This window comes from Glycine max, chromosome 19 (genome assembly GCF_000004515.6).
Source record: "Glycine max cultivar Williams 82 chromosome 19, Glycine_max_v4.0, whole genome shotgun sequence".
Classification (NCBI taxonomy): domain Eukaryota; kingdom Viridiplantae; phylum Streptophyta; class Magnoliopsida; order Fabales; family Fabaceae; genus Glycine; species Glycine max.
In genome coordinates this window covers 49,510,063-49,580,141 of record NC_038255.2, presented here as the reverse complement: position 1 = coordinate 49,580,141, position 70,079 = coordinate 49,510,063, and the positions used below count along the sequence as shown (strand labels likewise).

At 33.2% G+C, this 70,079-nt stretch overlaps 7 protein-coding genes, 5 non-coding genes and 2 pseudogenes across 15 annotated transcripts in view; 8 read left to right on the top strand and 6 right to left on the bottom strand.

The window, feature by feature from the left end:
- WNK9 (with no lysine kinase 9) overlaps positions 1-3,226 on the top strand; it is a 3,551-nt gene extending 325 nt beyond the window's left edge. The window contains exons 2-9 of one of the 2 annotated variants that reach the window (NM_001249042.1): positions 34-71; positions 262-489; positions 618-838; positions 1,076-1,233; positions 1,318-1,747; positions 1,847-2,543; positions 2,583-2,756; positions 2,834-2,870. In NM_001249042.1, coding sequence (NP_001235971.1) covers positions 34-71; positions 262-489; positions 618-838; positions 1,076-1,233; positions 1,318-1,747; positions 1,847-2,543; positions 2,583-2,756; positions 2,834-2,870 — 1,983 coding nt within the window. Of the gene's footprint in view, positions 1-33; positions 72-261; positions 490-617; positions 839-1,075; positions 1,234-1,317; positions 1,748-1,846 lie in introns of both variants that reach the window. The other variant, XM_014771310.3, reaches the window with a different exon arrangement.
- A 4,273-nt stretch (positions 3,227-7,499) lies between these two features.
- On the bottom strand, positions 7,500-15,462 carry LOC100800250 (uncharacterized). Its single transcript, XM_003554650.4, has 6 exons — positions 14,674-15,462; positions 12,874-12,976; positions 12,172-12,227; positions 9,390-9,554; positions 8,077-8,190; positions 7,500-7,984 (listed from the first exon to the last, which is right to left on the bottom strand). The coding sequence occupies exons 1-6, from the start codon at positions 15,277-15,279 to the stop codon at positions 7,892-7,894; spliced, it is 1,137 nt and encodes a 378-aa protein (XP_003554698.1). The 5' UTR covers positions 15,280-15,462; the 3' UTR covers positions 7,500-7,891.
- Positions 15,463-18,781: 3,319 nt separating this feature from the next.
- LOC100802918 (40S ribosomal protein S24-2-like) lies at positions 18,782-20,611 on the top strand. Its single transcript, NM_001253247.2, has 5 exons — positions 18,782-18,930; positions 19,363-19,404; positions 19,535-19,705; positions 20,196-20,282; positions 20,374-20,611. The coding sequence occupies exons 1-5, from the start codon at positions 18,859-18,861 to the stop codon at positions 20,413-20,415; spliced, it is 414 nt and encodes a 137-aa protein (NP_001240176.1). The 5' UTR covers positions 18,782-18,858; the 3' UTR covers positions 20,416-20,611.
- A 2,556-nt stretch (positions 20,612-23,167) lies between these two features.
- LOC100779712 (probable transcription factor At3g04930) lies at positions 23,168-24,953 on the top strand. The gene has a single exon (XM_003553705.5). The coding sequence runs from the start codon at positions 23,392-23,394 to the stop codon at positions 24,604-24,606; it is 1,215 nt and encodes a 404-aa protein (XP_003553753.1). The 5' UTR covers positions 23,168-23,391; the 3' UTR covers positions 24,607-24,953.
- A 1,777-nt stretch (positions 24,954-26,730) lies between these two features.
- On the top strand, positions 26,731-27,374 carry LOC102667750 (rubredoxin-like; annotated as a pseudogene). The gene has a single exon (XR_420084.2). The product of XR_420084.2 is annotated as a rubredoxin-like (transcript).
- A 913-nt stretch (positions 27,375-28,287) lies between these two features.
- LOC100793385 (5'-3' exoribonuclease 4) lies at positions 28,288-40,681 on the bottom strand. 2 transcript variants are annotated; one of them, XM_006604774.4, is made up of 22 exons: positions 40,261-40,681; positions 39,632-39,734; positions 38,916-39,007; positions 38,643-38,834; positions 38,350-38,469; positions 38,184-38,246; positions 37,949-38,095; positions 37,694-37,858; positions 37,418-37,495; positions 37,132-37,218; positions 36,078-36,158; positions 33,717-33,812; positions 32,929-32,999; positions 31,866-31,994; positions 31,713-31,789; positions 31,592-31,632; positions 31,421-31,495; positions 30,876-31,027; positions 30,675-30,782; positions 30,523-30,598; positions 29,708-29,787; positions 28,288-29,295 (listed from the first exon to the last, which is right to left on the bottom strand). In XM_006604774.4, the coding sequence occupies exons 1-22, from the start codon at positions 40,447-40,449 to the stop codon at positions 28,641-28,643; spliced, it is 2,877 nt and encodes a 958-aa protein (XP_006604837.1). In that variant the 5' UTR covers positions 40,450-40,681; the 3' UTR covers positions 28,288-28,640. The 2 variants fall into 2 exon arrangements, with proteins under 2 accessions (XP_006604837.1, XP_003554686.1); XM_003554638.5 differs by having other exon boundaries at positions 30,675-30,779; positions 40,261-40,675.
- Positions 40,682-44,126: 3,445 nt separating this feature from the next.
- Positions 44,127-48,603, top strand: LOC100794958 (cysteine synthase-like). Its single transcript, NM_001289249.2, has 11 exons — positions 44,127-44,266; positions 45,035-45,089; positions 45,179-45,288; positions 45,518-45,575; positions 45,876-46,139; positions 46,228-46,365; positions 46,456-46,507; positions 47,112-47,191; positions 47,641-47,700; positions 47,879-47,959; positions 48,211-48,603. The coding sequence occupies exons 2-11, from the start codon at positions 45,048-45,050 to the stop codon at positions 48,301-48,303; spliced, it is 978 nt and encodes a 325-aa protein (NP_001276178.2). The 5' UTR covers positions 44,127-44,266; positions 45,035-45,047; the 3' UTR covers positions 48,304-48,603.
- A 1,205-nt stretch (positions 48,604-49,808) lies between these two features.
- On the bottom strand, positions 49,809-49,969 carry LOC113000635 (U1 spliceosomal RNA). Its single transcript, XR_003265960.1, has one exon. It is a non-coding gene; the product is annotated as a U1 spliceosomal RNA (small nuclear RNA).
- A 746-nt stretch (positions 49,970-50,715) lies between these two features.
- LOC113000638 (U1 spliceosomal RNA) lies at positions 50,716-50,876 on the bottom strand. The gene has a single exon (XR_003265963.1). It is a non-coding gene; the product is annotated as a U1 spliceosomal RNA (small nuclear RNA).
- A 171-nt stretch (positions 50,877-51,047) lies between these two features.
- MIR1520R (microRNA MIR1520r) lies at positions 51,048-51,162 on the top strand. Its single transcript, NR_048733.1, has one exon. It is a non-coding gene; the product is annotated as a microRNA MIR1520r (primary transcript).
- A 2,298-nt stretch (positions 51,163-53,460) lies between these two features.
- Positions 53,461-53,656, bottom strand: LOC113000639 (U2 spliceosomal RNA). The gene has a single exon (XR_003265964.1). It is a non-coding gene; the product is annotated as a U2 spliceosomal RNA (small nuclear RNA).
- Positions 53,657-54,437: 781 nt separating this feature from the next.
- Positions 54,438-54,598, bottom strand: LOC113000636 (U1 spliceosomal RNA). The gene has a single exon (XR_003265961.1). It is a non-coding gene; the product is annotated as a U1 spliceosomal RNA (small nuclear RNA).
- A 3,737-nt stretch (positions 54,599-58,335) lies between these two features.
- Positions 58,336-61,869, top strand: LOC100527174 (thr-endopeptidase). Its single transcript, NM_001249039.2, has 6 exons — positions 58,336-58,505; positions 58,648-58,724; positions 58,998-59,127; positions 59,385-59,544; positions 59,625-59,810; positions 61,482-61,869. The coding sequence occupies exons 1-6, from the start codon at positions 58,474-58,476 to the stop codon at positions 61,593-61,595; spliced, it is 699 nt and encodes a 232-aa protein (NP_001235968.2). The 5' UTR covers positions 58,336-58,473; the 3' UTR covers positions 61,596-61,869.
- Positions 61,870-67,363: 5,494 nt separating this feature from the next.
- Positions 67,364-69,823, top strand: LOC100778647 (benzyl alcohol O-benzoyltransferase-like; annotated as a pseudogene).
- The last annotated feature ends 256 nt before the right edge of the window (positions 69,824-70,079 follow it).

The following is a 70,079-nucleotide window of genomic DNA, read 5'->3' as shown; positions in this document are numbered from 1 at the left end:
CTCGCAGTTTTATGATTTTTTTTTTTTTTGCAGTACAATGAAATCCTCGGCAAAGGAGCTTCCAAGACAGTGTATGAATATTTCAGACAAATCCCTTTCCTTATCTTTCTCAATTTCCCGTTTTCTTTTTGTTTGTTTCGGTTGATTACGTTACTGGCCCCACTTCTGATTATACAAAGCTGAGGGTCCTTTTTTTCTGAGTTTGTAGAAATGGGCATTTGATATTCTTTTTTTTTTAATTTTTATTTCTGATTGGTTCAGATATAGAGCATTTGATGAGTACCAAGGGATTGAAGTTGCTTGGAATCAGGTTAAATTGTATGATTTTCTGCAGAGCCCTGAAGATCTCGAGAGGCTTTACTGTGAAGTTCATCTCCTCAAGACGTTGAAGCACAGAAGCATAATGAAATTTTACACTTCTTGGGTTGATACAGCGAACAGAAATATCAACTTTGTGACTGAAATGTTCACTTCTGGTACCCTTAGACAGTGAGTTCCCTCCATTTTCAACCTTTTGCCACTCCTCTATATTATATTTGTATGATCATTATCCTTTTTGTGCTTTTGAGAAGTTTTGTTATTTTTTCTTCTTTTATTTATTTTAATTATCACAATAGATATAGGCAAAAGCACAAGAGAGTTAACATTAGGGCAGTGAAGCATTGGTGTAGACAAATCCTGAGAGGGCTTCTCTATCTTCATAGCCGTGACCCACCTGTGATCCATAGAGATCTTAAATGTGATAATATTTTTGTCAACGGAAACCAAGGGGAAGTTAAGATTGGGGATCTTGGGTTGGCAGCAATTGTCCGCAAGTCCCATGCTGCTCATTGTGTAGGTATGTCTTTTTCATATCGTATAAGAAGGTATCAAGAAAAAACCTAGCCAATTCTAACACCATTTCTAATTATTTCAGTTTGTTGATGCTACCTTTTGAAAATGATTTGGCAATAACGTATGAAACTGTGTGATATGTACTGCAGCGATGGCGCTGTTAACATAATTAGAGGATTGATTTGAACAAGGATCGGTAATTCTGATTAGAGTTTTATTTGTTACATTTGTATTTCTACAGGAACGCCCGAGTTCATGGCACCAGAAGTTTATGAAGAGTCGTATAATGAACTAGTTGACATATATTCCTTTGGGATGTGTGTATTAGAAATGGTCACATTTGAATATCCTTATAGCGAATGTAGCCATCCAGCACAAATCTACAAGAAAGTTATTTCTGTAAGATTGCTTTCTTTCTCTTTTCTATTGAAGAAGTGTTTTTTTCAGGAGTGGCAAGATATCAATCGCATTTTACATTTCCAGGGGAAGAAACCGGATGCCTTGTATAAAGTGAAGGATCCAGAAGTGCGAAAATTTGTTGAGAAATGCCTGGCAACAGTGTCTCTAAGGCTCTCTGCAAGGGAGCTTCTAGATGATCCTTTTCTTCAGATTGATGATTATGAGTATGATTTGGGACCGGTGGACAGTGGATCATTTGATGACTTGGGTCCTCTTACCCATCAGCCATTCTTTGATCTCCACCGGACCTATAGTAACATGAGTACTGAATACTCGAATGGCTTTGAATATGAAGGAGACTGGTATTCTCATCCAGCTGAGATTGAACCTAGTGGAATTGAACTTTTCGAGTGCCATGACGATGAAGCCTCTGAAGATGTTGACATAAGCATTAGAGGCAAGAGGAAAGATGACGGTGGCATCTTTTTGAGACTAAGAATTGCAGACAAAGAAGGTTGGAAAATTACTTTTATTGTTTTGGTACTCTATCCCCATGACTTGTATATTGCAGAATGGAATTTAAGATTGATAATTTGACTTGTTTATGTGGCAGGCCATATTCGGAATATTTATTTCCCATTTGACACAGAGACGGACACAGCATTAAGTGTAGCAACTGAAATGGTTGCAGAACTCGACATTACTGATCAGGATGTTACCAGTATATCAGATATGATAGACGGGGAAATTGCTTCCTTGGTACCTGAATGGAAGCCAGGACCAGGAATTGAAGAAACTAACCATTATTTAAATAAAATTGTTTGTCACAATTGTGTGTCTAATCAAGGCAGAAAGAACTTGCAGCTTCCTCAATGTTGTAGGCATGGATGTGCTTCAATGCATGGGCGCTTCGAGGAGATTACCTTCCCATCTGAGTGTGACAATCATGTTAGAGGGGATGCACCTATCAAATCAAGCCAATCAGACTGCTTGCAGTATCAGGAGTCATGGAATCATCATGAAAGTTGTGAACTGAGTCCAGTAGAGTCTGACCAAAGTCATTCTGGCGAGCAATATGAACAATTTGATAAACCAGTATTAGCAGAAGACAAAGAAGGAAAGGGTATTTGGGAAAACAAGTTTGCACATGATCCAGGAAACCCCCCACGAAGTTTATCAGGAAATTATTTCTCTGCTATCCGTTTTTTATGTTGTGGCCCTGAGAATGAATATGAGAAAGAGGTTCAACAAGAAATGAGATGGATCAAAGCAAAACACGAAAGGGAGTCAAGGAAACTTAGGGATAAACTGTTTGGTATAGCAGCTAAATCTTCACATACCAGTAACAGAGAGCACAAAACCCAACAAGGCATTATGCCACCACTGCCACAAACAGTAAACGGAGTGGACCATGGTATTCACTTGAAACCCTTGGGTAATTTCTGGAATTATGATTCAGTTGCCGTTCTCAAGTCCAAAAGAACCACCCCAATTTGGGCACCCAAAGGGCCCAAAATTGTGAGGTGATGTAATCTCACAAAGAAGGTATGGTTACTGCAAAGAGTTTTTACTCAGGGTCGCTTAGAGACACTCTACACAGGACAGTTTCCCTTCCTGTTGATGCTGTGGATATATAATTTTATGATAGTCGTTGCATTCTTTTGTGCATTATATACATACAGTCCTAGAGGCTATCTGATTTCTACACCCCACCTTTTTTCTGTCTTGGAATTTCAATTTCCCCACAAAGATACAAAATCCTTTCCTTACAAAAGTATCAATATACAGTACAGTGTCATATATTTAGAATAAACAGATTTTATTATTTTATTTTTTTGGGTGAGGAGGAGGTGATCAATCATGAACGTGGCTTGTGTAATAGTACTTAGTATGACAATCGGTCAAGTCTACATGCAATTTTGTGTAAGTCTTTTTTGGAAAACAAATTGTATTGGAATTGCTAGGAATGAGAAAACAACGTGTCACAGTTGCATTATGTTTTTAAATAGAACTGCAATAATTGAGTGTGCCACCTGGGTCAAATTCTCCCTTAAACTTAATGCGCGTGGAGATTCAACCCAAATGGTGTCTGTCTATTTATGTTAGTCAATTACCCTTTTACGATCCATCCGAAACAACGAGCAAATTCAAGTGCTCTTGGTGCAACCAACCGTTTGATTGTTTCTAAATTCCTAACAAATCAACTAAATGAGTTGTTACGCTGGTACACGCTGTTGCCTCGTTGAAATTGCTCAATTCGAGCGTTATACATTTGTCTAAAATTAGTATTCAAAGCGGAAACGTTGTTAAATTTTCATGTGCATGGGAAGTGAAGGGGATGAATAGTAATACACGTTGACAAATGACAATGCAATCAATTATTTATTAATATTTTCACTATTATTTGGCGTGTCAGTTCCGACTGGGCGTTGGCCAATGAGAAAATATGAGATGGTTTCTGAACTTTATTTCTTATCAATCATGAATGACGACGCTCTTGATTTCAAAAGAAAATCAATTAATTTGACCCAAGAAAGAAAGTGTATAGGGTATTCTATTTCGGCTTTGCAATTTGGATTCTGCTTATAGAACTAGTTTTAGCGACCGTTTTTACACTGTGACCTCATTCATGCTGATTGCTTACTTTCTTCCATTGGAATTTACGGTCTTTTTAAAATTATCTTGGTCATTATTAATATATATGATTAAATAATGTACTGTAATTTTAAATTTAATATAAATTATTAAAAAATATTAAACCAAAAATAATATACTATTTATAATTCTATAATATTAAAATTTAAATTTATAAATAATAAGTCATAATATATAATGTTTAAAATTAGGCATTAAACAAAATCAAATATATCATACTAATATTTAAGTTCAACATCCCTAATTTTTTGTTGTCTGTATAGTTAAAAACTAAATAAATATAATTACAATAATTATCAACCATCATCATATTGATTTTTTTAATTAAATAAAATAATCAGCAAATCGATCAGAACATATTATACCTGTTTCATTCGCTATTGAACCGAATTAAGCGATGTTTACATTAATTATTTGTGAAACCAGTTTTTAAAGTTAAATTAAATGAACTGTTCTAGTGTTTGGTCCTCATCATACTAGTTTGAGTGTGTTTATATATAGCCGGTGAATTGGACGTAACACAAAAACAACACCATAATTGCTTTGGAATTTTTTAGTTTAATGCAAGTAGAACGTGTTTCTAAACATACCCTGGCCCGAATGATTTAGTTCCTACAATACTTTTTTTTTTTCTTGGAGCATCCCAAAAATAGTCATATAATATTTAATCTGATTTCCAAATAAACAAATTGTGGAGAAACCATAAAATTGCTTACTGTCTATAAATCATGTTTATACTGTGTTACAAAGAAATTTGAATCAAATAGTTTTTCAGGTAAAATAAAATAGTTAGTAGTATTTTTTTTTATCATATTTAGTATTTAGATATATTAGATGTCAATTTATGCACAACAAAAGGTTTAATTTGGAGCAGTATGGATTTATTAAAAAATTAGCACTAGATAATTACAGTTTAGTTTCGTCCTATTAAATGAGGTTGATTATAGGGATTAAATTTGAATTCTATCAACACCGAACAGTAAACAAATTATCTTACTATTACAAAGAGGTTTATTTCCCGTTCAGGCGTCTAATTTTTTGTTTTATAAATTGTTACTAGTAATTAATAATTTAATGTGTTTTTTAAAGGAATCATTTAATGTTTTAAATATGATAAAACTGTGAATACATCTGACTATTAGGCATTAATCAAAAGTCAAATTCGCGTTTAAGGATTGAACTTGAATTCTATCAAAAGTCAAAATTTTAATCTTACTATCATAAAGAGATTTATTTCCCGTTTAGGTGTCAATTTTTTAAAATTGTTACTATTAATTAATCATTTAATATTTTAAATATCATAAAACTGTAAATACATCTGATTTATTCATTTAAACTCTTGAATCACATGATGTGGGGACAGTCTGATAATTCAGCAGAACATATTTATATGATAAAACTGGAAATAATATGATTATTCATTTAATCATTTCGTTTTGATTTTAAAAGTAAAAAAAAAATAACAGATATTGTACGTGTCCTACTTTTTTATTGGATTGAATCAATTTTCATATCCAATTTTGGAAAGTAATTCAATCCATATCGAATGGAACTCTTTCCTACACATATAATTTTGTTTATAGAATTACTAACCTACTTATATTATTTATGAAATTACCATACTAATTTATTGTTTATGATCATGTTTTATAAATTATGTGTCATTTGTTTAACATTTTTTATAGTTTTAGATTAATAAGAATTTTTTTCTATTTATCGTATACCTATCGTGTTTTATATATATAAAAAAAATAAGATTAATTTAAAACTGAAAAAAAAAATATCCTCTAACGTTTGAGAAGAGCGATTTGGCCTTTCCCAATAAAAACCATAATTTTAGCTTTGGCTAAACTTTAAATTTGTTTCGTTTGAATTTTAAATAAACATATGTTTAATTATAACTAAAAATAATATTCTCTCTCAGTCCTATAATAATTATCTTACAAAAAAAAATATCCCAAAATAAATTTCATTTAAAATTTTCAATGTAACATTAATTATTTTTTTCCACTATATCCCTTATAATATTAATGGTGGATAACAAAAATTATAAATAAATTAATGATAATATAAGATTAAATTTGTAAAATTATTATTTCTTTTATTTATGTATTACTTTTTTTTTGTCTCTGTAAAATAACATAGAATAACAATTATATTAAAATAGTGGGAGTAATGTATTAGTGACAATTTAGTGATCAATTGTTTTTCATCATTAATACTGAAATCACGACAATTTTTATAAGGAATGTTTTCAAGTTTTTTTATATAAATTATTTTAACACTAATATTAAATGTTATCTTTCTATATCAAGTTTCATCCTTAAGACAATGTTAAAAATAACAATAATAGATATAAAAAAATAATTAATTTGGACCTAAATCAATCTCAAATAATCTGTTCTGAATCAAACTAATTTATGGAATTTAATTGAAATTTGTTGTTTCTCATTCAATCATGAATAAGCATTTTATGATAAAATCGTTAATTTTTAATAATTACTTTAAATGGTAAATTAAGTTTTTAATCCTCAAAATTTTTTATATTTTTCATTTTGGTTCCCATATTTTTTGTTGACCTTGACCAATCTTTTAATTTTTTTTCTGTCCAACATTTTAGTCTTTTCGTCTATTTTAAAAGTTAAACAATAACGTGACGTATAAATTTATTATTATTTTATATGATGTTTTTCTTGGACAATTTGTGATATGATTTTGTGATTTATGAAATGGTTTGAATGGAGTTTGATTACTCAGGTTTTAAGTTGTTCAAGATTAAGCAATTTGAGGAACTAAAAACCATCACAAATTATTTAATTTTTAAAAAATATAATTTTCAACTGTTAAAGAAACACTAAAAAATGTGATCAAGTAAAATAATAATAAAGATAATATTACGTCGTCACTTCACGGTTAAAATAGACGAAAGCCTTGGACGGGAAAAAACTTGAAGACCAAGAACAATCTTCAAAAAATTAAAGGAAAAAAATCATAAAAGTAAAAAAATTCAGGAAAAAAAAAAACATAATTTACTCTTACCTTAAAAATTATGTATAAAGTGCTATTCAATTTATTCATTATATAAAAACATTTACACTGACTATATTATAATTAAATTCTTAAGAAATTTAATTACTGTGTACTTACTGAAAATAAAAATACATTGCCACCTTTTGACATATATGATTAAATTCTTATTCTATGATATGTTGATGACCTTCTTTAAGTTGGCATGGCCTCAATAAATGTCTCCACGTTCATGATTGAGAGCCTATATCGGGCATGACTGAAATCGATTATAAAATTGAACCTACTTGAAGCTAGCAAATGAAGCTTAAGTCAGCAACTGAGATCAAAACGTAATAATTCCTCCAACTAAATATTGCCATATTGGATTCCGTCTAAACCAATACCAAAATAATAATAATTAAATATTAAACATTGAAATTTTTCCGAAAACAGCCTCTTTGCATATGCAAGGATAAGACTGTGTACAATATCCCTCCCCCATACCTTCGCATAGCGAAGAGCCTCTGGGCAATGGGGTACGAAGTTTATTAAACATTGAAATTTTATTTTATGATCATACCTTTCCAAACTTAAAAATAAAATAAAATTAAGAGAATGTATTCTCAGAGTCATGCACGAATAAAATCTGGAAAAGTTCACCGACTACAGCAGAGTAATTTCTAAACAGAAAGAACACCTATTTCAATGATAAAATGATTCTCTATAATATTGTACATATTCTTTAGAGTTGATCCTACTGGTAATTTTTACAACTAATGCCATCAATATTTAATATTGAACCTTTATAAGTGATACAACGTCATTAGCCGCAGCTGAAAATTGCCTTGCAGATTGAGTAGCAGGACAATCTCATCAGTTTTAACGATATTATTTCAGTACTACTGGAGATGATCCTTAATTGTGCAATCACAACCCAATTTCAGTTCATAGCTCTAGAAGGCTAGAAGCAGAATGACAAGCATACCTTCACAACTTACAAAGGCCGTAAAAGTGGGTAATCTTCAAGTAACTCACGTTCTGAGAGAGTATCGTTCTCATTCTGTGGTGTCCATAACACCTCAACTGCCTGCAAGTAATTCAAGCACATAATGATATCATTTCAAAAAAAATGAACCAACAACATTCGAAAAATGACTAACAAAGTAACATTGACTTTACCAATAATCTGCTCGATGGAATGGATCCAAGTTTCTGTAAAGCTTCCTTCAGGTCTCCACTTCCATTGATGCTAGGAAGTTTATGTTCTCCTTCGGCAGCTGCCAATATTGTTATCTGATATATAATAAGAACATTAATTAGATGAAAGATTTATGAACTGTCCTCATGGAACTTCAGTTTTCACCCTTCTGAGCAACAAGGGACAAACGAACAAGTTGGAAATAAATAAAACTTAAATTACATACAAAATTATAAAATCTACATGAAACAAATTGTTTATGCCTTCCATTTTCCCTTTCCACTGAACAGATTCGCAGGGCCTAAATTCAAACTTTTCAAGCCAAACAAAAGTTTACTCCAGTTAAGAATTTAGGATTATTGATGATATATGCCTGCTAGAGTAACAGATGTAGGTTAATGGAAATTGACCTACGTAATTTAGAAAGAAGCAGCATCAAGAGTTATGATGCGCGCAAGAATCCATAGAAAGAAGAAGCATCAGAGTTATGAAGCAAGCAAGAATCCACCTCTATGCTACACAAACTGAATTGTTACAATCAGGCAACATCGAGAAAAAAAAAAAGGCAAAGAAAAGTATCAAAAATCCAAATTCATTCAGAATACATCCCTTCCAACAAGAAGCAATTAAAACAATTTTTTTCAAGACTAAGGTGATCAGACTCAATTGTGCTAATTTCCAACAAACACCACCGTAGAACTATGGGTTTTGGAATAGCAAAAATGAAGAGAAAGGTTCACAATTGGTTTAGATTGATTTTATAATCTTGTCTTACTCAGGACTCCATAGACCAAATATTTTCCACATCTTATCAATTTTTTTTGTTTTCATTGGAAAAAGATCTTTTCTAGATATGGATGTCAATAGTGATATTAAACCTAGATGTTAGAACAGGTAAGAGGCACCTAAAATGTACTCATAGTCATAGGTGAAGTCTTCCTAACAGTTTAATGTGTAATAAAACTAATAATATGATTTCACTATGTTTTCTTATGTCTTATGTTATTTACAAGAGTATATTGAAAATACGGAGCAGAAAAAAACATGTGGGAGTTGAAAAGTGTGGTGTTTGAATACAATTAGGTGCCTGAAATCTTAGCATGAAACTTAAGATCTTGGAATTGGTTTTTGTCCTTGTTTCCTACTATTTTACTTCATTTTTGTCTGAGGGTTAGAGTACTCTGTACTCTATAGTAATATATTTTTGTTTTTTATTGATAATAAAAAAATGCATATGGGAATACAACATATTAAAAACACAACATAAGGAAGTTATTAGAAAACAATATTATACCACTATGTATTCATTGCTGAACCCATTCGCTCTCTGGCTTCTTGTGCTTTGTCTCTTTATGTTATTAACATTGACTAGTGTCTCTTCATCAAACTTGCCCCGCTCTTCAATTGAAAGTTGATTGAAACGTTTCTCCCCATCTTCAATACCCCGCTTTATGTCCACCTACAAAAGGGTCAATGTTAGATAACCCATTAGTTAGTCAATAACAATCAGTAGTTAATTAGTTACAATTAGTAAAGGGTATCACATGTATAAATAGAACGGAAGAGATAAATGGAGATTGTCTTGTCATTTTGCGAGAAAATTGGGGCCTTAAGGCATTGGAAGGAGTAGACCCTTGAAATTCTGCAGTTTTCAGTCTTATAATTTGGTTTTATCCCTATTTCTTCCTAGAGTAAATTACACGAACCTACCTTGAGGTTTAAGAAAATTACACACCTCCCCTCTGTTTTTAAAATATATCCAGATTTAATGTTATTATTGTTGGTATGGAGTTGGTTCAGGTGATTTTGTGCGCTGGATCATTGATGGCTTGGTTGGTGTAATTTCATTTGGTTTCTGAAACCCATAATTGTTCATTTGGCTTATCGGTTTGCTGGAATGAAGTTGGTTCAATGGTTCCATTGCTCACGGTGGTGTTCATTTGGCTTGTAGGTTTCTGCAACCTATTTTTTTTAATCAAAATTGTCCCATACTTGAAGGAGGAAGACAAGAACATTTTTGGAAAAAATACTCATTAAATGTCATGTGCAACACACATGACTTACTACGATCAAATGTTTGGAAGGCATTTAGGGGATTTGTGTAACTTCTAAAATCTAAGGGGAGCCATATGTAATTTCCTTAAACCTTAAAGGAGGTTTGTGTAGGTTTTAAAAATTGAGGGGAGACGTATGTAATTTTCTTAAACCTCGGGGGAGGTTTGTGTAATTTACTCTTTTTCCTAACACAATACCAGGTTTCTATGAACTCGTATCAGAGCTCCAACTTTGGAGCTGAGTATTGAATCTTGAAGAAGATTCCAATGATGGAGAGCAGGCTTATTGGTGGTTGATCCAGCTTGAGCTGTACATTGAATCCATTGGAATGTGTGAGGAGGAGAGGCCATCAAAGGCAGCAAAGGCTCTAAGAGGTGATCTCTTGACTGGTGGCCAACATGGAAACAATACAACCTGAATGCAACCTGGTCGACATTAGTGACGGCACCGGTCAAAAGTTTTCAACCAGAGTATTATTTTGATTATCGAGTGTGGTCATGGGAAGATGTGAGCATGAAATTCTTGGGTGCAAGAAAACAGAACACAAGATGAAGGTTTGGAGAGAACAGAAATAGCAACTCAAGGGCAAGAAACAAATATGAGAAAACTACAAGATTTTGGAGAAATCTAACAATAGCAACCCAAAAATTATCTGGACAAAAGCAGAAGCAAAAATTAAGTTCTAGAGATCAAGAATCATAGTGACAGAGACAACACAAATGGCTCTTTTCTGGGTTGCAATCAAGAAAAAAGGGGCTAACTCACTGATAAAACCAACTTATGTTATTGTGAGAAATAAGAAATAGGGAGAATTTTTTAATTAACTTGAGTGAGTCTTTCACCCAGCAGTAATGTTTCAATTTACAGTCATGGAGATTACAAAATTAAAAAAGGCAACCAAGAGAGAAATTAAGATAACACTATTTCCGACGATACATTGAACTATTTCTACTTGAATATTAATACGGTTTGACCAACAGTTGTTACTACATCTCTTGCTGAGAGGAAAAAAGACAGACAATTGTTGGCGTTTACCCAACCCTTCACCTTGAGGACAAGGTCAATGTCTTGGGGGGTTGGGGAAGGGGAGGAGTATTGTTAGATAACCCATTAGTTAGTTACAATTAGTGAAGGTTATCACATGTATGAAATGAAGAGAAGAGGAAAAAAGGAGTTCATCTTGTCATTTTTTAGAGAAAATCAGGGCCATTAGGGCATTGGAGGTGCAGACTCTCAAAGTACTGCAGTGTTCAATCTTTTAATTGGGGTTTATCCCTATTTCTTCCTAATAAGATACTAGGTTTCTATTAGTCAGGAAATACATGCTGTCAACTTTCCTTAAACTTGTTTGCCGTAAGTTCTACTGCAGCAAATGTTTCTGGCAAGATCAATATAGGGTATAATTGAAATTATATATGAGCTTGGAAAGATTTTTCATCAATGGTGAATCTCAAAATAAAGAATGCTTTCTAGTAGATATAAGATATAATCAACTTGACCAGCAGCTTACATTAAAGTATTGTTTTGGGGGGAAAAATATTACCCTATTATAACATAAAGCTTATATTTTCTCAAAAACCAAAAAGGCAAAAAAAATTAATAGCATTGAATTGGAAGCTCTCTAGCAACTTCAGTGCCTTTTAAATTTGGGTCCTACTAACCAGTGCCCTTTAAGGAATTATTAAATATAATTTTTTTTGGAAATCGCAATTTCAATGCAACGGTAACATTAAATGCTACAGTGATCAATATAAACTTTCTACTTTTGGTTCTTTAACCTATACCCTAAGGACACTAGTTAGCATTTGCCTTTAAATTTAACAATCTAGAATATTAAAGTAGAATGTGGTGTGTCACAAGGTTTCATCAATCACAGCAATAAAATCAGTACAGTATTATGCATTAGTACTAAGTTGTCAACAATTAACAAAAAGTAACATCATTAAAGCACAATAGCACTAAGCGGTCTGTCAGCAATAACATCTTGAAATCCAAGAAGACTTGAGATTAAAGTCACTTACAGATGAATATGCTGAGATACAGTAATCAGGATGCCGAAGCAAAGCTAGGGTTGTCTCTGCAACAGAAACCAATGTAAGTAACAAAGTAAATTAAAAAGGAAAGTAGATTATACAGCTATGTTGCTTTAAGCTACATCATATAACAATCATAAGGCATAATTTGATATTTAATGGAAATATTCCTTTTCAAGAATTTCTACGTTTCCTCAACAATAGGTTTGACCTACATATCATTTATTAGATGTATACACACTACGTTGACAAAAGTGTCTACATAAATTAAATCAAGAAGCTTTATTCTTAAGTTTGAATGGAAGTGTACAGGAAACCTTAATATTTACACATTAGTTGATGAATACAATACATGCAATGCTTGAAACTGAAAAGTATTATGCTATATAAACCTTGAGGTTTAGAACTGTGTAGTTTTCAATGCATCTGACATTATTCTCCAGGATTTTCTTTTTTTCTTTTTTATCAGGACTAAGCGATGTTTATAATTTGAAGCCCTTAGAACACAAACATCATAGATCACTAATTTTTATTTAAATAATCCCTTAATCCTTCATTGATCATTATACAAAATAGAAAATTTGAAAAAAATAAACACATTCACATGTTCGGTAAACCTTACAAAAAAACATGTGAAGAAAAATAGTAAATATACAAGTGACTAAAACGTCTAATATTTAGGAACTTCACCTGTCAATACATAATGCAGACCTTCTGAAGTTGATGTATCAGCAACTTCTGCAATCCTATTCAGATCCCTTTGAAGTGTGCGACCCATCCCCAACAATCCAACCTAAAAGTACAACACCTCCATTGAAAATTTGATATTCACCAAAGATTTAAGAATCATGAATAAAATGGCAAAGATTGAGCTGTACAATGATAGCTAACAAGACACTGACAAAAAAGTTTTTAAATGCAATTAAAATCGCAACACATCTTGGCACCAGAACCTTTAAATTATAAATCTAAGTGAACAATATATGCATTAGTGAGAAAAAAATGGTAGTAATGCATTACTTCAGATAAACAACAGTTCTAACAATTTATTGGAACCACATGAAGCAAAAATAGTTTATGCTAATGCCAGCAATCAATCAGGAAAGAAACTAAGAAGGGAGGCACTGATATTTAATTATTTATGTGAAAAACTTGACCACCCTTGAAGCTTGAGAATGGTGTTTTTATCAGTGGCAGCAAGCACACTACCCTGAGACCAATCTGGAGTAAACCAAAAAGTGATGAAACCCACTGAGATAATAAAGAAACTGGAAGCAGAACCTACTATGAAGTTTAAAATCTACAGCAGGACCAATGTAAATCACACTGCAGCCACTGCCAAACACTAACATAGAAGGCACATAATATGGTGCTGAAAAAGAGGTGCCTTGGGTGGGGCCAGGGTTGGAGGATGTCCTGGCCACCGAATAACTCCTAGATACCCATTTGACATCCAGATGCCACTAATGCAGAGTTGGGAATGTACATTAAAATAACAGCCTCCCAGCATCATTGCAGCTATGGCTGGTTTTTGCAAGACCTTCAGAACATTCAATACTGTATTGGCAAGGAAATCAAATGGGGATTTCGAACTCATAGCTTGTGACAATCTTTTTCTTTCTTAATATGTAATTGTAGATGATTGTGGCTATCAAACAGAATTAGGATATGTTGTTATTTCTTTCCTTTTTTAGGTACAATATTCGTAGGAAAAATTATGTTCTCTTGATTCTTTTGTCCAAATCAGTGTACATAATATTTTATCCTAATTCTTAGGTCCAAATCAGTGTAAAGAATCAGCCTTGTATCTCTATTTATTTTCCCTCATTGTACCAGTTTCATAAGTGAGAAATACAATTCACTTTTTCCTATAGTAATAATAAATAAATAAAATACAAAGTGAAAGAATATCCAAATCAAAATCTTCATATTTGACAAGTTTTTCCCATGTTTTTATTTATTGGGGGTAAACAGAACAAATTCATTCAGCAAAGCAGCAACACAAGTATACGCAATCAACAAGGGTATGTTCAGGGTGCTAGGTCCAAGAAGAGTATCAGCAACAAGAAAATCAATTACCTAACTTGAAACTTTCTTTGTAGTTCATGATATTTTACCCCTTTGATGTCTTCTTCAATAGTGCAACGGTTGGGACATTTTACTATTCTTCTCAATATCTGACGTGAATAAGATTTTATGGTTTCTCTATTTATTGATGATACAACTGCGCAGTTTACTTCAATACATCCATTTTACTCATCCAAAACTTACCAACAAAAGAAGCCTTCTAATTCTAAACCCAACCAAAACAACAACAACATACCATGGCCCCGTTACCTTTGGTTCAGAAACACAAGCACAGCCGTGCAACTTTCAAACTCAAAACCACAACATGACCACCAAAACATGAAACATGGCAAAACGCTTTGCACTAATAGCAGGAAGCAACGAAGAAAAGGAGTAAACTGAAAAGTGATATACTAAGCAGACCTGAAGCTTGAGCACGGTGGTTTTGTCGGCAGCAGTGAGCACACTACCCTCTGAGCGATCCGAAAGAAAGCCAGAAACCAAAACAAAAGCCAGGAATCCCACTAAGATGAGAAAGAAACTCGAGCCAGCACCGACTCCGACCCCCACGGCGGGACCCACATAAACCCCACCGAACGGAGAAGGCCCGTAATACGGCGCCGAAAAAGAGAACCCTGAGCTTGACGTCCTCGGCACTGAATAACTCCTAGACGAAGAAGAAGACGAAGAAAACGACCTTCCTCCCATTCTCCCTCCAGATGCCGCGAAGGCGCAAGTTGGATCGTACATTAATAACAGCCCCACCAACACCGCAGCTATGGCCGGTTTCTTCAGCGCCTTCAGCGTGTTCGACACCGTGCTCGCCAGAACCTCCCACGGGGACTGCAAACTAAACGTGTTATCCGGCTTCCGCGACGAGGAGATACATTTGACGCTTGAAACGCGGCGTTTCGAGTCGGGTATTGGAGTGAAACGGTCGGGCCTTGTGCGACGTGGAAGGGAAGGTAACTGGTTCCATTTCAAGTGGGAGGGGTTGGCTTGGAGTAAGAGTGTTATGGACATGGTCATGGAAATTAATTGGATTGATTAATATTGTTAATGGGGAAAAAAAGAGGAATGAATAATTTGGGGGAAGATTGATGGTATGCTACTGTGTCGTGTTCGGAACAGAGAATATGGAAGGAAATCATAGCAATAGGAGATTTCAGATTTGTGTGTAGGCGATGGCCAGGTAAGCAGCAATGGGCCATTCCCCAACCCCAAATCTCTGTCCTTTTCAATTTCATCCCTCCTCACCCCTTCTTTCCACTTTCCGCTTATCTCGCCACGTGGCTCAATCCATATTGCATATCCTGTCCCTATTTTTTCTAATAAGCTAAATTACATTTTTGCTTAGATATGTTTTTAGTGTAAGTTACCTTTCTTTCATATTGTTACTTAATTAAAAAAATATCTTGCTATATAACTTTATCATTTTTTTTTGCATTTGAAGTCGCTGTGATTATCTGATAAACAAAATGTTAGGTCACCTGATCATATTAGTTTTGTTTAGTTGCCATTTCTAATTTTTTCATGTTATTATCCTTTTTTTAAGAAAAAATTAAAAATATCTCATATAATTATGAAATCACCCATCACCACCTGTGTGATCATTACTGTCACTCGTTCTCGATGCATCACCTCTAACAACAACACCACAATCATGTGCAGCTTGACCGCTAATACAGTCATGCACAACACTCCCACCACCACATTGGATTCACATTCGTGATCACACACACTCAGCACAGAGTTGTATATAACACCCTCACCACCACATTAGATTTGCATCAGATGACCATCACCACCACCTTGCATGGAGTTGTGTGCCACACCCCGACATTGCCTTCTTAGTTTTTTCAAAATATTAAAATGGTTTGAATTGATTTTTTTAAATTGATTAAGAGATTTTGTTTCCCTTCTCTAGAATAACAAAGTGCATACTCGTTTGTCTATTTTGATTGTAAAAAACTTTCTTAGTTTTCTCAAAATATTAAAATAGTTTGAAATGATTTTATGAAATTGATTAAGAGGTTTTGTTTCCCTTCTCTAAATTAACAAAGTGCATACTCATTTGTTCATTGTGGTTGTTAAAAACTAGACGAATCATGTTTAGAGAAGAATCCGCATTCACAAAGAATATGAAATTTATTGGTGCAAATTAAAGTCGATATCACATAAATAATAATATGTAATCATCTAAATTTGTTTCACATATTTTTACATGAAGATAAATTAATCCACATTTGAATACCACTCAAATGGTTTAAATGAAATAATATGAGAGTTCTTTCAATTAAAATAATTTTCTTATTTTTAACTGATTTTTATGTAATTTAATTTGCATATGAAAAAATCTTAAGTTCAAGAATGCAAACATTGAAAAATTCAACTTTATGTTTGTGTTAGCAAATACGCTCAATTAGTTATCTTCTACTTATTTCTCATGAATAAGTTTAATTGATATGTTATTTTTCTATAAGTAAATTAAGTTTCTTTACAACTTTTATGTATTTTTTTTAACAGTATAAGAAATTAACAAATTTGTCCATATGTATTTTTATTTGTACAAAATAAAAGGTTTTTTCCACACTTTGTCGTCGGTGGATTGTACACATAACTTAAGGGACTAGGGGTAAAAAAATATAAATAAAAGCAAAAAACAACATTTTTCTCGTGAGAGGACGTGTTTCTTACAAGGGTTTATTAATCTTATGTTGCAGTACCTCGCCTCGAGAATGAAGACGTGAAAGGGTTTCAAGGTTTTGATCTCAAACGACAACCAAATAATTACATACATCAACACAAGTGTCATGTATCAGAAAGTTTTTCACAACGTATAAAAATCCTCGTCAATGCCAACTGTGTTGGGGTTTTGTTTTGGTCTTCAAAGAATTAAAGAATTGAATTGTTTTATTCTAAACAAGAATGATTTCAAACTATTATAAAGCCTGAGACAAATCACATGCTCATGGATTTATCTAATAAGAAGACAATAATGAATTGATAACTGGAAGATGTGAGTGCAAAATTACCCCTCTAGCCATTATATAGGCTCCAACTAACTTATACCTTTAATGTAATTTTGCCCCATCCCCATTAATTTTATACTACAACAATTAAGTTCTTTATTTTGATTTTGGTGTGTTTGGTTGCTATCATATGTGACCCAATGACCACCACAAATTACTATTGAGCTTTTACTAAAACATTAAGAAAGTTAAATTCTATTTTTTTTTGTTTTATCCTCAATATTTTTTAAAGTTACATTTTTTTCTTAGTTCAAGCACATTCAATAGAAGTTGCTCCAACATGTGTATGTTGGGTTATACAATGGGTCAGTTGTTCGTTTAAACTTTAAAAAACAACTGTGAAAAAAGTGATTTTTAGAATAAGCATTATTTTTAGGGCCAATTTATCGAAACTTTAAAAAAGGTAATTAAAAAAGACGCTTATAATAAACGTTTTTTTAAAGCATACAGGATGAATTTGTTTAAACTTTTAAAAAATGATTTTAAAATAAGTGTTTTTTTAAGAAGTAGAAAAGATTTGCTTCTTAAAAAAATTGTTTATTTAAACTAAAAACAATTTACACAAACACATAAAAAACACAAGAAAAATGATTATATTATTTAAAAAATCACTTATTTTAAAAAATAAGCTTAAACAAACTCACGCATAGGATTTGTTTCTTTTAAAAAAAGTAAAAACGACTTATTTTAAGTAAAAATAGTTTAGACAAACATTCCAAGAAGTCATTAAACTGTTTATTTTATTTTAAAAAACAAGTTTAAGGGTGAGTTTGTTTAAACTTTAAAAAAAAACTTTAAAATAAGTTGAAAATTATTTTTTTTAAGTAGAAACAGTTTACACAGACAAACTAAAAAAACAGAAAATTACTTATTTTATCATAATAAACACTTATTTTAACAAATAAGTTTAAATAAGGAGAAATATTTTAAGGCACATTTATCACTGATTTCATTTGTTATACTCCTTAATTGCAAATCAAAGCTTTTAACAGGTGCAACTCTCCTTCAAGTGCATTCAAATAAGCATTTATTTGCTGGTATAGGTTTACAACATGAACAATTAAGCTACAATGTCTCTCAAGTGAGTTGGTTAAGGTATACTTTTCTTACAATAAAAAATGTCTTTTTGGAATAACATATACTTTTCTTACAATAAAAAATGTCTTTTTGGAATAACATATACTTTTCTTACAATAAAAAATGTCTTTTTGGAATAACATATACTTATTATTGAAATGTATTTTCAAAACAATGTATCATAGTTTCAAAAATAATTTTGAAATAGGTATATGTTATTCTAAAAATACATTTCTGGAAGAAAATAAGGAGATTCCAAGAGGTGTATAATGTGTTATTAAAATATTAAGAAATGATGAGTGTGGTTAGCAAAATTGGGAGGTGTAAACATCAAGTACCGCACCATTCTCCTAAGTTTTCCAGCCCGTTTCTGGTCTAAACCCTAGTATTATAAAAACGGGTAGGGTTTCTTGGCGTCTCTTCCTGCGTTGTGCGTCGGAGCTGTCTGTGCAAATTTGCGTTGTTCTTCGCGGCACACCTCACTCACTGAACGGTAAGTATGGCGGACAAGGCTGTTACAATCCGAACCCGAAAGTTCATGACCAACAGGCTTCTTTCCAGGAAGCAGTTTGTGAGTTTCCCTTTCCCTTCCTTTTTTCGCTACAAATCTGCACATAATTACTCGAAATATCACTTTCGGAGTCCTATTTGATTACTTTCAAGCTTTGTTTTTTTAATTTGCGTATCCTTAGCGAGTGTTATGCCTTCGCCATAAAGAGTCGTTCACGAATCTCACTTGGGTGAGCTGAGTTGTGTTTTTTTTAAGAGGATTGATACCATATTTTTTGTTTTTATTTTGTATAATTACATAATTATTAGAATTAGAATTATTTGGATCTGAAAATGTGCAAGGAGTTGTCTGATTTTCACTTTTTTTATACGTTTGGACAACGGATTTCTTAGTTTTCATATGCAATTTGGAGGTTATTTCCCTAATTGCAGTGTCAGAGATTCTTAGCGTTGGCTCTCTTAATCCTCTATTATAAACTTTGTTGTGTTGCAGGTCGTTGATGTCCTTCATCCAGGGAGGGCAAATGTTTCCAAGGTATTTTATTTATGAATTTTTTCATTTATATCTCAAGTTATCAATTGAATGTTAGCTCTTAAGTAGTTATTCATTGAGAACAATATTATGAAACGATATTAATTTGTTTTATGTGGATTTTGGAATATAGGCTGAACTTAAGGAGAAGCTGGCTAGGATGTATGAAGTGAAAGACCCTAATACTGTATTTGTCTTCAAATTCCGAACACATTTTGGAGGTGGCAAATCCACTGGATTTGGTTTGATTTATGATACAGTGGAGAATGCCAAGAAGTATGAGCCCAAATACAGGCTTATCAGGGTCAGTCAACAATTAACACAACCTCTGCTTGTTTTTTTTTACAATCTGAAATCACATTTGTTTTATGGTATTTAGATTTTTACAGTCCTGCACTCCTTGCAATATTGTTACTGTTATTTTTCTTTACATTTCCTTTGTTATGTGACTTTTCCTTCCAGTGGAGGGATATTGCTGCAATTGCACTTGTCAGTGTGTTTTAGAAACATTAATTTAAACCAGCGTTTCACATCAGTATTCATGAGATTTTACCGAAGAATTCATGAAATGTATTATGGTTGGTAATGGTGTGACTGTTGTCATTCTGTTTTTTAAAGCCTTCTTGATTTCATTATGTTTCAGTGTGAAGCTTAAAATTATCACCATTTAACATCACTTTATCTATCTTTATGTTATCTGATATTTGAGAATGATAATATTTTTTTATAATGTGTCTTGGCCATAATTACATCATTTTGTGCAAGTGAACTAAAATATCTATCTATTATATCAGAACGGCCTTGACACCAAGGTAGAAAAGTCAAGGAAGCAAATGAAGGAGAGAAAGAATAGAGCTAAGAAGATTCGTGGAGTAAAGAAGGTAATTTTGTAGCTAGCTATAATTTTCTTTACCTCTTATGTGATCCTTGTTTCATTAAAATTAAAACATATGGCATGTATTGTTCGTGCAGACCAAGGCTTCCGATGCTGCCAAGGCTGGGAAAAAGAAATAAGTTTTGAGACATCCTGTTTCAATTCCAAGGTTACATTGGTTTTGGTGCTTTGTAATAGTTATTTTATCTTATGCAAGATTTATAGAATGAGATGTTTTGGTGCAAGTGTTGATCCTTGTTTTAATTTATGTTCCATCGCTTATAACTTAAGATGTTGAGTACATTGAACAATTTTGAGAACTCGTGTTTTACTTTACCTTGCTTTCAAATATCTGGTAGATTCGACGTAATTAGTTATTATGTTGCGTAAATTGGGCCTAAACGCAGAGTTTAGTTGGTAGAATACCATGAAAGTGTTCTGTTAATGCCAATGGGCATATTTAAGTGCTTTAACAATTCTAATTATACTTATCGATATATGCTGATTTGCATTTCAGCCTCTGACCTTGCCGAAATTGAAAACAGAAAACAAAGAATCACGCAATGTTAGGTGTCAAGGAATACTGAATTTCCATGGTTTAGATAATAAATAATAATGCACTTTTTCGTACGGACACAAGTTGAACACCCCTTTTCTGGTTAAGCTATTTAAATATGGTGCCGCATAGAATTTCGAAGAATGACTTATCCCTGTTTTAGATGTGTATGGATGTTTTTTTCGTTTCACACCTATATAAACTTATCTCCATGATATTTCTTTACCATTGTAATCGCTTGATTAGTTTTTCCTCGACATTTTCAATCCTAGTGTGATTTCATTCTCCCAAATTTACCGATATTGGAGTTATGTTGGACAAGCATTTTATTGAAATCAGAACTAGTGTGCCACTTGTTGTCTATTTTGCCTTGCATGTGAAATAAGAACGTTCGTAATTTATCATAAATTCTCCAGTCTCTATCGTTGCTTCTCATCATCGTCAGATTATGTTGTTTTTTCGGTTGGAGTCAAAATCAACAGCCTATGTATGGTTTGGTGGTAGTTCAGGATTAAAATAAAATAAAAATGTATTGAAGCTTGGCTCTTTTAGTAATGGCTGATTTATGTAGGCGTTAGTTTGTCAAATCCCATTGTAAAAATAGGAATTTAATAACCTCGTTTGACTGTACTAGTTCGCACCTGCAAATTAAGTTGAATCGTTGCGGTATTGTTTATTAGTGAACTCGGACAAAATTGGGTGTTGTTCATGTCGGAGTTGGAAAGTTTAACTCTACAGTCATTTAAAAGCAAAACGATATTGATTGTGTTGGTCTCACTTGATTACGACTCACTTTTAGATTTTAACTCTCACGTGCTTGCACGTTCCTTCCACTAATCCACTTGGTGGTGAAACTAGGCTCCAATGTTTTCTGTTCTCAGCTCTCTTGCGTCGAACAATCAATATCCTTCTTCTCACTTGTTTCCTATCATGCCTGTCTCTTTCAGTTCCCTATTTATTTGCGAAACTTTCTAACTTGACCTTCCTCGATTCATTTGCGAAGCGTCTGCCATAGTTATTTGCGAAACTTTCTAACTTGACATTCCTCTCTTGGATGTTTTCTTAAACAACGAATCCCATTTGCATTTCTTATTGCGGCCCATTTAACTCATCAGTTCAGCACGTATGGGAGTCCATTAAGTTCTAAATTTGGTTTTAAAACCCATCCTGAAATTTGTATGATATAATTTGTGTTATGTGTGTATGATATTATAAATTGTGACAAGTTTTTTTTTTTTTATATAATTGCTATGTTGTATAGGTTTTTTAAGATTATTTCCTATGATTTGTTGTGATCAAATTTAATATTAATTATCTCTGTCCAATTATATCGGAAGTATCTCTTTGTTCTACCAAAATTTCACAAAAAAATAATTAGCATAAAGATTATATTTTTGTATTGAATGAAAATTTTATTATTATTTTTATATATTTTAAAGCCAAAGTTTTCAATGATTCTCTCATGATTAAAATTTAATTAGTATTTTATTTGTGATTTAACAACCTACAAAATTTCACAGTATTACATGCTATATATGTTTTTATAAAACAATATAATATTTTTATTAGAATACTCAAGAATTTTTAAAATAGTCAATATTTTTTAATAACATTTTATTTATTTAAATTTAATTCCAAACACAGATTGTTTTTCTAAAAGTTTCTTGAAATGTTAAAAAATATATTTTTATAAAATAAAATTTCTCATTATTAAGATCGAGATATTTTTCTCATTTTTTGTACATTTCAAATGAATATTTTGTTCTTCTTAATTAGTTATATAATCGAAGTACCTTTTTTTTTTTACTTTCATTAACTTTTTAATTAATATTTAACTTCATTCAGTTAACAATAAATATAGTGAAAAATATTACAAATTATGTTAAATTAATCAGTATGTCTCTAAACAATTTTAGAATATTTTATTAGGTTCCTTAATTAAAAAAACTATAATTAGGGTCTTGATTTTGTAAATTTATTGTAGTTGAGCCCCTGAAGATAGTTTTTATAGCCAGAAAATGATCATTTGTAGTGGTTTTAAAAAATCTAGGAGATCAATTAAAAAAATTAAAGATAAAATACTCAATTGTAGTTTTTATTTAATTTGAGGACCTAATTAAAAATTTCTAAATACTTTTGGAAATTACTGGATTAATTTAACTTACAAATTGTAAACACTAATTTTTTCTATCAGCTGATTTTTTAAATTTTAATAATAAAAATATCTGTATCAATGAAAAAAAATTATTAAGTATTTGAAAATGTAGAGGATAGTTTTTAATACGATTAAAAAAATAAAACATATACTGCAACGTTGCGTTTGTCGCAAACGAACAGGGAACATTCCTTGAAAAATTAAAATAGGGAATAGAAAATTAATACGTGGGGTTTGGTTGGTCCACTAGGCTTACCTAAACCAAAACCAAAACCACCCTTCGGATTCCCATTACCAGCAGCGAAGTGAGTGAGTCAGTCCAACTATAACCGAAAACCCGTGACTCAGCCCCACTTTTGCTTTGCTTGGCCTAACCACTAACCAAACCAAACCTCTCAAGTCTCAATGGCTTCTCAGCAACACGACGCCGTTTTCCGCGAAGAAGACATGGACGACGACGACGACGAGTCTCAGGAGGACGGAGACTACGAAGAAGAAGACGACGACGTTTTGGCCGACGACGAAGAAAACGAGCCCTCTCCCTCCACGGCTCTTGCCGTCACCGTCGCCGTCCCCGGTTCCTCCGTCTCCAACGGCGGTGCCGCTCCAATTTCGACGCCCACCGCCACCACCATCGTCGTCGCAGACTCCTCCGATCCGAAGCGGCGGCGCCTCGAGCCAGTCGAGGAGAAAAAGCCGCCGCCGACGCCGGACGACTCGCGGCGGCTGTTTCAGCGGCTGTGGACCGACGAGGACGAGATCGAGCTCTTGCAAGGCTTCCTAGACTACACCTCGCAGCGAGGATCCTCGCACCACAACGACACGGCTTTGTTCTACGACCAAATCAAGTCGAAGCTCCAACTCGATTTCAACAAGAACCAGCTCGTCGAGAAGATCCGAAGGCTGAAGAAGAAGTACCGAAACGTCCTCAACAAGATTGGCTCCGGCAAGGAATTCTCCTTCAAGAGCGCTCACGATCAAGCCACCTTCGAAATCTCGCGCAAGATCTGGAGCAACGTGACTCCAATCGGCGACAATTCCTTGGACGACGACGAAATCAACCCTAACCGTAGCCCCAACCCTAACCTTAATTTTAGCCCTATAATTCTTAAGAATGAAATGATTTTCAGGAACCCCGCGGAGAAGAAAACACCGAAACGCTCTCGGCCACGATCGGCGGTGAAAATCGAGCCAAATGACGGATCCGCGTCGAACAGAGATCATGATTGTATTAGCAATGCTACGCCTACTGCTACTGCTACTGCTGCTGCTACTAACACTACTCCTACTGCAGCTACTACTAATGATAACTGTAACAGTGGTTATGGAAATAACATACCGAGTATGATCGAGGAGACGGTGAGGAGTTGTTTGTCGCCGGTGTTGAAGGAGTTGATGGCAGGGGCCATGGGAGGAGGAGCGTTTGGAGCGAGAGGGTTTTCGTTGAACTTGAACCCTATGCCTTTGATGAATTGGAGTTTTGGCGGTGGGGAAATGGTGGATGAGAAATGGAGGAAACAACAGATATTGGAGTTGGAAGTGTACTCAAAGCGGTTGGAGCTGGTTCAGGATCAGATCAAGGCTGCTATGGAGGAGTTGCGGTCACACGGAGGAGGTTGATCAAATCTTTTAGTTTGTTTTTGGTTTTGTAGTGAGTGATTGGAGTTCTTCTTCCTCTTCATCATCAATGGTTGGTTCATTCTCATAGCTTAGTGGTTAGCTAGTAGTAACTAGTAAGTGGTAACTAGTGTTTTTCTTTTCGATTTTAGCTTTCGCTGATTCGGTGGAGCACTTGTCCTTTAAAATAAAAATGTTTTTAGTACATTTTAGCCGTTTTTATGTTCCTCTAAATTTCAATGGTCTCATACATGTACAGAACAGATTGAAGTAACTGGTGCGGAGTGATGGCTTTGTACCATTATATATGTTGTAAAAGATGCGAAAGTAGTGAGTTCTTAATTGTGCAACATTCTTCCCGAGTACTTTGCTCTTAAAGTTTTCATGCAGTATTCTGTGTCTTCGGGGTTTCTTGCTATATCTTTCGTATTTTTATGATTCAATGGATTGTAAAGATGGCATTTTCTAATCTGAAAGAGATTCTGCGATGTTCTGTGTCAATTGTTGAATAACGAAACAATGAATGCTGTAAACCAGGGGTTGTTGAAGAACCCCTCGATATTCATATATGCTGCAAGTGATTGGGGCTTGAAGCTCTTGGAATTTTGAATGCTTAACCTGTCTCAGTTGGGTCAGTTCTTGTCTCCGATCACTTACTCTTACTGCTCGTTCTGTAGCTATTGAATTTCAGGTTTTAAGACTAAACCATCAAATCAATCCTTCGAATTGCTATAATTTGTCAATTTAGTATTTGAAATTGATAACTGTGATCATTTAAATAATCAATCCTTGAATTTGGGGAGCTTGAATTAATTGATAGTTGTCAATTAGTCAATGTTAGGGATAAATCAATTAATAGGGTCGATTTCAGAGATTAAACTTATTTTTCCTTTAGGATCTTCCTAACTGTGTCTCGGTAGAATATTGTTTTTTTTTTTAAAAAAAATATTCATTGTAAAAATCATAAAAAAGTCATAAATAATATAATTTTACATATTTTAATAAAAAAGTTCTTCTTTTAATTAATATTCTAAAGACACGTATTAATATTTATTTTACTTTAATAATACGAGGAGGAATCAAAGTAGAGCTACTTTTAGAAGTTTTTTTTTTCTTTCAGATTCTTTAATATTGCTCACCATTGTCCTAAAATCAATTAATGAGAAAGCGTTTTTAAATCTTAATGTAACTGCACCGTAATGTGATTTTTGATAAATCTTTACTATAACTTTTGATAAGAAAATTCTATTTATTAGTAATTCATTAACTAATGCCCTTAATATACTTATTAGCATGTCTTTTCAATTTCTTTTTGGAAGTGGTAAGATTACAATGAAGCGCATCCATCGGCCAGGTATAAGGTATTTCTTATGGATGATTCCGTAGATTAAATTTCCAACTTTTCTCAGAGAAAAAGAGGTGAAAAGCAAAAAGGGACAGAGAGAGTAGGGAGGGAAAAGGGTTAAAAGACAAATGTTGTTTGCTTAGATTCATGCAATGATTAATTTATCCCTTATCCATTCCTATTTCATTTCGGAATAGGTTTAATTTAATCCCACGATTTCACTTCACCAAATATTAATAAACAATAATGCCAGAGTCAAACTGTCAATCATGTGGCAAAAGGGAAAATATTAAAAAATAGCAAAATTTTATCAACGTGAAATGCACGTGAATCCTTTATAAAACAAACGAGTAACGTTTTAGTATATTAAATTTTAAAATAAAAACGACTAAAAGACATGTAAGTTAAGATATACTAATAAATAATGAAAAGAAAAATAGAGAAAAAAATAGAATTGTATTTCCTTCATTTTTATTTTTAAGACATAATAATTTTGAAATTTTTTTATCTCTACTTATAAGATTTCATTTTAATTGTCTTATACATTAAATATTTTTTTTACTAAAAGGTCCTTATTTGTTTTAACTCAATAATTGAATGCAATTATGAATGGTATCTTTCTCTTTTCTATAAAATATTTTAAAGAAAGAAAAGAGTTAGTATAAGTAAGCAACAGAAGAGAAGAGAAGCCGAGTCCTAGTAATGAATAAAAAAAGATGGTGAAATGAGTGAGATGTGCGTACCTTATCCAAGTGGAATTGCGATTCCTCCACAGATAATGACAATGGCTTCAGCTCTCAACCCCTTTCTCCCAACTCCACCCTACTCTCAAACCTAAACTCCATAACTTCCCCACTCTCTCCCTCTTCACCAACAAACCCCTCTCCAAACCTCCAAAACTCACCGTCAACTCCGTCGACGTCTCCAAAGAAGACACGCCCGCGTCCCTTACCGCCCGGCTACCAGTTCGAGAAGCTTCCGGATGATTGGCGCTGCCCCACGTGTGGGGCCGCCCAGAGTTTCTTCCAGAGCAAGAGCGTCCAGACTCCAGATCGCTGGGTTTGCGCAGAACCAGCAATATGGGCTTGGTGGCAATTCTCTCACTTCGGCCCAGAAGACTCTTTTTATATACGGCACTTGTTCTTCTTTTCCCTCTTTTTGGGTGGCTACTTCCTACAATAGTTTTTGTATAATGCAACCTTTTTGAACAAGGGTTATGTTTTATTTGATGATTGTATATTCTTCTCTATCTGGAACTTGTATTTCAATGCTTAAGGTAATTTGTTGCTATGTACGTACGTAGCCACCACTCAAAGAGTCTTCATCTCTCTCGTATTGTTATTGTCTTCGACTTTTCGGGGGTTTCCCAAGAAACCTGGAATGGAAACTTAACTAGGCTAGCCGAAGCTTTTCTTGCTTTGCTAAATCATGGATGATTTATACCATTTTTACTATTTCTTATCTCTTTTTTCTCTATGTTTATCTCACCTTGTGATTGTAAAAATAATTGTCAGAATTTGTTGAATAAAAGGCAATTTCTCGTCATAGATTATTCTATCCCTACTTGTCTCCATTGAGATTTGAGAAATAACTTTTAAATATTTTAAAATGTTCAATTATGCAACTTTTTTAATTGTAAGAAGAGCATTTTCATATCAGTTTCTGTATCAATTTTTAAGGATCTCTGGAATCCTGTGAATCATATTTAATTTAATAATTCCAGACAATTATCAATTTTGTCTTCAATAATTCTTCTATATAACATTTATCGCATTATATAAAGCCACTAGAAAGGACTAACATATTCTTTTTATGCTTCCAAGTCCACATCACAATAGCAAGGTTAATGGAATAATGAAATCTAAGATAAATTTAAACTAATTTTGTAAAAATCAATCTTAAAAATTGATTTTAAATATTTAAAAATAACAACTTTTATAAACAATAAAATATACTTTTTTTGTAGATTTTATTTCTTAATACAAAATTACCTCTTTTAAATACTTGAAATCAGCCTTAAAAAATAATGGAAATTTGTCTTCAAATGAACAATATTTAAGTAAAAAACACAGCTTGGTGGGACAAAATTCATTCTTAAAAAAATTGAAGTTTTATACACATTAAATTAAAAAAGAGAAATATGAAATTTAAATAAGAAATTGGCATTCAGGGTTAAATTTGGACAAAATGAAAAACAAATGAAACAAAACGTTTTTTCTAACTACAAATTTACGATTGTCTATTCAAGTCAAATATGGTACATATGATAAATACAAATGCCACTGAGCGCAGCGGGATTTAATACATGCTATACCCTACTCATGCCGCGGACAGCAAAATCAACAAATACAAATTTTTACAATATTTCACGAGTATTTGTTTAGAACTTGAAAAGCAAGAATATTGTGAATATAGCTCTCGCACGTTTCCAATTGGTATAGCCTGGACAACTATCAATGAAGTGTATCAATGAAGTGCCCGTGTCTAGTGAAGGCAGATCAGAATTCTTAGCAGCACCTTCACTGCAGATTAGTGTCATCCATAGCTTCAATAAGCATTTGTCTGCCTATTGCATTACTGTATCAAACAATTGCCCCCTCCAACTCCATTGTTGAACTTGGATGAGCTCCGATTTGAGAATCAGTCTGAGAAATGGAAGAGGGCACAAGGCAAATAAAATCCACAGCAGTCACTATTGATTCCCGTACTCTGGCATGTCTTGGGGTTGTCGAGTTTTAGCTTGGTACACCTTTATGTGCTGCTTATCATAAGCTCCTCCCAATGCAGTTTCTTGATGCCAAGCATATATTCCATTCGTATCTGGTGCTCTAGTAATCCAATTTGGAGGTGGTATAGGAGGACCCATGTTCTGCACAAATTGGTGTTGTCCATTAGTTGTTGGCCCTGAATTGGGTGACCTCGATAACATCACCACCTGTGTCCTTGGCGAAGGCACTGCATATGGCCTAGGTCTTGCACCTTCCTCCATTGTCATAGTATGAAACCCAGTTCTCCCGTTGTAGTACTGTTCATGATGCTGTGACCTATCCTGTATCCTAAAATTCTGTTTCTCATTATTTCCACCATTAGATGAGACCGGATATCTAGGCCTAGTTATCATCCCCTGGTGATTGTTTTGTTGTCCGTAATAACCACTTTTGTCCTCGACATAATATTTTCCATATCCAGAAGGGCCAGCTGATCTGAGCCGGTTCATTGCATGATGGCCAGGAAACTGCTCCGGTGATCCATACGGCATGTTATTTGATTTAATGTTAAGGGAGTTCTTGACAAGACGATGTGCTGCTTCTCCCAGTTGAGGGCCAGCCATTGCTCCATGTACTTGTCTGTCGCATGCATCACACAAGAAAGGTAAGAGCTCTTTCAAAGTCTCTGTCTTATCACTCACATAAAGACCAGATTTCATGCATAAAAAACTTCACGTGCAAAATTTGAAAGACATTGACAACTTAACAACCCACTCAAAATGGAATTTTCTACATTTATTGGAGTATATTTACTCGATACTGTGTTTTTTTTTTGAGTATACTTCAATAAATATTCACCACAGGACAATTACTTGAAGTAAATATTGACAATTTCCTCAAAAAAAAAAATTGTCCACATAAGGTGGTGAGTAATAACAGTACTACTACCACATCGAACATTAAATTTAAACAGTTGTGGATTGTATGCCAGACAGAAAGAACATGAAAATTATCCTACACCAATCTAACAACCTCAGGAATAGATTCTCACCTTTCTCTGCCTTGTCGCCGACCACTATTCTCTTCATGCCATAACACAGGAAAAGGTTTAATATCAATGGCTTTTAATATCTGCATACATAACCAATGTCAAAGTAAATGAGATCTATACCATAGATAAAAAGAAAACAAGGAGTATAATTTTTCTTTGAAAAACCAAACAAAAATATATAATATTTGATTAAATGAATAATGTCATGGCACCTATCTGAGCTATGTTATTGACACAAGAATCTGATTCTAAACATATATAAATGGGGTTAAGTAAGTTTTCCATCTCTAAAAAATTAGCCAATTTTCAACTTTGGTTCCTAAAAAAATATATTAGATCATTGATTTCATGGAAATACAAGTTTGTAGTCCTTGCTGGTAGTTTTATTCTGTTAAGTGATGATGTGACATATCAGGTTATGCCATGTGGCAATGATCCATTTGTCCCATCACCACTTAATGGATCAAAACCATCTGGATGGACTTAAAACACATGTTAGGGTGTGTTTAGGTAAAGCTTAATTTGGCGTTTGTTTAATAAGCTCCTATCACATAAAGGCTTATGCCATAAATTTGCCCACGAAACTTATTGGAATAGGCTAAAAAGAGCTTATTTTGATAAGCTAGACTAAAAAGCTTATTGAAATAAGCTAAAAAGAATTTACGGGAGTCAAGCTATTTTCATGGCCTCAAATCAACTCCACATTAACTCTTTCAAATGCCCCCCTTAAGCCTAAACAAATGAATCATGAAGCTCCGTCTACAGGATGTATCCATTAATAATGTCAAATGCTAAGAGAAGTCAGTATCACCAACCTTTTTTGGCATTAGTACACCATCCGGAGCTTTTGGAATATGTCTATGTTTACGAGGATTAAGATAAGTAATGTTTCTGAAATTTGAAACACTCAACATTAGTTCATCCAATGATTTTAAAATATTAGGCAAGTCTAAAGATCAAAACTTACAAAACTTGATTAAACTCAATGTCTTGCAATCCCTTGATAGGAGAGGATACAATGGTTCTGAGCACATTCCTTTCATACAACCAGAGATATCCATTCATACCATCACTGCTAATAAATAAAAGAAGACACACATGACTGATGACAATTACCAAACATATTTATGATTACGACTGGTGACCATTACCAAACATATTCACTAACCTAACTCTTGGATCAATTGGTTGAGCAGGTCTTTCATGCAGAGGCAATTGACAAGAATATTGATAATATGATAAGATATGTGGAGCCAAATTATGCGCACTGCTGACATAGAGCAAATCAAGCATCTTACTATTTCGGAGCTGTTCTTCCTCCTGCACATAACATAACAAATGTGAATGAAATCGAGCACCCAGATGCAAAAATATGATTCAAATTAACAGCTGTAAATGTCTAGCGGACTAAAAAAATTTCCAGCTCAAACCAAAATAAAAATTCCAGCAATTGCACAGCAAAGAGTTGGGATAATTGTGCAAAAAGGAACAGCATTAACAGAGGGGTATGACTTAACTATTCAACAATTTCTATTTCGATAAACCATAACAGTCAACTTCTTTGACAATTTATTCTTTGATGCAATTTGAAGGCCAACAATGTTGGACCACTAATCTTATATAGTTAGTCACAAATGTAATAGACCAGAACTAAATATCATAACAACCAACACCCCTCCCCCAGAAAAGTAAAAATAAGAAACATTTCCAGACCGTTAATGTGGCTTCAAGCTTGCTTGTGGCAGAAAGCAATTTCTTCTCATCAATGAATGGCAACTTGGCAACACCCTGAAAGTTTTCCAACAGTAACCTTAATCCCCAGTTCATTATAAAACGTTAATAAAACATTAAAAACACACAGACCATAATACAAAATTATATTACCTGCCATGCAAATCGTTTTCCATTCATGTCAATCTCAAAATCTGTCAAAAAGTGATACAAGTAATTCTAGAAACTCTATAAGATATAGCAAAATATGTCGATACCAGACAAGTGATCTCACCAGCAGGGTAGAATTGAAGAATAGATGATGAAGGATCAATCATCAAATCCCTATATTTTTTAGGCAGTGCACTTGAACTGTAACAAGAACTTAACAAGCATCAGCACAGGATGCATGATATGATAGATCTGAGGACAGGAGAGGTGAAAAAACCTTGAAGCGGGTAGGGTCCCCATTAGCTGATCAAATGGTTTAAATGGTTCTCCCAAAAAAAATGTTATCTCCAGATCAGCTAGATCTTTAAGATCAGAAGCAAAAGGAGCATAATGGTATGGGTAGTACCTGAACGAACAAACAATAGTGAAAAAATTGAAGAATAGTCATGAGTGATAAATTCAACCAAAATGAAGAATAGTCTTAGAATTTTATGTCAATCATCTTAAAGCCACTCAAACATCAAAGCCTGTATCCCAGCCCTCAAGGCATCCAGTCCATATTATATCTTGTTACACTCCTTATAAAATCATGATTAGAAGTTCCTGCTAGCAACCACCTTTGAAATAATAACAGAATTTAATGAAAGCTCAATAGTTTTGAGCAGTAATGCAAGGTTCCAAGAGAATAAGAAAGTGCAGGAGAAACTTACTAAAAGAACATATGTGAAGCAAGACATTCTTGAAAGAAAATAATCAACCCTGTATATTTTATTTATCTTATTACCCTTAATGCAAAGTATCATAAAATTTTCGGATCATCTTGCCACAATGTGGAGAAGGAACAGAAGAAAGTGTTATTCACAAATGAGGAATAATTGTTGTACTCAAGCGACAGAATGATCACTAAACCTCCATTCTACTAAAACCGTATGAAAAGTCACTTGTACCCATTGCTTTGGGCACACCACAATTGAATGTTTAGTTAACCAACAAAACTTTACTAATCACATTGTTGGAAATAATGTTATTTAATTACATAGGAAATTGTATGTTCATTATCGCATGATAAAATGCATTTAGAACCCAAGGGTATTTGAGTTGGGGCTTAAGGCCTAACTCAACCCCCACAAAAATGGCTTGTAAGATGAGGATTACCCAAGCTTATATAAGTTATATTTAATTATATATCTAGTCAACGTGGAACTAAACACCACCATGAGGCTGCAATTAAGGCAGCTTCCAACATAAATGTACTTATGTACCAGCTTATCAATCCAGTAACAGAAAATAGCATGAATGGGTTCAAATGTAGTCTATTAACTAGTAAAAGCACGACAAACCATTGCCATGAGCAGACACCCTGGTAGTAGTACCGACAAACCCAACAAAGGCCTTCTACATATTTTAAGACCTACAAGGAAAACCAAGACCATAAGCTATCTTCTATGCAATACGTATGAATATGAAAACCATAGATTATTGGAGTTGGGTACAATAGTCATCCACAAGAAGGAAAAAACAAATAAAATCAAGCAAACCACCAATCAATTCGTGAGGAAAACATAACATAAATTTTCAACCAGTGTGAGGTCCTTATTCTCTCATGAGCATAACAGATTGAGGAACTGCACAAGCACACTCCCTCTTGTGAAACACAGGAAGATAGTAAGATCAAGAGTTCAAGACACACTAACAGCATGTGCCTAACATATCATTTAAAAAGAAAACGGTTCTGTGGTTTGAGAAAATTGTTTTCTGCTTTCACTTTTAATTACAAAATTGTCACCTTTTTTTTCCCATGATGTTTTCTGTTTTAAAAAGTTTATATAAGAAATAGTGAAAACAAAGTTTTGAAAACAGGAAACCATGTGATAATAAGGCAACATTCTTTTAATTAAAAGTGAAAATAGAAAACATTTTCACAAAGTAAACAGGCCCTTATACACTCATTTAAGGTGCTTTTCCAAAAGTTGAATATGTTATCACTGATAATACGACACTTGACTTTTAGTATTGAAAAACTTAAACAATGGATTTGTACATTTGAAATTGTTTCCATTTTAAGCCATGAATGTGTATAGAAAGGAAGGTGACAGCAAACAATTCCAAGAATACTGACAGGACATACTGTATCTTTCTTGATTTTGTCAATCTTCTCCGGATCCAATGCACCAAATTTTTCAGCATAATACCTTTCCTTGTATCCAGGCTCTCCTAACTTAACCTGAAAAAATAGCAAACACTATGTTGTTTATAAATTTTCTCACTATTGGATTTCATGTAGTCTGACATTGGCAAAGTGTCCCTATTCAGGGATCACTTTACATGTATTGTATCTAACCATAAAAATCATGAATCCTTCTAACCCAGGACCTTTTAGCTACTTTCAACTAACAAAAGGAACATTTAATTTTAAAAAGACAAATTCTAGTTGCGAAAGTAAAAGTTATCATCAGTTGTACCCACTAAAAGAAAACACATGAGAAAAGTAAAAGAGTAACCAAGTTGTTTTAGAAGAGAGACAAAGAAAACATTTTCTTCATGCATCCAAACAGTTAAATTAGGGAACAGTTAACTTCAAATTGATATCAACAGTCACAGACACACACTGACACAAACTCTTTTTATGTAGGCAGATGTTGAAGTTGTTTCCAGCACTGCCCATGCAGTTCTTGTTTTATATAACAATGGGGGATAAAACAGAAGTACAAGTATAAACCCTTCAACATGGCTACTAAAATTTATCAGATTCCCCCATGATTGGTTAGTCATAAATGCAACAAGGCAAACTATAAGTAATATCAAGAGCTCTGCAGCCTTACTTCCAAAGGTTACCAAAACAATAGATCCCACCAAGGATCAGACAAGGGAGGTAGAACTTACCTGTTATATATAAAATTATATAGAATAATATAATATATGTATAGATACAAAAATAAAACAAAGAATAGGAACAAAAAAATAAAACTCGCAACTACTATTTAAGTATTTTCTCAAAATACATAACAGACGTAAGTTTTTAAAGTTACTACAAGCTTTACAAGGCTTCCTGACAACAATTTTAATATGATAAAAACTGAAATTAAATGGCAGGAAGTTGGAACCGCATCATTGATCACCCACAGACCAGCAGAGCACAAAAACTGAGCACAACCACAAACCATCATACAACAATGGAAACAGAGGAAGATAGTAATTACAGAAGCAACCCACCCAGATGAACCCAAAATTCAATCACAAAATGACACACATCCTAGCACACATTCAATCACACAAGGTTGCTATTAGGAAGCCATCTTAGTTTTGGTCACCCCTCCTGGGGGCTGTCTTAATTGCAGTCTCAAGGGGGTGTGTTTAGTCTTACATGAGTCACATCACCCTAGAGATATGGCTTAAACAGAGTTTATAAAGCTTGGCTAATCCTCACCATACAAGCCAGTTTTGTGGGATTGAGTTAGGCCCTAAATCCAAATTCTAAGATAATATTAGAGTTTATCCTTGATCCATTGTTGGGCCACCCGTATTGCCATGCTCCATGCCCATAGCCCTGTGTGTGAGGTGGAAGTTGGAAAGCTGCCTTAATTGGTGTTTAGTCCCACATCGACTAGAGATATGACTTAAATAGAGCTTATCAAGCTTGGGCAATCCTCGCCTTACAAAGTGGTTTTGTAGGGTAAAGTTATGCCCTAAGCCTGAATTCTAAGAGTTCTGGGGAAGTATTGAACAATACAATGGCAGCAAGGGTTTGAGGAACCCACGCCACCAACTCAGCAAGGATTCAAATATTTTCAGCTTGACTTGGTTTTCTCTCATAGTCCCAACCACACAAACACAGCAAGCTTTATGAGAAAAAAACTGCTTAACACGCACAAACTCAGCGTGTTCACAGTCAAAACAGCAAGCAACTTCAGAAGCAACTCACTCAGATCTCATCCATAGAGAAACAAAGGAACCCAAAATTCAATCACACAATGTCGCACATCCCAGCACATGGCCAATCACACAAGGTTGCAGCAAAGCTTTGAGCAACACAATGGCAGCAAGGGTTTGAAGAACCCACACCACCCCACTCAGCAAGGATTCAGAAATTGAGCTGGACTGAATTTTTTCCAAGTCCCAACCACACACACGGCAAGCTTCTCTGAGAAGTGAGAACACACTTCTGAACACACAAACTCAGCGTGTGTACAGTCAAAACATGTGATTTTACAGCAAACTCGCCATATTGTGTTCTGAGCTGGGATTGAGACGAGCTTCCCGCAAAGACAGAAACATACAACTCTGTAGGTCAGAATACAATTTTTATTATCATAATTCTATGAGAAAACAAATTTAATTACCCATCATAACCCACAGACATGCTACCCTAGATGTATGTTTGGGAAGCCACTAGAATTACTATGGTTTGGGGTCCAAAAAAGTCAGCAAAAAATACTAAATTCAAGCGAAATGATTAAAAACATTTGGGCAAAAAATCTTATTACTGAACCTTGTCCAAAACTGAAGCACGTGGTTCTCCAGGCATGTCTCCTCTTGCCCTAGCTTTCATCTCTTCATTAATTTCTGTAGCCTGAAAAACAATCAAATCACAAATAATGCATATCAGGAAGAAATATATAGCTCAATCATATCAGTTCATGAAATTAATTAGACAGACTTGTGAATGACATCTCCAGGATGTAAAGTCTAATGTCACAATACATCCACATCAGAATTCCTTTCAGAACAGTACATATGAGAGAAGAAGAAACAAAGGGTACCAAATACAATAGTATCCATGCTGGTGTTGACTTGGGAACTTGCATGTCAGTAACAAGTAACCACCAAAGTTGAGAGTTACGAATTAGAGGGAGACACTATACCTAGACCCTAGTATAGTGGAACAAGGATTAAGGAATTGTCCCCTAGAACTTCTCATTGGATAAGGTCCCCAATAATTCTGTACATCCTGACCAAAATTTGCCTAACCACTGAATTTTACTTACAAGTCATTTCCTTTATTCACCAGAAATTAGAGGAGAACTCCACTCCCAAATTAAGTATGATACAGCCATATCAAATTCATGCTTCAGCTACAGTTTATACCCCTTTTATAATTATTTAATCTGTGGAGTACCCAAAGCCAATTTAGTTCCCCCATATATGCTCAATATGACTTTAAATGACATGAAGCAGTGTTGTTTCAAGTCTTCTTACCAAATAACTTAATTCCAAAGTTCAAATAGGAAGCACAAATCACGGATGAGGGAATAAAATTGTGATGCTTCAGTTAGAAATTTTCAACAGAAACAATGGACCAAAATATACAGAATGTAAAACGGAATGGAATGAAAGATTTTTCCCCATCAATATTGATAGAAAAGCTTTCTTACAATGCATTAAGCAAGCTATCCCATCTCTAAATACAGAACCATGAAAATAAGTAGAACTCTGACAATTATTGAATATGATTGGTCCAAAACTCCAGAGGGTTCAGAAGTTTAAGAATTAATGATAATTATTCGTTCCAAAGAGGGATAGTCAAAACACAAAAATCACAATACCTGTTGAATCCGAACTCGTTTCTGAAATATTTGATCTTCATGAACAGCAACAGACTGAATAAAATGTTCTACTCTCTCTAAGAAAACCTAGAGTGTTCACCATATTACAACAGTCATTGAAGAAACAAAATTCCAGATGGATGACTTAAGAGATAAGACAAGCAAATTGAAGGAAGATGATTGCTAAAAAAGATTCAGTCACATACCAGAACACATCACAGCTTTACAAAAACATACAAAAAGACACACACGAATTAATTGAATTTAAGAAAAAAAAGAAATTTACCTCACCCGCTTCAGTAAGATAACCACCCATGGCGGTGAATTCTTTTCTGTAAATATGCATCAATAAATTTAAAGCCCCCTGAAACAGTAAAAAGTTTATCAAAGAGAACAACATTGACATTTAGGTAGACAGGATGATATGCAGGTAAAAGGGGATAGAATGAGCATGCTTTTCTTAAAAAAAAATCATTCAGAAAAAACGAGAAGCTGATAGCACTGGCATACTTCCTGTTTCAAGCTACATCTCAATATAACATGGTGCCTTCCAGATGCTTACCTCACGGATCTCTAATGTTGGCATATGTGGAAGAAAGTCATTGCCAACAAAGAAGCATAGAAATACAAAATCATCCACTATGCGTTCAAAGTCAATCTCAAAAGGAGGGTTGGGAATCTCCATTTCATATTGCAAATATTCACGCAGCACCCAGATGTTAAGAAACTGTACATGCAAGGTTTTAGTTTGAAATATAAAAAATTAACAGACGAAAAATGAATATTCAGCCTAACATGCTGGATTCCAATATCCAACCTGATATTTCTTCTTGTGAATTGGGGTATCATCAACTGGATTCCAGTCCTCAGCTTTCTCACCTGGCTTACCACGACATTCAGCTGCAAAATGGCCAAGTTGGCCACACTGAAAACACTTCTCCTGTTGTCCAGGGAAAGTGATTACCTGTTCAAACATGTAATTAATCATCAGGGTAATCTATTGGAATCAATGAACTAAAATCACCATGACAATTTGTAAACTGGAAACTAACCTCCCTCAATATTGAGAAATGAACCTCATGTGTGGCTAAGGACAACATAATTAAATCAGCATCCTGAATTAAAGATCAATGTCATCACACCATATAAAAATCAAGGAAAGGATAAATACACCAACCTCAGATAAATTGAAAATTTCAAAATCAGACAAAAACTGACCAATCCATACAAACAGTGACGAGTATTTGGATTAAACCCAGGAAGGTTACGCTGTAATCGTATGTAATCCATTATTTTATGTTCTCCCTCACCAGGAACATTTGAATCAGAAAGTATAACCTTCAAAAAATACCGAATGCAGCTCCATAAATAAATATACAGAGACAAAATATTCTGAAAACCAGATACATTTACAATATGGGAAAAGAACATAAACAGGATTACTCCACAAGGAAGGAATATCCAATATTGAATGGATCAAGGGGGCAAAGAATAAATAGGATAAGGTCAACCTTTGTATTCCACCAGCCAGGGTTGTAGTTCAATCTAGTCTGTATATAATACTGAAGAGCCACTGACAGCACTCCCATAAATGGAGTGCCAGGGGTAATGACATTTGAATCATAAGTCTCTGGCTTGTCTTTAGAAGACAAGAGTTTCATCTCACCCTCAAATTCTTCCCTAAGTCTTTCAATTTCAGCTTCCTACAACATCACATTGTATTCAAACTTCGTAACAGAAATATCAGGAGATCATTGTAAACAGGAGCATGTTCATATTCTTACAGCCTCAGCTGCGTCTTTCTCAGCTGCATCTTTTGCGGCTCGGAAACGCCGTGAACGTTGTTGATTCATTTTGGCTCTTGGTGCAACACCATCTTAAGGGGCAAGAAACATATGGAAAGAAATGGTAGGAATGAGGAAGTGATTCAAAGTTAAACCAAACATACAATAACATAACAATTCAAACAAAAAAAATTACAACCTTCCAAAATTTGGATTTTTAAAAGTTCTATCTTTCCATATTGGCTATTCTGTTTTACAAACACTTATCTGAGTCTTTTACTTGAAAATACTTGCACTAAATTTTGAATGTACAACCATACAGGAGTGTGCCAAAAGTTACTAATCATCGAAAAGAAATAGAAGGCATAATGAGAAGTTAGGAATCAAATGGATTTATAACTTAAAGGAGCTGTCTGGCAGATTGTCCACAATGAGAGACTATGACACACAAATATGATATGGAGTTATGGCACAAATATATAGGATATGATAAATGCATTCCACAAATCCAAACAACGAGCATGCTTTTGGGACATTGCTAAAAACAAAATAGAAATTATAAATCATTGCCATCATAATTGTTGCTTATTGTTTACAAAGAGGAATAGTGTCAATCTTATTTCCTCCGTGAGTGTCATCTGCAAGTACGATGAAGTATTGGGAAATGCTTGGTGCTCCATAGACAAGAGATACAATAACAAGAAGAAGCAACATACCGATTGCAAGATAAAGAAGCTTCCTTGGGCGAACCAATGAAAATATATGGTCAATGTAGTCAAAGATTGATTTGAATACATCTTCGTAGGTAGCGGGTGCTGGCTGCATTTTAAAGATTAATCAACAACAGGCACTTTACAGAATAGAAATGCAAATTTACAAAAAAATCACTTCCTTTTAGACACAAAATAAAGAAATTACAGATCCCAATTGCCACAGTCTATTCAGCTTTGTATAAGGTTTCACCCTAGACCCTACTCACATAATCATGTATGATGCCATTTCTTCAAAAAGCACCAGGAACTCAATTTACAAATGCAACAAATTTTAAAACAAGTTTTCAACAACCAATTCAGGAACATACGGCCTCAATATCTCTAAATCCAATAAAGAAATCCATACAAATACTTGAAATGAGAAGTTGAAACAGAAATCTCAGAAGTCCACTGTCATTATTTTCCGCGCTCTTTACTTATTTCTATTAGATTGTACATAATGACTTTTTTTCAGCCAATGAAGAAGATATTAATACTATAAACAGAATAATAGGTTAATCGGTTGCAATATTCTGAGTCACGAGAAAAAAGTGAATAGAATGAAAGTGAGGTGAAGCGAAGCATATAGGTACCTTGCCATCAGGGTGAAAACAGGGGTGAATGATGCCGTTCATGTCCAAGTACAAGTTGTCGAACTCCATGCCACTGGGATTAGGTTTAGACACATCAACGGCGCCGGCAGAGGGATCCTCCTCCACGACGTCGGTGATCGAGAGCGGGTACCGATCCGCGAGCCACCGGTAAAACGCTGGCACTCCCATATTTCCGGCTCGGTTCAGTCCGGTTCGGAAACGAGGAGAGACACAGATGGAGAAGGAAAAAATAAAAAAAGAGATGGAGATCTGTGTTGCCGTTTAATGTACGGGCGGCTGCGTTTGCCGCCTTATTTCATAGACCAAAATGCCCCCGTTTAAGTGAGCCCTCACCGAACCGGTGGTTATTTCTCTGCTTCGGCTTTTACAGTAAATCCATCCAAAATAAAATCCTAAACACCTCTTATTTGTATTTTTTTTAAAAAAGACTAAAGAATCTTTTTGGTTTATTTTAATTTTTTATCTTTTAAAAAATTTATTTGTATCTTTATCTTTTTTTAAATGATTAAAAACAATATTTTCATCAATTTAAAATTAACACCATTAATTAATATTTATATTTAAATATTGATCCTTTTTAATCGTCATAAAATATATTTTTCTCCAACCTTTGTTAATATCGTTAATTAGTATTTAAACTTTTATCTTTCTCCTTCTTTTCTTTTCTTCTCCCTTGGGCGATTTTGGCCACCATAGTTGTAGACTTATATCTCTTTCTTTTTATTTTCTTTCCCTTCTCCCCATGTTCTTTTAGCACCATCGTCGATCGATACACATCTGTCATCATACATCCTCTTTCACGCACTGTCGTACACTGTTGTTGAAGAAGCTGAGAAAAGAGAGATGTCAGATCTTGATAATCCAGATCTACAAAAGCAGAACCCAGATTTTGAAATTGGTATCATATCTACAAAACTCATCTCTACAAAACGCAAAATGATTATATTGGATCCGCTCCAAGACTCAGGTCTACAAAACCCAACTTTGAATAAACAGTTAATTGTGGCTCTCCCATGTTCGTGTTTTACCCAATCCAAGTTGTGTCCATTGCGACACATGGTCACATGTCATCGCGACACGTATTCATTTTGTTGTCAAAGTCATTATCATGTGTAGAATGAAAAGAGTCTGCCACTATGGTGGCCCAAAACCGTGGAAAGAAGAAGGAGATATGAGAAAAATAATTTTTTTAATAGTTGAAAGCTGTCAGAATCTGAATAGCGTTAACGATGATCAAAATAAACTTTTTAAAATAAAAGATCAGTAAAAAAACAAAATAACCAAAAAAAATCATTTAGCCCTTCAAAAATGTATTTTGAGTCCTCAAACTTTTCGTCAGATTTAGTTTTAATCCATGTATATTTATATTTGTGAATTTAGTCCACTAACTTTTAAAAATATATGAATTTAGTAAAAAAAATTTAAACTTTGTAATGGTAAAAATTCATCATTGAATGTTAAATTTAAATGTAAAGAGAGATTAAATTCACATATTTTTTAAAATTAGAAGGATTAAATTCATTAATTTAAAAAATACAAAGATAAATTAACTTTTACTAAAAGTTTGAAGACCAAATATACCTTTTTCCTTTATTTTTTATGTACCTTTCACAAATTAAGTTCGACTGAAAGTTTGAAAATCAAATTCATTAATTTTCATTTTTTAAAAAGATGATGTATTAAAATTTGGCTTGGCACATTGAATGGTGATTTTACTATGAAATTATGCAAAACAATTATCAAACAACGACACCCACAAATTGCATATAAAATATAGCTCTTTTCATGAAGATACCAACATATTGTGCCCAACATCGCGTGTATATCCAAAAGAAACAACTCCTGTACATTCTGTACAAATTATTGGCTTATTCAAAAAAAGAAAAAGAAAAAAAGAAATCCCTATACAAATGTAGTAATTGGTCTTTTTTTTTTTTTATTTAAAAAGTAGCCCTTGCACAAGTTTACTAACAATAGGCCTAAAAGTTGCCTATACACAATATGTACAAGAATGTTAAATATATTCTCTTTCCAGCACCCTCTAACTAAAATTTATTAATTTTAATTGTCTTGCTTCTCATCTAATAACGTGCTAAGCATGGGTTCCTCACCAATGTCGCAATCTGCTGTCTCTTTTTCTTTCTTTTGTTCTACTCATAGAATATGGAATTCTGCGTTTTTTTCTTCCAATAATTATTACAAGTTATGTTTGGAGCGACTTGTTAGACAATGAACAGCGACGAAGTGGAGAATAAAAATAATCAACCGGAGCGCCTGCTACACGTTTGTTATTTTTAAATACTTATTATTAGCTGTTAAGGGACTTACTGAATAAACATTATCATAGCTAGTAGTTATTATATGAGCATAACGTGTATATACATTATTAAGTTTAAGGGAAAAAATAACAGATATTTGTTGGGGAGTAAATAAGGAGTAGATTTACCCCCACTAAATAACAATCACACGAAGCAACTTGACAACAAATTAAGCGGATTGTATTTAACTAAGAATTTCTTTTCTTTTTTTCTTAGTTTCTATCTAATTACAAATTTATTCGCCGAGAAAGAGGAGAGAGAGGAATTCGAACCCTCGATCATTCTTTGTTCCAAAGTATATGTTTAGTTTTCTATCGGCATGTATATAGGTGAATAAAAAAAACTATTCTTCTGTATTTTTTTATTATAATTCTTTTTTGTCAACTTTTGTTGGTAAATCGGAGGATTAGAAACATGGTTATTGCTTTCCAATTAAGTGTTTACACCAATGAACAACAATTACATAAGAAAATTTGATAACACATTTTAACTTAAAATTTTGTCAAAATTTATGAATTTTTTTTATACTTATATGATACTTAACTTTTCTACTTCCAGATGTGTGAGACTTCACTTTACACTTATATAAAAATATATAATATGGAGACTTCCCCTCCACACTAATCACGAGTTTTTGTCCATTCCATCACTAATTAGAAAGTCAAAATAATTTTACTATGGATTTTGTTTGTCTTTGGCATCTGTCACGCTCGATTGAATCTTATCGACCAGCAAACCATGCCCCATTGCCCACAGATAAAAAGTTTCAACATTCATCAATATCAAATTGCATGTAAACAAAATCATTAATTTGGTGCAGGGAAAGCTTAGCCTCGAGTAGTTCGTTAATTTGGTGCTAATTTTAAAACTATTTCTCAATTACCATAACGAATAGTTTTGAAACTATTTCTCAATTGAATGGATACAAGACTTCAATTTTTTTCCCGCGTTGTCTCAAGGCATTAGTTTATTAGTTTATTAGCATGTTTGAATGGGGGTTTCCTGTTCTGGACGAGAATAAACTTGAAGCAAAATATACTTGCTTTTGCGTCATTTGAGGCTTTTGGACGTGGATTTATTAGAAAACGTGGATGTGATGATAGACTCAAATCCAAACACGCTATATGATATACCACGTCATTGCAGAAATACGGTGAACTTGAGCTGTTTATTATAATTATAAAACAAAAAAATGGTGTAATTACATCAAAGATACGAATTCACGTCATAGTTTTTTATAGGGAGTTGCACGTGCCAGTCCTTTTTGTTTTTGCATAATATTGATTTTACAAATTATTATTTCAATAATTGGAAAAAAATGAAAAAATCTTTATTCTTTAGGTTGGCATTTAACGCAGTGGAGTTTGATTTTTGTCTTGTACTTCTATTTTCCAAATTAACGTTGGAAATTCGAAACAAGAAACAAAATACGCAAAGCAGACCAAAGACCAAAAGAACAAGACAAAACAAAAAAAAAAAACAAAAAAGACGTGACAGATTAAAATCCCATTGCTCCATTTGCTATTCGGAAATATCAGAATCAGACCATCCAAACGAAGCAGAAAGAGCTCATAGAAGTTCTCGTCCTCTTCTCTCTATCTTGAATCTTCTTCTCTTATCAGAAACGCGCGTTGCTCGGATAAGGTTGTGCTGCGCCGACTCACTGGGTGAGCCTTCCCATTCCATTTTCTTACTCGCTACACTCAATTTTCCAATTGCATTGTAGTAACCATTTTTATTTTTTTTTATCTTTCTCACTTTCTCTCTTCCGCTTTTGCTTCTGCTTCTGCTTTGTATCTCTGTAACAGTTAACTCCTTTTTCTGTATGCTTTTTATCCGTTTTTTCATATCCTCTGCCTCAAAATCTTTAGCGCTTACATTGTCAGATAGATACCCGAATTTTATGTACCTTTCTCCTGGATTAGTTTATTGATGATCAAGTGTTTTTAACTCTGTTGACCTCTGATTTTGAAGCTTGAACTTCGCTTCAGGGGTTCATCTATTTATCTTATTCTTGCTACATATTTGTTTTTTCTTTCCCCTAGTGGATCGACTCATGACACACGAACAAGAATTCTAGTTTTTCAACTAGTAATAATTTTGAAACATGAGTACAATAAGTTTCCCAGGTCAATCTGAGGCGTGAACTATTTTGTTTTATTTTCTATCTGATCCCCACCCTTTACTATAGAGGTCATGTTCTGTTTCTTAATTGGCCAGTTTTGATGTCTTTGGTATTTGTATTTACGGGAAGAAAGAAAATACCAATGCAAATGGAATTCTAAATGGAAAATTGCATATTCTTGATGATCTGTTTTTCGTCACAGGATAAGTCAACTCAATCAATACAAGTCAGGATAAATTGATTTATGATGATTTTATGTCTTTCTGTTTGTAATTACCAGAATCTTTGAACCCTTTTTATGATTTTGCAGTACTTTGCTTAATATGGCGGCTGAGAAGTCAAACATTGCAAAAGATGTGACTGAAGTAAGTCATGTTCAACGCTGTCCTTTTTGTCTCCATGATGAAGCAATTTAACTCGCTGTACGTTTTGAATTCATTTTTAAAATGTGCAGTTAATTGGCAAAACTCCATTGGTATATCTCAACCACATCGTGGATGGTTGTGTTGCCAAAGTTGCTGCCAAGCTTGAAATGATGGAACCTTGCTCCAGTGTCAAAGACAGGTATATCCGTATATAAATTTCTTCATTCTTGTATTGGAATGTGAGCGGGTGAAACTCCATCTAACCATTTACTTTTGGTTTGATGCTTGCCTGTTTATGCTCACAACACCCTTTTTAAATTGCTTAGATTGATAACATTTTTGGCATAGACATTGTATGATTGATGCCCGAGTCTCTTATGCCATGCAAAAAGCTTATGTAATAAATATAATTGTTTATTTTCCTACAGGATAGGATATAGCATGATTGTAGACGCTGAGGAGAAAGGACTCATCACACCGGGTGAAGTTAGTTCTTGCTTTAGATTGTCCTTTCCTTGCATATTTGAATTCATCTTGAATGCACCTGCCTTTCATATTGCATCAAAATTTCATTCTATTTATTCTTTGTGGCTGTATTGTATGAGTAATTGTTTAATGCTTATTGATATTGACATCATCATGCTTTTGATTTTAAAATGTGAACATGGGAGTGGTTCTATAAGACACTTAACCAATTCATTATCATTGCATAGTTATCTTCAAGCAAGCTTAATTATTACTCTGTACTAGGGTATTAATATGGTTTACTGTTGTTCATGTTATTAGAGTGTCCTCATTGAACCTACCAGTGGAAACACTGGCATAGGTTTGGCATTCATGGCAGCTGCTAAGGGTTATAAACTTATTATAACCATGCCTTCTTCGATGAGTCTTGAAAGAAGAACCATTCTTCGTGCTTTTGGAGCTGAGTTAGTTCTCACTGATCCCGCCAAGGGTATGAAAGGAGCTGTTCAGAAGGCAGAAGAGATAAGGGATAAGACTCCCAATTCTTATATGCTTCAGCAATTTGAAAATCCTGCCAACCCAAAGGTATTGTGTCAAAGTGCTTTGTTTGGAAAATCAGTTGGTTGAACTGTTGAAGAGTATTCAGACATTTTCTCCTTCCTCCTATTCTTAGGTCCATTATGAAACCACTGGACCAGAGATCTGGAAGGGCTCTAGTGGGAAGGTTGATGCTCTTGTCTCTGGGATTGGGACTGGAGGTACAGTAACAGGTGCTGGAAAATATCTGAAAGAGCAGAATCCTGATATAAAGGTTAGGCATTTAATTTTCTCATGGTGTGTTAATCTTTCTAATGTTCCCGCTGTATTCTTTATGATTTTTTCTTTTTTTCTTTTAACTTAGCTATATGGCATTGAACCAGTAGAAAGTCCAATACTGTCTGGAGGAAAACCCGGTGAGTATTGATTTTTTATGTGTTTTCAGGGCAACTTTCTCTGATTATCACACCTGTTAGAATATCTAGAAAATATCTCCTAATCTTATTGTTGTATCCTAGAATATTTTAAAGTATATTAGATGATATCTTATGAGTGGTTTCCAATTTCCATATTTCATGATTTGTTTGCTTGTTTAATTAGGATTAAGAGTCTAATACTAGTACAAATAAGGGATAGTTCTTTGTATTTTGTAACACATTATTACTCACCATATACCGATATTATATTTTATTATCTAGAGTTGGTTTGGTTCTGTCTACATGCTTTGAAATTTGCTTGGAGAATCCAATAATATAAAACAAAGTTGGTATATTCAAGGGTATATAAAATTCTTCTTACAAGATCGTTGGGTTTCTCATTCTTACGGAAACTGTTGTTGAACTTAGTTTCCTATATTTAAAGGAATGTGTGCTTTGTCATTTACTATTATTGAACTGGTGATATTATTCCTGCACGTTCTTAATGAACATTTATGTGTGCTTTTGTGTACATTTATCAAATGCCTGCCTCCTGTTGTGTACCTTTCCCCTGACAAATGCATGGTTGTTGAATGGATATAAGGCCCTCATAAGATCCAAGGAATTGGTGCTGGCTTCATCCCTGGTGTTCTGGATGTTGATTTACTTGATGAAGTTGTTCAAGTAAGCCACAAAACTTTTCGATAAGTTTATTTGTGCTTAATTAAAGAGATTATTTTTTGAATTGTATGATAATATGGTGTGCCTCCATTCTTGCACCTAATGTATTTATTGTTTGCCAAATCCAATTTTGTACTTTGCATGCATGCAAAACATGTTGTCTAGACTGTATAAACAAATCAAAATTTCAATTCTAGTGCTACTATTAAGTGTCATCTAAACTGTTGTGAATAAATTTTGAATTATTTAAGGAGAAATTAATTTTTATTAGTATGAGTATCAGAGTATGCAATCTGTTCTATTATCAGTTTCCCCTCACTACTTGGTGTAGTGGAACTTGAAGGCTAGAAGTGTTATTAAATACTTTTATGGGAGGATACATCACTAACCAAGAATCATGATAATTTATCCATGCATTCTAAAAGTTATCTTATGTTTGTTTGTGATTTTAGATTTCAAGTGAAGAAGCTATTGAAACTGCTAAGCTTCTTGCATTGAAAGAAGGTTTACTGGTAAGTTCACCTGAAAAGATATTATCGGTTTGTCAATGGGCTTACCTCTTCTCATGACTTGGCTTGCATCATCTTTTTTTAGTTGCATGATTTGAACTGTACTTTGGTGATACCATGGATGGCGTCAGGAGGAGGCAGTATTTTTAATGCTATTCTGTTTGTATTATAAATATCACAGGTGGGAATATCATCTGGTGCTGCTGCAGCTGCTGCAGTTAAGATAGCGAAGAGGCCAGAAAATGCTGGAAAACTCATTGTTGTAAGTTTGTCTGCTGTCATCTGGCATCAAATTTTCTTCTGTGAATGTCATTGCTAGTTCTGCTTTAGATTTGATATCAATATAAATGTGCTCAAAGATTTTCAGAATAGTTGCATTTTAATTGCTGATCATTGGCAGAAACTTCTAGCATTAGCTATGAGGATATTATTTGGTTGTTATAGATGCACTTGTTCTTATTATATTTACTATATATATTCCATCACTAATTAGCCCACTGAAAACCTGAGTAGGCGGTCTTCCCAAGTTTTGGAGAGCGTTATCTATCGTCTGTGCTCTTTGAATCCGTGAAGCGAGAAGCAGAGAGCTTGGTCTTTGAGCCTTGAATGTCAAGTCATACGAGCCATTTGCTGCTTCTCAAGTTGCATTCTGTCCTTGGGTTGTGTATATATTTTTTCTCTTATGGATCTAAAAAATAAAAAGGATTTCTGTTTGCTTGTTAATTGACTAAGATTCAATAAAAATATAGTAGTTTGCTGAAATGTTCAAACTCGCTCATAATTTGTAGATCATGATGCCGCGAACTCATGCTTGTACTATTTTATTTACTAGTTAAATTTTGCTTCTTAAAACTTGTAATGGAGAAAACACTATTACTTATTAACATGTGGCATGCTTTTTTTTTTTCTTTCCAAAGGCTTAAATATATTTTAATCCATTTTTTGTGGTGAAAAATATATTTTAATCCATATCAATATATTAATTGTTGGATTTAATTATTATTCTAAAATTTGGGTTTTAGTTTTATCTTTTGTTTTTCCAAACTGAGTTTAGGCTTATAAATATTTTTTAGAAGTTACCATTTATTTTGATTACATAATTTTTCCTTGGTCAACATTTCATTCGAGTTCCGTCTTTGATGATGTATCAATTCTCGCTAGTTGGTATATTGGCATTGGGTTTGCACTCATGGTAACTTCATAGTTGTTTTTTTTCTTAAAGGAACTTCAATAGTTGTTGGAGCCTAAAGATACATGCTTTTGGAATGAACTTTGAAAATTTTGCTTCAGTCTATATTCCAAAAGATAACTTACAGATATATTTTTCTTTGGAAGGAAAAACTAAAACTTCATTAAACCCAAATAATCCAGATAAAAGCACAAGATGTGCCTTCATCTACACAGACTACACCCGAACCAATAATATAAACAATCTGCAAAAACCCATCACAGCACAAGGATGACGTCCTACCCACCTTAACCTCATCGAAAGTAAAATTACAGCCAAAAAATAACTTACATATTAAACAGGCACAATGATAATTAGAGTATTTAAAACTTAAGAGGATGTTCCAAAAAAAAGTTACACATGAAACAGGCATAATGATATGATTGGATTAAAGGAGTGACATAAATAAAAAGAGGTATAGGGTTGGATTAAAGGAGTGACATATATAGATTGTGCGGTATTGATTTTCTTTTCGTTTCTGCCAATACCTGTATCCTTTATAAAAAGTAATTTTATTCAAGTTAATAACATTTCCAATATATGACGAAATTGGTTTCAGTAAATTTATGAGATTTTGAATTAAATATCAACCCAGTTTAGGAAATATGAAGACAACAGATTTTAAAATTCGCAAAAATCAAAAATAAAAACCACAGATTAAAATTTGATAGAGCTGAAAAATGTCACTTTTCAGTAGAACCCTGAGAAGATACATTTAACTAAACAACAGGGGTTATGACCATTGTGGTACAATAATAAAAATGTTCATGTCAACAAAAGAGAAATAATAAAACCTAAATATCCACAATTCATTTATCATCAAATAGATATTAAAAGCATACACTACTTGAAAGTATCAAGAAAAAGGGTTGAACTTTCATTGAAGGGGGCTGCGCGAACGCAAGCCCCCACTAGCACAAATTATGATGTAGGCTCTCCCACTTGGGGAGACCTTAGGTGGGCACCCCTCCTAAGTGCAATGGAGGTCACCAACCTAGGCCATGGACCTTCTTGATCATCCATTGACCCCATCCAGGTAAGTATGTTTTAGGTTGCTGGTTGGTCCTTATTTGTACTGTCTCCGACTTAGTGCATGCATGTTCCTTCCGGTGTGGGACTAAGTCTTACAACTTTCTTTGTTTTTTTTTTTTCTTCCCCTGTGGATTGCCAAACTCAGGTCAAATATGCATTATTTTGGTTCCTCATGCTGTGGTTATATTATAAATTAATTTGTGGGCACCAACACTACAAGATGACCAAAATGGTATAGTTCCAAGGTACTAAATGAAACTGGGGGCTTGAATTACTCGCAAATGTGCATTGAATTAACTCGAAAAATATTACATAAACACCAAATATATTATTTAACAACTAAAAAAGAGAAAAAAGAAAGGTATATTAGGATTTATAAAATGATAGAAAGATTAAAAAAATAACTAAAATAACAATGTTTGTATATCGTTACAATATATAAAAAAGATTAAAGTAAAATTAAAATAAATTACACATCTAAACCACTTACCCAGAAGTAAATATCGAGCCCATCAATATTTGGACTTGAAAATGATAGGGGCTAGAAGCTTCTATAGCTTGAAGAGCATATATTCCGAAGCTAATTTGGTTCCCTCGATAGAATATTCACTACATTCTTCTTCTATCTTGTTTACTGGTTATATGGGGAGTACTTTATTAAATGCTTCAATATCATATTACAGGACGTCTCATCTAAAGAAAGTTTCATACATGCATCGTATCCTCGTACACGGACACAAATTTTAAGACTCACATTGGAAGGGGCCATGCGAACGCAGGACCGCACTACTACAAATTACGACGTAGGATATCCAACTTGAGGAGACCTTAGGTGAACACCCCTCCCAAGTGCAATAGAAGTCATCACCCTAGGCCATGAACCATCTTGATCATTCATTGACGCCGTCCAGGTAAGCATTTTTCAATGTAGCTAGTTGATCCGTATTTAAACTAACCAAGACTGCATATATGATAAAATTACATTTTTGGTTCTTTAATTGTCTCCAATTTTAATTTTAATTTCCTTTAAAATTTAGTCATTAATTATGTCAAATCCTATAAGTGTTGTGGTCCATAAGTCCAAATTTAAACATTGACTGTCACGTGTCACATCCTGGTTGGACATGAAAAGATGCGTCCAAGAATCCATTATAACATTTTTCTATTCATTGTCCGATCAGAACATGACATGTGACCGTCAATGTACCTATAGCAACTTGCATCTCTTATGTTAGGAGTTGGTGGAATTCAATGCGGAGATAATTTTAGTATTTAATAAGTTTTTTCCTGGTTATATCAATAAGGTCATGAAATTTCGATTTATTTATCTCTTATTTTACATAGAATGGATTTACTCGAACCGCTACATGATTTTCTTTTAGTCTTTCTTGGATTGGATCTTATATTAGGAAGTATGCCAGTAGTATTATTTACTAATCCCATTTTTTCTGCTTTTTCATTGGGCCTAGTTTTTGTTTGTATATCTTTATTCTATATTTTATCAAATTCCTATATGGATAAGATTTGTTATAATTGAGGAACTAAATTCGTAAATAAATTTAAAGAGAGACTAAAATTGAAATTGAAGAAAACTAGGAAACCAAAAATGCAATTTTGTCCAAGTATAATCCTGACCGGTGCAGGACTAAACATACAAGCTAGTTAAATTAAGTTTCTGGTTTATTCTCTCTTCCTGTGGAGTGTTTAAGTTCTGTAAGTACTAACAATAAATTCTAACGAACAGGCATGGATTAGAAATGCACCTGTCAATAAACAAGGATTCTTTTCTAGCGAAGAGAATCAAGGGAAAGGCAAATTATAATATAAATCATTTTTATTCAGAGGGAAACGTTGTTTCAACACAATGAACAAATATAGTCACAAAATCCACTACTATTCTTATTTTTCAAAAAATTCTCGTAAGTCATAACCATTAATAGCATTTTTTGCCATTAAAATAAACTAATTCAAACAAGCTAAATGCTACCCTCCTAGTCCTAGAGCTCTTATCATATGGTGAAAGGAACAGTTGTTGTTCAGAGTATTCGAATATTTACAACTACTATATCAATAGTAAACAATGTGCCCTTCGATCACAAGCTTCTTTAAGTTTATCTTGGAACTGTAAGCTGTTTAATAATCACAAGTCCAGAACACCACTCACTCACCAATCATAGACAGAGGATGCGCAAGAGAAATATGGAAGTACAAGGGGAACTCCAACTCAATACAAAATACAGAACATCCCCTAAAAATTAACTGTAGGACTTAATACCTTCTAAAGGATTCAATCTGAAAACAAAGCCCATGACCTAACCTTTATCAAATTTATAGCATATACAAAATAAAAATTACAGCCATCAAAAACAATATTATTCTGCATCAACCATAAGCTCCAAGCCACAAATGCTATAGCATTTGCCAAGACCTTTTACCTCCTACCAAACCCCAATGATGTAAATAGTGATCAATGGAAGAAGGTAAAACTATACAAAGCCAAGCCAAACCAAGCCAATAATAAAAGGCATAACAAATTCTACTAGAAAATTCACAAAAGATGGTTAGAAGATTCCTACACGTAAGAAACCACAGTCCGCACCCAACCCATCAATAGCCATGTTTCTCGTAATAATGATCATGATCCAGCACATTAGTAGCGTCCAGCCAAGAAGGATTCAACAAGAAAGAATATGCAGACCATAGAATATATGTATGAACTGCATACTGACCAAACTCATTCATCCTGTTTTTCCTTACAAAGGGTAAAAGCCGTAACGGAAGTAATAATACATTGGAGATGAACAAACAGTTTTTCCTCCCACGCAAAGAAGCTCTTCACCACTTCAAACCCTTGGCTTTTCCTTTTGTTTGTTGCCTACTATGAGCAAAGCAAATTGCAGGATCGTATGTTATGTACAACTTTGCACTAAAAATTGCGTTACTATTTGTGATTTGTAACTGAAGCATTTTTAGAAATGCAAGTTACAGTAGTCCAACCTTGTAACTTGAACCATTTTGAGCAAATACTTCCGGCATGAGACATCCATGTGCTACTATTTTCTTCCCAATTTGCTAACTAATTGTAGCACTTCCAAATTCCTATATATGACTACGTGTAATCCTATGAGGTCATCTTTATCTCCCTTGCCAATTCACTTGACTGTCATCCTTGAGCCAAGCATTTGTCACCTATTCTTCTATTCCCTTCACCAAATATACCTTAAACCTGAATCTACTAATGCCCACAACTTGAGTACTTTCAGTATAAAATGACGATATAATTCAGTAAAACCTGTTTAATGAAGAACAAGCACGGAGCAACTCTCAAAACAGAAAATATAAGAAACAACGGTTGGGCGGGCATTAACAGATAAAAGGATTTTACAACTGGATTGGGAAGACATACATCTATCCGCTTTAAAAAACACATGAAGACTAGTATAAGTCATTCATTCCATTCCATTCAACCCAATGACTCTTCTTCACAAAATTTCAACTTAATCGGAGGGTGCGCCAGGCCCAAGCAATAGTGCAACACATGGGCGACCCATGAGAGACCCAGTAGCAAGCTACTGTATTGGCCCCTCCCCTTCAAAAAAGTAATTTAATATCGTGTGGACCAATGGTCCACATATCAGATATTAAACTGATAAGAACAGATACTACACTTGATCTTAGCCAAAAGGCCGAGAAAGGTATGAATATAACAGTGTAAAAATGTTTATTTTATAATAAGCTCTGGAGTCATTTTCATCTTTTCTAAGTGATATGGGACTTATTCGATGGGGCTTAGACCCTTAGTCATGGTGGAGTCTTCGACAATGGGCACAAAATTTTCAAGCTAGTTTGTGTATAATAATTCTGAAAATGAGTGAATTAAAAAAGAAACAAGAATTTAGTATTGAGAGTAGACATTCTTTCTCTGCGGGAAAGAGAGAAACCATAGTTCCACTTCTCAAAAAATCATTTGAACCTTCAAAATTTCCAAAGAAAAAGCCGTGGGCATATATATATTCAATGCTCATTATTAGTTATATTTATTTTGATTTCCTATATTGAACTAAAGATGAAGCCATCCCAACAAGCCCACCCGTCCCTTGAGTTCATAATGAAATTATTAATGCATGAGACAGAATAAATTCAACATTTATATTTAACTTATACAAATACATTTTAAAATGAGCTTTTCCCTTTATTGTTGTGGTGCATGCTTTTGATAGCTTTAGGGGACATTACTTACCACGGACACATACGTTGTCAAGGAGGAAGCCGAGCTTATACAGTCTGCAAAATCAAATAAAATTCATTATATAGCCTTATAATTTAACTTCCTTTCAGTTTAAAAGGACATACATATATATTGGATAGGTTATTATAAAATGAAGCCTTTTAATGCACACGTAGTAAAAGCTAAAACTTAATTGAAGTATACAAGACATCGTAAATTGATACTGATGTCATAAAAGCTTGAACTTAATCGAAGGGGGCCGCGCGAACGCAGGCCCCCACTAGCACAAATTATGATGTAGGCTCTCCCACTTGGGGAGACCTTAGGTGGGCACCCCTCCTAAGTGCAATGGAGGCCACCAACCTAGGCCATGGGCCTTTTTGATCACCCATTGACCCCATCCAGGTAAGTATGTTTTAAGGTTGCTGGTTGGTCCGTATTTATACAATGTTGTCAACGTGCATTCTTATAAGTTAATCGTTGTGGGACTAACTTGGCTTCTGACTTATGACTGACTATTTTGCCGCAGTTTATACATGGTTTATATTTTTCTTTCTCTGGAACACACACAAAAGAAACATGTTTCGCCAATCACACGCCAGAAATTTGGAAGGAATTCATATTGAAGGAACAAATAAAGAATTTCGAAATCAGGTGGAGTCCAAGGGAAAAGTATTTGTTACATTAAATGAATTACATATGAGCATATCAGCATAAGTGAATTCTTGTACATTGGGTTTAGCCATCAAGCATTCAAGCCTATATCATCCATATCAGAATAGGATCATGGTCAATTGTTTCTGTTGTTTATTTCTTCTATGTTCACTGGATATGCAGTACTACCTATCACTTTATGAGATTTATCATATATGAATAACGCACACTACTATGACTGTTAGAGGGCATGCTACGTTATTATTACATACTATGATTGTTCTGAATAACCATGCAAGGGAATGCCTAAAAATGAATGATCAATTGTCCTTGTGTCTATGAAGCTGAACCAAAGAAAAGCAAAATTCTTCTTCTCATTTCCCTCCTCGTGCCATGTATTCACTAAAGAAGTAAAAAATGAAATGACTTTAGCCGAAAATTGCATGTGCGCAAATATTGGATCTTCCCAACCAAAGGACAATCCTATTATATTATCAAGAAAGTTGAATTGGAGCACATTATATCAGACGAGGTATACCCTTGCTTAAATGTGTCGTTTTATTGCCCTCAAGAACGAAGAATATTTGAACGTTTTTCGAACCAACAGCCATACTAGTACTATGATCACACATACAACATTTGCTCTCTTTTTGGATACAACATTTATCAGATTTTTGGTATTACTTATATGACTCAAAGAGTCAAAAGCATGGCTTGGAAGAATACTTATTGATTGTGGGATCTCCCTTCAACACGAACTTGAGATTTCATTCTTCTAGACACTTCAATTTGTGTAAAATTTCTGCCTATAGCAAACAAATGGCAAGTTGTTATTCCCCCAGTCTTGAAGAGCATAACCTATCTTCATCCGTGTTTGATTTTTTTGTTTTTTGGTCTTGCATCTGTGTTTGATTTAAGTTAATCAGGATTCAGGTGTGAGGCTGAACTAATGCAATTTGAGTAGTATTTAACAAGAATGACACATTTATGACAGTGCCTCAAAATATAGTAAATTAATAACTAATGTTAGTAATTAAAAATTAATAATAATACACAAAAATGAAGAGAATATTAGTCTCTAAACACTGCTTGGCAAGAAATTGTGAGTGTTTGTGTATAAGATGGAATTTAACTGCCAAGAAGGAGACTTTAAAAGTTCGTTACTTTGACTGGGAGTTGATTCAATGATAGTTAAACTTGGTTATACTAAAGGTACACATCTCCTTTTTGTCTTGTTGGTCTATCTTTCAAGGCGAAATGCAAAACTCCCTCGGCTTCCAATTATACATGTAAAATTGTGTGTATTACTGTGACAGTTCCTTTAAGGGACATCACTTTACAACCTTTTTTTAGGTTGAATACTTGAATGCTTTTGTCAGGTCGTATGAAATTGTTCAATTTTCAATCTTTGTTGATAACTGGATCAAAAGGACATCTGTTGTTTTAAGTCCAATCAGAGAAATAACTCATAAGCAAGTTACGTGAAGATGAAGACAATTGTACCGAACCAATTATAAATGTAGTAAATGCTTAAAGGAAAATGCTGCATAGTCTGAAAAGAAAAAACTCATTCAAATGATGGCGTGTTTGGTTATGTGACTTCAAGCATAACAACAATTCGTAGCTTCTACCTTAATGAGCAAATTTGACTTGATTTGTAGCTTATTCATGCATATGTAATGTGTCCAAACATACACTGATACTCTTTAGTTGTTCATCCAAGGCTCACTGGCCGAATTAGAATGGAGATAATTGTCATCCTTACTCAACTATATGTGACTCAAGACCACTCATTGATTACACATTTAAAGGTGCATTGAAGAGGATACCTGTGTCAGGGATGAAGTTTCTGCCAATTTAGGTGCTATAATAGTGGAGGATCATTGTTCAAATGATTAATGGGACCCGTATAATTGTCATTTTTCCTCTATTAATTATTAAGTGAGCTACAAGTCCTTGGTGATTATTGGTAATTAGAGCCTACAAGTCGATAATAACCAACATATGAACAATGTCTATATGTAAAGCAACAGAAAGATCAAGATACATAATAATAATAAAAAAAAGACAATTGAGTGCTTGTTAAAGTTTTGTTAATATTATTTTACATTTTCTATTTGTTGTATCTATGTATCTATGTAAACAAAGCTTGCAAAATTTCCAATTAGAACAGAGGATACTGGTTCCTCATGTTTGCTAAATCAAAATCTTTTTACACTAACAAAGGAGACAAGAGTTAAGTTACCTTGGCTATTGTTACTACTTATGATGTCTGGTACAACACAATGGGCCTCAAATCCCCAAATAAAGGCTAACTGTACAAGCAACCCCAGCCTAAACATCCTTGGCTAACACTACTGTAGGCAGCAGACAAGTAACCAACCAATCTAACTATGCCCCCTACTTCCCATCACAGCATCAAGAAGTATGTTTGTTTATCAAAAAGCTTATGAGTACACTTCAGATAGGATTTTTGAAACTATACTATAAAGATTAAACTTACTAGCCTTTTACGCCCATTAATTCCTATGATTCTTTTGTCCAAAAAAAAAATTCTACGATTCCTATTCTTATATCTGCTTTTTATTTTTTTAATATTGATTAAATATGGTGTTCTAAGACTTCTTTCTTTTGATTTTTCAGAAATTGTCACTGGAATTTGCACATTTTCTAAGGAATTCAGGCTTTAGGAGCTCTTGCTGCATGGTCCCTTGGTGTGCAAAAAAATTGTTAGCGTGTTTGCAGCACATTTCTCAATTTTTCATGTCAAATGACAACAATAACGTGAAAGATATTCTGTGTAACTTTTGCATTGACAATTTGACATGGGTCCAATGGTTTAAGATATGGCCTTCTCGGCCCCTATTCAATAAAAAAATATGGCTCTTGCTATTTACACCTCTGTTATTACACACAATGGGCTAAACGTGTCGGGCCGAAACACCCGATTTGACTTAGGTCATGTTTTTTACGGCCTAGTTCAATCCATTGGACTGGATTTGTTTTTGACAACTCTAATCAGATTCAAACACGACATCATCCATTAAGTTGAAACTCTATCAATGTTATTACAAAATTTTAATTGTATGTGTTAGTAGAATTAGAATTATATTACACAATAACTTTATTAGATGAAATATTATATTGATGTGCATTTTAATATTATTCAAACAAAAAGAATTAGTTAAATTTAGTGGAAGTGGAAAAACTATTTAAACTTAATTGATATGTAATAAAAATATTTTGTTTTTTTATATTAATTTGTTTTTATTTGAATTGATTGAAAAATCATTTTTTTTCATGAATTTCTTTTACTAACTCCAAACTTATTTTTTATTTTTTTACATAACTCAAATCCTTTTAAAATTATATTTATGATTATAATTATGATTAAAAGTAATAATTTATAAGAATTATTTTAAAAATATTTTTAACTAAAAGAAAATTTTATTTAAGCACAGGACAGTATTTTGGTTTGGATTGTGGCTTACGAAATTGCACTTTGGAACCGACGTCGTTTTGCGGTGAATCATACTTGGGCACACTATTATTCTACCATTTTCGTTCTCTGCGTTTTCTTTCTTCTTCTTCTTCAAGACTGCGACGACGATCCAAGTGATAGACACTCGTCGCGATGGAACGTGTAGCTGAATCCGAGCGAACTCTGTACGTACACTATCTCCCTCTTACTCCATTCCTTTTTCCTCGATGATGCTCACTTTTTCGATTTTAGGGTTTTCACACTGAATAGTTTGATTTTACTCTTAAATGCATATTACTTTGCCCTAATTTTTGTTTTAACCCTTAGGTACCCATACGTGACTGGATCCTCTGTAGTCGCTATCAAATACAAAGATGGGATTCTAATGGCCGCTGACATGGGAGGTCTGATATTTAATCTGGTTTTTATCTTCGTGTTAAATTGCTCTTAATCTGATTATTCTGGAAATTGATTTCCCATAGTCTTTTGTTTTCTTTGAAGTAAAAAAATATATATATATGGAGAAATTCAATTTGATTCCTTACTGGCGCTGGTTTTAATTGTTGATTTCTGATTCACAAATGTGCCATATCTCTGCAAATTTCGTCATAGATTAATGGTGCTTTTAAGTATTGAAATCATTTTGCGTATCATGTCAATGGGGGATATATTGATAGGTTCGTATGGATCTACCCTGCGGTACAAGAGTGTTGAGCGTATCAAGCCTATTGGAAAGCATTCTCTTCTTGGTGCTAGCGGGGAGATAAGTGACTTTCAGGAGATTCTGCGTTACCTTGATGAGCTTATGTGAGTACTTTTTCCTTTTAATATTAATTGTTACTCAGTATGCACTGGTGATCTTAAATAAGTTTAAGGCAGAAAGATGTGATGAGTTAAATGATGGTCTGCTTTGTTTTCCTTGCTTGGCTTGTCTATTTATTTTGTTTCAAACGCAGTAAAAAATTCCATCTGTGTATTTTTTCCCCTTAAACCTTTTCAATACTACAAGTCTACAACTTCAAAATTCCCATCTGACTGTTTGGTTTTGAGTTTTGAATGTGCAGCCTATATGACAACATGTGGGATGATGGGAATTCTCTAGGGCCGAAGGAGGTGCATAATTATTTAACCCGTGTGATGTATAATAGACGTAACAAGTTCAACCCATTGTGGAATGCACTTGTACTTGGTGGGGTGAAAAACGGGCAGAAGTACCTTGGCATGGTATGTCTTTGTCTTTGTTTTTTGTAAACGTTTACCTGGAAGTTTTTCTTTTAATAACTAAATCTTTGCATCTTATCCAGGTTAACATGATTGGCATTAATTTTGAGGACAACCATGTAGCAACCGGGCTTGGAAATCATCTCGCTAGGCCAATTCTCCGTGATGAGTGGCATGAAAACTTGACCTTTGAAGAGGGCGTCAAGTTACTGGAAAAATGCATGCGTGTGCTTTTATACCGTGATAGGTCTGCTGTCAACAAAATCCAGGTTTTACACTGTTCCTTTTCTTGTTTTTCTCTACTCTAATATTCTTTGCTTTTGCTATGCTCTCCTCTCCCCCTCTCCATTTAACATTTTATCAAAACATATAGTTAGAACTGGTTTAGAGGTTGAAGATAAAGATCGAATTGCATTACTGAGAGTGAACATTCACAGTCTGGTTATATAGGGCTGTTCAAAAATTATTTTGAACTGAATTAATTGAGAACTTCAACTGAACTTAACTGTATAAAATTAAACTACTATTGTAAAAAACTGAACTGAACTATTTTGTAAGTTAAGTTTTATAGAACCAAACTGTCTGTCAGAGAACAGTTCAGTTCATGTGTTTGCAAACTGTTTTGACAGTTTTAAAAAAAAAAACAAGACAACTGAATTATTGATTCATGTACTCCTATATGTATCGATCACAAGCTAGCTTTGCTTCTATAGGGTCTTTCTCCAATTATATATTGAGTATCATCCTAGCTACGTTTTGTTGGGTTATTGAATGATTTGACCTTTTTTTTTGGAATTATTTTCTCCTATGCCACATGCCATAAAATCGAGTTTTTTAAACTGTGCTGGAAGTTTTAATTCTGGACCTGTACAGAACATAGTTATTATTCAAACAAGTGAAATTTCTGATTCAAGCAAGTCTCAGTGTCTCACCCTGTTCCAAGAGGTTTATATTTGAAACGAGGAAGTAATAGACAATATGGGAAAATGAAGGAATCAGACTGTATGTGCATCATCTATTTACACGAGACTTCATGCTTATATTTTCTTTTCTTCATAAATTACTCGTGGTGTATGGAAACTAGTTTCAATGAATAGAACATATTGGCCCAGTCTAGCTGCACTTCTTCAAACAGTTGAATCAAGAAATAAAAGCTTTAGTTGAGAATCTGTGAATTTTCACTCTCAGTAATACAATTAATCCATACTCTGTACTCTTGTACCCAAGGAAGGTGCAGGCTCCTACCATGCAATGCCAGACATATTTGAGAGATCCTGGCTACTATCCTATGCAAGTTTCTAACTGACCAAGACACCCAATTCTCTTGGCTGAAGTATTTGTGAGAAAGTTCATTAGTAGGATTTTAGCTGTAAGCAATACCTCATGCTACCTAGATCGATTTCTACTCTTCTCTACTTGAGGTTGCACGCTTATTGGGTCTAACTCCACTTGTAGCACATGGGATAGGAAAAATTAGTAGGTTTCTAGACAGCAAATTGGAATATGCTGTATTGTACTTGTGTGAAAGAACGTGTGGATCCGGAATATGGTTGCTTGCTTGTCATTACCCGATAGTTGTGTATGCTAATCTTGTTTCGAAGGATATCATCTATGTAAAAGTTTCAATTTCTTTTCTGTGCCAATTCTGTAGAGTGTTGGTGGTCATTATTATGAGTTTATGATAGTCAATGACTGCTGCTTACATTACAGTTCTTGAATGCTAAACTGTATATAATCCGAACCCTTCCTATAATGTGTATCTGAGGATTGAGGCTCGGATCTGAACTAAAATGACTTTGCTTCCTGATTTCCTTCTTTTGTTGTCGGATTTTTACTATGAAAAATCTTAGCACTCTTAATATAATCTCCAGTTGAGTTGAAGGTTTATTATCTTGCATTATGAATTTATGATATTTAGTCTAACGTGCCACTGTTTGCAGATATCTAAAATTACAGATGAAGGTGCCACTGTTTTCCCACCATTCTCATTGAAAACGTACTGGGAGTTCTCTGCCTTCAAGAATCCAACTGTGGGCGCTGAAGGTTCATGGTAACTGACTCATTGTGAAATGAAACAGAATTTTAAATGGATATGAAATGGATTCCAATAGAACTCTTTAAGGTGTTAATGGATATTAAATTAGACTTGGTGTTTTTATATTTTTTTTAAAGATTCCTATGATGGTCCAAATTGATATTTTCATTAGAATTTCTATTCCAGTTTCCTTTCATTATGACATTCATCATAGGCATTTTTCTTTTTCAATTGCTTGCATAGACATCAACGCGGTGCTCGTGTTTGAAATTAATCATGCAAAGATTTGTCAACAAGTCTCATTCGTTATACTTTAGATTCCTTTAGAAACTAGATGCGTAATTGGTTTCGGCAACCAATGTTGTCATTTTCTTTTACAAATAATTACATCAATGTTGCGTTATTTATTTCATTTTCTATCTTTAAATATTTGCTTAGAAAACAATGAAAAAAAGCAATAAACAAGTTTATTGCTTTTTTTCATTGTTTTCTAAGCAAATATTTAAAGAGAGAAAATGAAATAAATAAAGCTTGACTATGATAGTGTTGAGGGCTTAAGGCTAATAATAATAATTCTTTTCAAAAATTAAATTTAGCCTGGAATTAATTGACGCTATGCCTGATATTAATATATAAAACTAGTGTTGGCCATAAAAATATTTTTTCAAAAAAACAAATGTAGCATAGGCTTAGTTAATGTTATGGCTAAATGGTCATTTAGTTCTTTATGTTTAAAATGATCTTTTATATTTTAAAAAAATTATTTTGCTATGTTATTTAAAATATTCAAAATAATCGTTCAACTTTGTCCTTCAAATCATCATTTTAAATAATTTGGCCCCAGGTGTTCTTTATTAGGTACAACTAATTTATTTTTGTTTCTGCTTTGTTTTTTTTATCACTTGCTTTGTTTTTTTTTATAATAGTTGAATGATGATTTTGAATATTTTAAATAAAACAAAAGATTTAAGTAAACTCTTAAAAATATAAATTATTACTTTACATAAAATAAAATAAATAATCAAAATAAATTTTTAATTGTAACAAAAAAAACTGAAAACCAAACTAAAAAAACCAAAATAATCATTTAGCCACTATAAAATTATCTTTTACTTAGTATCGGAAATAACGTGAGTTGTGGCTTACACTAATTATTTTTTAAAGAATTATTATTTAGAGGTGGGTCCAATCAACACTTAGTTGAAGCCATTTTTTCTTCTTAAATGAAAATTTAGTGTTGATTGGACTGACGCTATTAATAATATATTTCTTTTTAAGAAAATGCTTTTGGTGTGGTTTTTTGCCAAGATTTAAACTTTTATTTTCTAAAATAAGTTTAATTTGATTTTATTTTTATTATTTCATATTTTTTTTAAAAAATATCAAATTTAATTTTAAAGGACTTAATTAAATTTTAAAAAAAATATAGCACTTAATTAAACCTTTTAATGATAAGAGGAGTAAATTAAACTTAAAAAATAAATTAGAGGACAAAAATAATAATTAAACATTATTTTTGCATATAATGACCAAAAAATAACAGTTGCTAGTTTAATAACTTTAGTCACTATGCAATCCTTTTAAGAAAATATGCAAGATCATGTATTAAAAAAAAGATAATATTAAAAAGTTACATTTAAAAAAAAATAATTAGATAACATTAAATCTTTTATCTATAATTGTATGACTTAGATTCAATGCTCTCATCCAAAGTTAGTTTTTCCCAAGCCTTGATCATTTTTTTTAACTCTTTTAACATCCATCAAATTATCACAATTTGTGGTTTCTATCGGTTCCTTTATTTTGAACTATGGGACGGAATAAAAAATAATAGGTTTGCTAAAAAAGAATATTTTCCACTCAGGGACAGAGAATATTAAAGGAGGGTGATTTTTCCCCCCCAACTATTAAGAGATTTTTTTATCATAAGGACGATTAACTTGTAGGCTTATATTTAGTTCCATCCAAGCTTAGGACACTACCACTCTACCAGTCTAAAACTCCATAACTACAAGAAAATGTGAAGAATTAACACATGACAATGACACCATATCAATACTATTTGTCAAAATTAAAGACGAGAATGCTACGAATGACTCGGGTGTTTTTTCAGAATTGCTTCGTGGACTTCCCATGTTACCTCCAAAAGAAAGGATGCACAGTTTGGATTGAGTTGAATTTGACTAAATTTATTATTCAACTGGATCAAATATCTATGGATTGGGTTGAGTTGAGTTTTTGTAAAAAAATTTAGATCCAATCCAACTTAATCATAAATGGATTATGTTGAATTGGATTAATTGAGTCCATATATTTTTATTTTTAAAAAAAAATTAGAATCATAATTTATTTTTTTCTAAAGTTTTTTAAGTATATAATGATTAAAAGCACTAAAAAAGGATCAAATTATAAAAATATTTGACTAATAGAATTAATGATTTCAATGTTAATAGATATTTTATTTTAGATAGAAATAAAGTATGATATCAGTATGTAAAAATATAAATAAAATCAAGACAAGAATAAAAACAACTTAAAAAAGAAAAAAAAAATATGGATGGTTTAATTTATAAACTATGTAAGCTACAAATTACTAATGTGTTTTATGTTTAATAATTTATATATATAATAATAATAATAATAATAATAATAAATTAAATTATATGGTATGGACTGGTCAGATTAAAAAAAAAAGAATTTGTTATCCAATCTGATTATGATCAAGTCTTAATCAGGTTAGATGATTCAAATACTTTAGAAACCAAATTTAGTGTCATTGGATTGGGTTAAATCACATGTTGACCCTTACACTAAATACTCTTATTTTGGAATGATAATTTTGAAAGCAATATGGGAAGTGCATAAAGCAATTCACGGAATGCAAGAAGCAATTGCCGAATGACTTGTCTATTTCTGTCAAAGGATTCCCATTACTCCATTTTCTGAAAAGAAAAAAATTGTATGCATTAGTTGACATCTAAACAAAAGAAAAAGCCTGATTGATTCAGTGAGATGAATTACACAATTCCATTTAATTTCGTTAAAGACCAGTTCTTCAGAAATATTATTCACAATAATATTTCTCATGACAACTTCAATATTGATTTTGTTATATATGTTTCTCTCTCTTTTATAAAATTAAAAGTAGGAGTATTTAAAATTGAATCAAATCATTCACAAATGATTAAATTGATCCAAAAAATTGAAAATTATAAAATCTAAAAATATAAAAAATTGCATTTTTTTATAGTTTAGTTCAATTTTCGAATCTTGTTATAAAATATGAATCAAATCAAATAAATCATATTATAATTATGTTGATTTTTATTGTGATAACTAATAATAAGTAACAAATAATTTATTAATTTTTCTTTACTTTATAACCAAGATACATATTTCACTTCCACATATTAAAAAAGAATATATTAATATTATTAAAAAATAGAATTAAATATCAAGTGAAGTATAAATTACTATTATGTTAAAAAATTTGTAATATTATTTTATATTAATGCTAAATAGATGTGAAAATAATATTTTTAAAATAAAATATGTTTAAAAAATCAATGAAAGGATAAATTTCATTTTTAAAATAATATAACATAATAATTATATAAATTTAGTGGATAAATTTTAAATTATAATAATAAAATAAAAAATATTGTTAAACTGAATCAAACCAAATCACAAAAGTTTGATTTGGTTTGATTTAGATTTGATATTATATTTATATCAAACAACATCTTTATTTTATATTTAGTTCAGATAATTTTTATCTAAAAATCAAATCAAACTATATGCAAACACCCTTAATTAAAAGTCATGTAATATTCTCTTCTTACTGGTGTATTCTATGATCTTTGTATGTGTTTATACCCTTTTAACTAATTTTTAGTCATTTAATTTTTTACCCAATAGTTGCCGCACTCTCATCATATATACAATCATTTTATATTCTATCTTTATTTGTGGGAGCACATGATCTTAACATTTTCATTTATATTACTTTTACTTTTTTCTTTTTTTTTTTATTCTCTTTAAACCTCAATATTCACTGCCAATCAGGATTGAACTAGAAAAATTTGTTTGAGGAGGCGGCTGATCACATGGTAAAAATATTCAACTTCTACTATTGATAATTTATCACTTGCTTAAGCTTTACAATTATGTATCAACACATGAATGAATTGCAGTCATTTTAGACGTATCTCAGCTATGGTATTCTGAAGTGTTGTTATTCAGACTTTAATTATAAGTTTTGTTGAAAACTTTGGCAACATTTTTCTTTTGTTCTACATGTAATTTATCTTGAGCTCATTGCGTACACAAGATAATAGTATCCAGTTTTGAAGTCTTGGTCGAAAAACCCATAAGCTTAATTTAGAGAAATTTCTACGTCATGTAGACTTCACTTACACAATTTGTCTAACATTAACTAATTAAGTAACGAGTGTATTATAATGTATTGGTGTAGGAATCAAACAATTAGAATAAAACAGTTGGTTGACAACTATATAAGGATAGTTGCTTAATGCATCTATTTCCTTCTTGTATAATTTAAAATGAAAATTCATTTTAGCTTTAGTGTAAAACTAATAAATAATTTTAGAAAAGTCATTATTTATTAAAAATTTATTTATTAGAGGTTAGACATTTAAGCAATAAAAATACAAAAAGAAAAAACCATCTCCCATAAGTGTGAATGTTTACCTAACAAAAATAAAGAGTGGTGCATATTGCTTTGCTAACTATCTATCGAGATAAGGCGTTAAATGCACGGTCCTTTGACTCTGATTTTGATATTGCACTTTTACAATTTTTTTTTATGGCATTATTAATACTCCCTCCATCCTATAAGAAACGTATGATCACATTCAAATTAATACTACCTCCGTTTCATATATATAATTGCGGGTACAAGGTTATTTTATACAAACAAAAAAACTAATAAATATATAAAAAAGAATACTAATTTACAAAATTAATTAACTTTGTTATCACTAAATCATTTTTAGTTTTTTTTAACTCGTATAATTAATTTTATAAAGGATATAAGTGAAAAAAATAATTTATGTTACATTGAAAAGTTAAAACAATTATTATTTTTGAATAATTTTTTTCTTTTTATATAAATATTATTATGGAACGGAGAGAATAATTATTAAATTTTTTTTATACTCTTAACTTATTGTTAGGTCTATTAATGAAAGATCCACTCATTTTTTCATAAAAGTCTACATGCATTTAACTATTTATTAGAATATTAATAATATAAGACATACTCATCGAAAAAAATTAAAATTCCTTAAATTATGAGTAATATTATTAATTAAAATAAAATAATTAATAATTTCTCTTTGATAAATTAGATATACATTGATAATATAAAATAATTTTATATTATTATTTAATTATAAATTATTATAAATGATAAAATTGATTGATTTTTATAAAAACATCTTAAAATTATCTAAATAATAATTTATAATTAAATGATACTTAGGAATATAATGGCATTTAATTTTTTTTTAATGGACAGGAGTATTAGCAACCACGATATTTGGACGCATGGAAGATGCCATGCTTTTTCATACCCGTGAATTATGACTTTAAGGCTTTAATTAACACTGACGTTTTCCCAACAAAAAGAAAACGTGAAACATATTAGTCCCACGATTCTGAAATTATGATTAATTTCAAATTTTTTTTATGGCAATGTATACTCCGTTTATAAAAGGGTAGCAGTCCTAGCCCAGAAAATAACACTCTCGATCGTTCTCCCTTAGCATGGCCTCGTCACCTCCAAATTCTCTAAGGTTCACAGTGCGAAGGTGCCAACCTGAGCTGGTGGCTCCTGCTGGCTGCTACACCCACTCCTCACCAACTTAAACCACTATCCGACATAGATGATCAAGACGGCTTTCGTTTCCAGGTTCCAATTATTCAGATTTATCATAACCAACCATCAATGGCAGGGAAAGACCCTGTTGAAGTCATTCGGCAGGCACTGGCAAAAACACTTGTTTTCTATTACCCATTTGCCGGTAGGCTTAGGGAGGGCCCTGACCGCAAATTAATGGTGGATTGTACTGGGGAGGGCGTCATGTTCATTGAGGCTGATGCAGACGTAACACTTTATCAGTTTGGTGGTGAAGCTCTCCAACCTCCATTCCCATGCTTCCAAGAACTTCTATATAATGTTCCAGAGACTGAAGAAATTACTAACACTCCCCTTCTACTCATACAGGTCCAATACACATTGTTTATAATTTATTAATTTATCCACTTCTTTGTACAAAGAAAAAAAAAAAAAGTTCAAAAGCCACATGAAAATTCTAAAAACGACATAGGCAAATTGCATAACAAGACACTCAAAATATATTGTTAAAATTTTAATTATATGATCTTATAAATTTTGATTCTATATCCTTAATTTTTCATAAAATTTATATAGTAGACTTTCGATTTTTATAAATTTATAAATATTTACAACGAAAATATGGAAGGATAACCTTGAATTTTAACATGAAAGAATTGTCACATATATATTAAACTTCAATTAATTTCTTAGAGTTATATTATTGCATATAGTTGATTTTTTCTCTTTATATTTTTTCTGTTAATGTTTCTTTCTTTCATTTTCTTTGTATTAACTAACGATAATAAAAAGTTAAAGTATTTATTTGATCTTATAAATATTTTTATTCTAAGTTTTATTTCTATAAGAGAAAACTTAAGTTTTAATATTCTTACATAGGAAGTTAAGTTTTGATTCTTGATTTTAATATCAAAAAATAATTTGTCAATCTAAAACTGTTAAAAAAACCTTTTTGACGAGGATAAATTACTATAGAAAAAATTAAACAAGGACTATTATATGTATTAAATTTCTTGTATAAAAATTTAAAATAAAAACAACTATACACATGAACCACCAATGAACAGTGAGTCTCGTTAATAAGTGTCTTTTAAGATATTAGTTAAAAAATTACAGTATAATGATTTTTTTTTTATTGAAGTTGCATTGGAAATCACCAAATGATATGTAGTTATACTTTCTATTAAAAAAAAAATCATCTTAGACTCCATAACCTGGATTCTCAGGGTATTCGTTAGCATTTTTTTATGAATAATTTAACCAAATAGAAAGGTATGGTGGGAGTAGAATTTGTCAATTTATTGATGGTGGAAATTAATATAATCTTATACATACAGGTGACACGACTCAAGTGTGATGGTTTCATCTTGGCCTTCCGCTTCAACCACACCATTGGAGACGCAGGTGGTATATCACAGTTCATGAACGCTTGGTCTGAAATGGCTCGAAGTCATGCTACCAAACCTTCCATCGCACCTGTGTGGCGTAGGGAGCTTCTAAGGGCAAGAGATCCACCTCGTATTACATGCAGCCATCGCGAATACGACCAACTCGAAGACACCATCATCACCCCTTCGAACGATAACATGGTTCAGCGATCATTCTTCTTTGGACCCACCGAAATAGCTGCCATTCGTCGCTTGGTTCCACACCACCTTCGTCAATGCTCAACGTTTGATCTCATCACAGCATGCTTCTGGCGTTGTCGCACAAAAGCGTTGCAGATGAAACCAGATGAGGAAGTTCGCATGATGTGCATCATCAACGCACGTGCTAGGTTCAATCCCCCTTTACCTGTTGGTTACTACGGTAATGCCGTTGCACTCCCCGCAGCAGTCACCACTGCAGGGAAGCTTTGTGGAAATCCATTTGGGTATGCGGTGGAGTTAATCAATAAACTGAAACGTGAGGTGACAGAAGAGTATATGCATTCTGTGGCATATTTAATGGTGATTAAGGAACGATGCTCATTCACAAGCGTGAGGTCATGTATTATTTCGGATTTGACACGTGCTAGGTTTAGAGAAGTGGATTTTGGGTGGGGTGATGCTGTGTATGGTGGAGTTGCCCAAGCTGGGGCTGGGACCTTTCCTGCAGCAACTTATCATGTTTCCTATAAGAATGCGAAAGGTGAAGAAGGCATAGTGTTACCGATTTTGTTGCCTACCGAATCTATGAATAGGTTTGCGAAAGAGTTAGACCACATGCTTGGGAACCGGAACCAGAACCAGAACCAGAACCAACCGACGACAAGTAGTCCTAATTTTATCATGTCTACCTTATAGTACTAGTTTGTAGCTTATGAAATTCTTAATATATTGGAAAGGGTGAAGAAAATAAATAAATTTAACTCGTGAAATTTGAGTCCTCAGAAGCATTATTAAATGTTTTTCTTGCTTGTTTTTATTTTATTTTAAATTGATATATTTTTATTAATAATGATAGTTTTCTATGTCTGACTCACCCTATTTAAACTAAAGTTCCGTCTCTTTGGGCAACACGACTCTCCTGGCCTATTGTGTTTTAATATTGATCGAAGTATTGGTCTCAATTAATACTCGAATTAAAACTAATGGTTTAATTAAAACAACACTCTAACAAATTGATTTATATGCACTCGATTAT

Bases quoted from the DNA above. Each gene is read 5' to 3' on its own strand.
- LOC100794958 (NM_001289249.2), top strand. From the start codon at position 45,048: ATGGCGGCTGAGAAGTCAAACATTGCAAAAGATGTGACTGAA. The intron at 46,140-46,227 runs GTATTGTGTCAA...TCCTATTCTTAG, and splicing joins AAAATCCTGCCAACCCAAAG to GTCCATTATGAAACCACTGG. The intron at 46,508-47,111 runs GTGAGTATTGAT...AATGGATATAAG, and splicing joins ACTGTCTGGAGGAAAACCCG to GCCCTCATAAGATCCAAGGA.
- LOC100779712 (XM_003553705.5), top strand. From the start codon at position 23,392: ATGGCTTCTCAGCAACACGACGCCGTTTTCCGCGAAGAAGACATGGAC.
- LOC100527174 (NM_001249039.2), top strand. From the start codon at position 58,474: ATGGAACGTGTAGCTGAATCCGAGCGAACTCT. The intron at 58,725-58,997 runs GTCTGATATTTA...ATATATTGATAG, and splicing joins AATGGCCGCTGACATGGGAG to GTTCGTATGGATCTACCCTG. The intron at 59,545-59,624 runs GTATGTCTTTGT...CATCTTATCCAG, and splicing joins GGCAGAAGTACCTTGGCATG to GTTAACATGATTGGCATTAA.
- LOC100800250 (XM_003554650.4), bottom strand. From the start codon at position 15,279: ATGACCATGTCCATAACACTCTTACTCCAAGCCAACCCCTCCCACTTG. The intron at 12,228-12,873 runs GTGAAGTTCCTA...TTTCTGTTGCAG, and splicing joins TCTGCATTATGTATTGACAG to AGACAACCCTAGCTTTGCTT. The intron at 7,985-8,076 runs GTAAAGTCAATG...AATTACTTGCAG, and splicing joins TTCCATCGAGCAGATTATTG to GCAGTTGAGGTGTTATGGAC.
- LOC100802918 (NM_001253247.2), top strand. From the start codon at position 18,859: ATGGCGGACAAGGCTGTTACAATCCGAACCCGAAAGTTCATGACCAAC. The intron at 19,405-19,534 runs GTATTTTATTTA...TTTGGAATATAG, and splicing joins GGAGGGCAAATGTTTCCAAG to GCTGAACTTAAGGAGAAGCT. The intron at 20,283-20,373 runs GTAATTTTGTAG...TTGTTCGTGCAG, and splicing joins AGATTCGTGGAGTAAAGAAG to ACCAAGGCTTCCGATGCTGC.
- LOC100793385 (XM_006604774.4), bottom strand. From the start codon at position 40,449: ATGGGAGTGCCAGCGTTTTACCGGTGGCTCGCGGATCGGTACCCGCTC. The intron at 30,599-30,674 runs GTAAGTTTTGAT...TTCAAATTTCAG, and splicing joins ATTGAGTTTAATCAAGTTTT to AAACATTACTTATCTTAATC. The intron at 29,296-29,707 runs GTGAGAATCTAT...TGCATGCGACAG, and splicing joins CGGCGACAAGGCAGAGAAAG to ACAAGTACATGGAGCAATGG.